General features: G+C 35.5%; 1 pseudogene; it reads right to left on the bottom strand.

Annotated features, from left to right (window-relative positions):
* Nucleotides 1–37,942: 37,942 nt before the first annotated feature.
* On the bottom strand, nt 37,943–38,042 carry LOC122115120 (annotated as a pseudogene).
* Between the last annotated feature and the right edge of the window lie 34,047 nt (nt 38,043–72,089).

Here is a 72,089-nt window from a genome sequence, read left to right as displayed (position 1 = left end):
TAAGTTCTTGTGACTTGCTAAATGACTCGTTTTATTCCAAGGCCTGAGTTGGAGCTGGCAGCTCCTCCGAGCTTTGTCAGTATCCAAGATGGAGATCACCGGTGTTGGGGGGGAGGGGTGGCCTTCCCTCCTCTGCTCTCCCTGAGAAGGAGTGAGGACGTCGGGCTTCTACTCACGCTGAGTCTTGGATCCTGGGTTGTCTCTGGTCTGCAAACTGCAGGATGAAGATGTCCGCTCCTTGTCGGTTCTTGCTGGTGTTGAATAGAATCCACTCACCCACTCCGTCTGGCTCCCTCGTCCCGGACTCTCTGTGTGAGCGCTCAGGTATGGCCCCAGCTGAGGTCTCTATTGCGACCCTGCTGCCGCCACCGCGGCGGCTTCTGGCAAGTGCTCTGATGTGTCTTCTTGCCTTGGCTTTCCCTCTCTTGTCTAACTCTCTGTCCTGTGATGGCACACTTGGTGTGATTCTCTGGCTTAGGACTGTTTACTGGAACTCTAAAACTGCTTTCTATGGGAGAGCTTGTTCAGATTACAGCTTCTCCTCTGCCATCTTCCCGGAACCCTGTATTTCAGTTTTTTGATAACTTATTTAGGAAGGTTAAAGTTTTTCATTGGCATTAATATATATAAGTTTTTGACAATTTCTAAAAACACCTGACCAGCACTCTTTGACTCATTGACAAAGGAATATAAACTGAAATATATATATATATATATATATATATGTCCAATATTAAAGCTTTTAGTGTAAAATTGGTATGTTTGTAAAGGAAAGATTACACAGCTCAATGGGTCTATAAGGCACCAGATTGGATCCACATAATTATTATCAAGGAATATTTAATAAGGAGTAAAACCAAATATTTGTGCAATGATATTCTCTTTAATAAGCGGTGATAGGTTAGACAGTATTGGGGAGAAATAAAAAATGAACATTGACTTAAACATAACAATTCAAATATTAACTTCCAGCAGGATTAAAACATGGCATATAAAACAAAAAGAGTGATGTAAATGTAAAGCAAAGAAAGATGTTTTGACAATTTTGGAGATGAAGTATTCTTAACTTAGGCATTAAACTTATAGGAAAGGAAACTGGATATAGTAGAACTCAATAAAAGTGTAAAATAAAATTTGGTCAGTGAAAGCTCATATACAAGTCTTGAATACAAATTGGGAGCAGAGGGCTCATGTATCTCATCCTAGCTACTTGGGAAGCTGTGATTTGAGTATTGCTGTTTGAAGACATCTCATAAAATAAAGTCCCTGAGAATCTTATCTCTGATTAATTTACAAAAATCAGTAGTGAGGCATGACTCAAAGGGTAAATTGTTAACAAAATGCAACAATTCTCAGGGACCCTGAGTTCAAACCCCAGGACCATACACACATATACAAAAGTAATAGTAGTAATACTAATAGTGATGATGATGACAATGATGATGATGATGATGATGATAATGATGATGATGATTAAGGGTACCCAGAGTCAAGGATAAAATATTTGCAAATCCTATACCTGAAGAATACTTCAAATTGAGACTCTACATAGAACTCTTAAAACCTAATGTTAAAAAATATTTGAAACCAGCAAAATACATCTTGTGAAAAATAAGCACTAGAAAATCATCATTAGTCATCAAATAAATGCACATTAAAACCAAAATGGCATCATAAAATATGGATGAGAATTACTTCATGTAATACAATAATGACTATACTAAATGTTATCAAGAAACAGAGAAACTGTGGGCCATGGCAGGAATGTCAAATGGGAAAGCCACTTCTGAAAACATTGTGACAGTTTCCTAGAATATGAAATATGTGACCCATAGCATAGCACAGGAATTGAGCTCTTCAGGCTTTGTCTCACAGAAATAAAATGTACCATTCACCTCAAAGCCAAAACACAGAGGTTTATACCAGCATTATTTCCTCTAAAAACATGGAAATAAATTCATGCTTTCTTCAGGTGAATGGGAAAAGAATTGTGCTACATTCTCTAATAACAGAACCAAAAGGCAACTCGCATAAATGCAATACAATATTAAGGCATACAATAATTGGGAATAATCTATTATATATTTGAAGGCAATCTTAAAAACTTATTTATTGCATGATCTAGAAGTCACAGAAAAAAAAATGTGTTACCAGGATGAAACAGGTTTGTGATGGGACAAAGAGAAGTAGTGGGTTTAATTATAAAAGAATGGCATGAGACAGATTCATTTTTGGTAAAGAAACGTATCTGTAAATATAGTATATTCATATAGAGTTGATAACATTATATTGGACTTAATATGTGAACAAAATAACTAAAATAACTGAATGCTGCTTAAGGTACTTGTGAAATATTAATGTCTACTTGTGATGTCTTGCAATAATTATTTAAAGAAACTGGGAAAAGTACTCAAGGGATATCTCTGTGTTCTTATAACATCATAAAGATCCAATATAACCTCAATAGAATTTAATGGTATCAAGAAAACAGAAGTCAATATTGAATGTTTACATTGGGAACTAATCTGGGTCCAAGCTTGAGATGAAATATACCTTGCTAATTAGAAAGCAGAGACTTAGAAGATTGATATCAGGGCCAATTTTTATAAAAAAGGGAGAAATTACCAAAACATAGTAAGCTAGATATAGTGTAATATCCCTGTTACTCACATTTGTGAAAGCCATAGGTAAGAGATCATTGCATAAGGGTGGCTTGGCCTGAAAAATAATATAAAGTGGTTAGAGCCTTAGCAACTTCAAGCACCAGTATTATCAAAGGAAAAAAAGAAGAAAACAGAAAAAGGAAAGGAAAGGACAAAAAAGGAAACTATTTGCTCTTCATTCTTGTAGTTTCATGTCATTGGGTACAAGAATTGAGAATATTTTGTTTACTGTTTGAGGATTCAGGCCTCTCTAATATGAAAGCATTTATTTTAAGTAATTATTGTATTACTATTATTTATTAACTTATAGGCCTTCTTGGAGATTCAACCTATGGCTTTGTATATATTAGTCTAGTTCTACAACTGAGCTGTACCCCAGCTCTCTTGTATAGTTTTGGAAATTGTTTATGAATTCTTCAGTAGTTAACTATTCTACTTTCCGTCTTATCTTTTCTCTCCCTTTTCCTTTATGCATATTAGTTTATGTGTTGAAAACTTTCCTCAATTTTATCTTCTAAACTTAGAATATTGCTGTTGAGTTTACAGGGAAGTCGGTTGTTATATGACATCTTTTAAAATTATATGTATATATATATATGTATATATACATATATATATATACATATATATATGTACTTCACATGTATAATTGATTCTTAGAGTTCATTGCAATAAGCATCACTTTATCTGGTCATATGCACATAGCTATTGAGGCATTGTGATCCTCTCCTAAGAATAACTTCCATTGTCCTTGCCACGTGAATGTTTAGAGTGCTGTTAATCATATCCAAGTGCAATTATATGTCATTTATTATCTGTTGCATTACCTTGTAGATTTATGGATATATCTAGTTATTAGAAATGAGGAAAGCCATGCAACATATACTTAATTGGATGTGGCTTATTTCACTTAATATGATTGTTTCCCAGTCTTTCCATTTCTTCAGGAATGGGGTAATACCATTTTTTCCAATGGAAGTTCAGAATTACATCAATACAACAGAATTGAAGATCCAGAAATTAATCCACACCTATAGGTACATAATCATTGGTAAGGAAGCCAGAAACATAGGATGGAAATAAAACAGCCTCTTCAAAAAGATGTGCTGGTAGAATTGGCTGTACACAGGCAACTTAAATTTTATCCTTATATATCCCCTTATACCAGAATCGATTCCAAATGGATCAAAGACCTCAATGTAAGTCCAGATACCTTGAAAATGTTACAGGAAGAGTTAGGGGGAAACATGGGGTCTCCTTGGCACAGGTCAAAACTTCCAAAAAAGTCTGGATAAATGGGATTACATCAAACCATATCAATCATTTGTCAGACTTAAAAGCCATAAAAAAAGATAGTGTAGGACAGATTTATTAGGGAGCAAACCTACAGATGAGTGTCTCAGCCAATGCCTTTCTCCCTTTTCTAACTAGGTTATTTATGGTGGGTTTACATAAATATAAGAGTTTTCTGGTGGGGATTAATAAGAAATTAACTAATGCTAAAAGAGAGATAGCATGTGAACTGAGTTGTAGCTGGAGAAAGGGAGGGACTAAGGTGGGGGGGGGTCTAATTCAAAGCCTTGGCTTGATGCCAGTTTAGTAATTTATAGCTGCACCAGAGAAGAGGGGGTAAAACAGGAGTGGTTATTAAAAAAGCACTGGTCTGAAACCTCAAAATAAGCACCCCTGTCTGTGTGGACCAAACAGTCTCTAACATGAGGTTCTTTTTAAATTAACAAGCACGATTTTAGATTTTTGCAGAGTGGGATGATGCATAGTTACAGACGAAGTCTGATATGTCAGGTAATCCAGTCTGCTCTTTTACATGTTACCCAATAGCCAGGTTTCAACACAAATGACTACAATGAGATTGTCCAAACTTTTTATACTGTCAGTTTTACCTCTCATGAATCAAAATTCTGTATAATAATTTCTGTATTCCAGATGTTTTCACAACATTTCTCATGATCTTTCCTACTATTTTGTCTTCATTATTGATGCTCATACTACATTTTGTTGTTGTCTTGTGTGTATATGCCATTTTTAGAGCTTGAACTCAATGTTTAATGGTCTCCCTTGTGTTTTTTGGTCATAGCTGATGACACGTTATTCCTTGAGCCACATCCACACCTTCTGCCTCCTGCTGGATAATTGGAGATAAGTTTTCACATTTTTGTCTGTTTGGACTGATATTGAGCTAAAATTTTCAGGTGTTAGCTTCCTGAGTTTCTACGATTCTACACATGAACAACTAACATCAAGCTTTGCTATACCATTATTTTAATTATGTCTTAGAAGAAATTGGAAGTATATTTGTGTTAAGTGTGCAATTTTCAAATACAAGTTTGAATCTACTTGATATAATGTAACTGTTATCAATTTTAACAGTTAAATCAATGAATACTACACATTCCCAAAGAAATATAGTTGAAAAAAATGCATAATTATTTTCTTTAAACAAGTAATGGAACTCTGAACTTCTTTCACTTTACAATTCATGTTTTATATAACTTTAATTAGCAGACTTCCATGACTAAAAGAAAATATATTAATTTTATACTATAAGAAGCAAAGTGATTATAGTTAAGACTAGATATTTCATCACAGCCAGAAGATAAGTTTTTGAGCATTCTCCCTATAAAGAAATGTTACATGTAGAAATTAATGGATATGGTGTGGCTTGATCATTAAACAATATATAAATGAATGGGATTATCACTCCATTCATAAATGTGTAAAAATTAATTATGTTGCTAGGCGCCGATGGTTCATGCTTGTAAACCTAGCTACTAAGGAGGCTGAGAGGTGAGAATCATTGTTCAAAGCCAGCCTAGGAAGGAAAGACCGTGAGACTCTTACCTCCAAAGACCCACCTTTGGAGGGTGTGGTCTCAAGTGGTAGAGCACTAGTCTTGAGCTGAAGACCTGACGGACATCGTCCAGATCAAGATTGCAAGCTCCATGTCCGACAAAAATTAAAAACAATTACAATGAACAAATTTTGGCATAAATGTTAAAATATGAATTATAAAACTTTTAAATCCTCACTAGATATACTAGTTGTCATTGAATCAATTGTGTAAATCACACATTTCTCACTCAATTCATATTTGTATGTTTATATACTTATGTGCCATAAGTATGATTAACTGATACGTGATAGGCAGTGTTGTTTTAGGAATCTCCCTTGGCTTTCTAACATTAACCCTTCTACCCTAAAATAAATATGCCCTCCAATCTTGTAAGAGGTTTCATCTCATTGAAGCATAAAAATATAAACCATAATCATTTTTTGGAACAACTTTAACATTTTACATGCATTTCACTTAGTTTAAGAAACAAAACATTCAAGTCATCTTAACCGTACAAGTAATAACAAAATGTCTTCTGATCTTTTCAGTCTTTTAAGAGATGAAAATCTTTAATTATATATCTACTTTTTCTGCCTAACATCCTATTCCTGAGGAAGATCTTTTGTGTAACCTTGTGTTCCTGATTAGAAGACAGGAACAAAGGCAATAATGAAAATAGCCAAGAAAAATATTTGAAAACAATTATATAACAATCGCAGACACTTCTGTTTTCACTGGTTTCAATGAGAATATACGTTAAAGTATCACGTTTTTGTTATCATTTAAAGAGCAATAATTAAACTTCAATTAGCAGTGAAGAAGATAACAGAAAACTGAAGGCAGCTTGACTTTGAACAATCCAAAATAAGCAAAATGTATTTATCTTGTTGTTCTATGTAGTTGCCAAAATAATAGAGCGCAACACCCAAAGGCAAGAAAACACCTAAGCCAAGGCAGTAAACGTTTGTCTATAAAATAATGGTGAAGGTCTGACTCTTTCAAAGTCAGGTTTGCAAAAATGAAAAGTGTATTTGCTTTAGTGTGAACTTTAAAAAATATAAAAATTCTTCATTAATGTTTTACATATCTAGACTAGGACTTCTAATGTTGGAGAAGAGGAAAGGTATGAAAAAGTTCAAGATTGACTATTCCCCAAGATCATTCTTCTTTATCAGCTATAGCAATGCCTTTGTTACTCTTAGTATCATGCTTGCTTACATTTAGAAACATTATTTGTTGCTCTGTTATACGCTGCAAACCCTTGAGTGTTAATAAAGTAATTTCCTAAGAGATGAAAGTAGCTGTGTAAACAAACCTAAAATGTCAAAGACTTAGCATAGTGGAAACTATTTTCTAGCTATATCACAATCTGTAAGTGTAGATTGTTTCCCATTGTTCCATGGGACCCATTTTTGTTAACTTCTTTTTCACCATCTGGTGATCCTATAAAATCCTATACCATCCTGGGATTGCTTATCTTTACTGTATTCTCTAATTTCTGTTGGAAAGTTAGGAAGGAGAGAAGATTGATTTACTGTTTCGGTTTAACCTTAACTTTTATTACCTTAGAAACTGTAAATCAAAATGACATAGATTATCTTTATCATAATAGGAGACAGATATCATTTCTTTATTCTTACCCTAGCCTTCTACATAACTTTGCTACTTAGTGATCCCCAAATGTGAAAATGAAGATAGGGAGCTTCTTGTTTAAATATTATTTAGGAATTCAAGACTTCATTAATGCAAAGGCCTTAGTAGTATGCACATCATACACGTGTACAAAGCTGGCGGCAACTTTTTCTTATTCTCAGAAACTAGGACATGTGGTATCCTTGTAGTTGCATCAGGAAAAGGCTGTAGTTGAGTTAGCCTACCACACCAAATCTGCTGTAAAATATTTCTACAAGATAATTAGCTTGAATAATCCATATTTATCATTTACATTTCTAAAGGACAGAAATCTAAAATAAGTCTCACTAGATTAAAATTGAGCCCCCTACAGAGCTAAAATATTTTCCAGGTGATTCTAGTGGAAAAAGCATTTACACCCTGGTCCGCTTTTCAGAAACTTCAGAATCTGTGTTCTTGTCTTTTCCTTTATCTTCTAATGTAGCATCTTTACATCTTTCTGATGATTCTTACCTAATGATGTCCCTTTCGAACTATAGCTGGGTCTTTTGAGTATACGTTTTCCATCTGATAATTATTGAAATTTGTGTTCCGTGGGTAATGAAAGGTGATTATTTTACAACCTTATATATAAAATGTAAATCAACATTTGATGGATTAGATATTTCGGGACTATAGATATTTTGGGAAGGTATTTTACTGCCTACCACAATGAGTGTGTAAGCATTCTTTCTACAGGTTATAACAAGTTATCCTTTCATTAATTTTGAACAACATATTTCTTTAATAAAATATAACTAGAAAAAACTGGGTTCCTGAAAGCATTTAATCCTGATTAAAAATTGTCATGTACTAGAAATCTTAAATGTCAGACAGCAGCTTCTGAAGCAGTTCTGGCACTATCACTTTTTGTATATTCTGCTTACAATCTTCTCTTTTCAAGAGCATTTGATTGTTATTTTTTTGGAATTATGGTTAATAGTTATGTGAATGCTATTTTTAAAGAATGCACCACCAATACTGGTTCTTGTCTTTCAACTTGTTTATGTGTAATCTATTTATGAAAGAAACACAGCTATTTGAATTACATGAACTGCTTATTGAAATGTGGAGAGGAAAAAGGAAAAAAAGATGTCCCTGTGTGTATGTCATGTTGAAAATGTACCTAAAAGCTATTTATTTTAACATCATATATTTTTTATTTTGTTTGGATTGTGATAAAATTTAGCCTCTCAACTCACACAATGTTAAGGCAGTCTTATTTTATGCCTACCAAAAGCAAACAACAAATTACTATATATTTAAATTTTTTATTGTTAAAATTATTATTTATTAAAAAACAATATTTTTAAAAAATAGCCAAGGTAAATTGTTTAGTAGATGTTTAGAGTCGTGTTCAGACTCTATTGTTGAAGACAGAAAGGGAAAAATCATGCTTTTCTTCTTCCTTGAGCCACTCTGATTTATTTCATCTATTTCTGAAAGAATAAAATTCTGGCTTTGAAGCCTTTTGCTTGATATCCACATGTGTCATTCTTCTTTATTAATAGGAGAATTTGGAGAAAGGATGAAATTTCTCACTAGAAAAAGGAATAGAGGAAAAGAGAAGCGAGAAATGTAGATATTTTGTTCTTCCTCATCTCAATCACAAGTTCTTGATAATGATTGTGGATGTTAGATACAGTACCCTAGAGTGATTAAACACATTTGTAGAAAAAGTTAACCCCTCAAGTGATCACTTAGAGAATGCTTATTTATTATAAAAATGTAATAGCATCAAACAGGAAGTGTTATCTGTTTAGTACTTGTTTAGTATTTCTTAAATTCTGATGTGCTGTAGTCATACAAGAACGGTAAGAAACTAACATTAATATCACGTTCTAATATTCTCTTAATTCTTGTTGTGTTTGAGTTTTGCCTCATTTTACATGCTATATTCTTCCAGTATAAAAGTTGAAAAAAGATTCCCTCTGGAAATAATGCTATTTTTATACCTAAGGGAAAAGACACAAACAATGGGATAGAAATCTTCCCCTAGAAATAACCTTTGACCACTTCTTGTTCATTTTTGTAAGCCGAAGTAAGTCTCTTGACCCATCTTGACATTGCAGAGTAGAGGTAAATCTCACCTACAGGAAGCTGATGCAGGGCAGACTAATATGCCAAGATATGCAACACTTGAGACAAAGAGGAAAAAGAAGAGAACTATAATACAATCAGTCATACTTGCCATCACACGTCTCTGCAGGAAGGAAAGTATTATGTACCTTTGTTTCTAAAACTACTGAGATCTTCAAATCATGTCTTTTATGCTTCCATGTTACTGGAATTAGAGAACATCTTAATACTGAGAAAGCATAAAATCTCAAAGAAAGCTAGAATAATCATTTCAATACTACATTTTGTTCTGCTAGGACATGAAACCATTTTATAGACAATACTTTATACTGGTAACTTTTTTCCAGAACTGGATTTTAATATAGGTGACTATCCACCAGAATAAATGTCTTCATTTATCTGCATCTTGTGCAGACAGCATATTCAAGTAGATTTGGGAGTTCATCAGTAGCACTTTTTAAAAATGCAAAAAAATGTGGACTGGGAGCCAATATACATATTTTTCCAACATCACCTTCCACATCCTCCTTCTTCCTTCCTAGGAAATATACCCAATCAATTAAAAAGGCTTCGATTTTTGGCTCTTGAACTTGAAAGTGGAAGCAGAATGTTATGGATGTCGGGGATGACTTTTTTTTATATATAATAATATAACATGCAACATGCCTATGAGTCCTGCAGGTCCTAACACTGTACTTCTGTAGGGAAGTGATAGGAATGTCAGCCTTACTGGGCTTAGTATTGTTTTCCACTTCCTTTTCTACCACCTAGCCTAAATTATAATACATAGTAATGGAATGAAAAAGTAATGCCATTTTTAGAAAGTCATTTAAGGCTCTGGGAATGTGGCTTCATGGTACAGTGATTGCTTAGAATGCATAAAACCATAGGTTCAATTCATCAGTCCCACATAAACAGAAAAGGAAATGGTGCTGTGCCTCAAGTGGTAGAGTGCAAGCGTTAAGCAAAATAAAAAGAGAAAAATCTCAGGAAGAGTTCCCTGGCCCTGAGTTCAAGCCCCAGGACTGGAAAAAATGCATTTACCTAGTAAATGCCAAATAAAGAACCTATATTTGAATATATAATTGCTCCTTCCAATTTTGACTTAACAATCGTTCTTAATTCATGTACTTTACCTATATTAGAAGGCTGTGTTGAGAAAATAAAAGGTTTTGTTAGTAAGTCACGGCAATTAATGTCAGGAATGTGCTTAGATATCAGGTGAATATTAATCCTGGAAATTCAAAGATTGCAGGCTTTTGAGTGGTCACTGCTAATCACAATGCGTAGGGTAGTCTAAGGGAGAGTTATAAATCTTTTTGGTTAGTTATGGCACCAGAAAGGCACCAGCTAATTAATAGTTGTAATAGATGTGAAGGAATAAATCCAGATGGCAGAAATAAATGATAATTGTTACGTTTTTTTTAAAAAGAGGTAGCTGAGTAAGAACAGCACCATGCACGTGTTATTCAGGTAAGGAATAAGTTTATTCCTCGTTCCGGCTGGCACCAGGCCATTTTGGTCCTCCACGTGGTGGGGAAAGGCCTGGGAAAGAGAGCTGGGAGATCTGGGAAAGAGAAAGAGCTAAGAAAGAGAGAGAGCTGGGAAAGAGAAAAGAGTTAGAAAAGAGAGCATCTGGGAAAGAGGTGGGAAAGAGAGAGCTAGGAAAGAGAAGAGAAGGAAAGAGCTGAGAAAGAGCTAGAAAAGAGTAGAGAGAGGGCGTCTGGGCCTGGGCTAGGCCTTATCTAGGGTATGGGTGTAGAAAGGTGTGGCCACATCAAATTCAGATGTGACCTCGGCGGATGCAGATGTGACCCCTTCCAGGTGTTCCAGTTGCCTAGGTAACACAGGTACTGGGTGGAGACTTTGCTGCGAGGAGAGTGGAGTCTGTTAGCCATCCAGGATCGGACCTTACAATAATAATAACTAAATTATACCAGAAACACTTCTAGGGAACCATATTTGGTTATTGAAGAACTAGTTATCAACCAAGCTTATTCTTCATTACCTTTAGCATTCTATATCACATAGGCTAATTCTTAATCTCTGTGTGATAAATTGTATGTCATTGTGTGTTGTTCTTTCCTATATGATCTCCATTGCTTTCTAAAAACATCAGGCTTTTTATATTTCTATACTAACAATTATTTATACTAAGTCCACCATCGCAGAAATCAGAGGATGCTAAAGTAAGAGTCCAATAGCTCATGAGACATTAATGTAATAGCATGGAAAATGAAGACATATTAATTGCTACCTCAAATTTTCTGAAAAGCGGAAATGTCATCATTTGATTCAAATTTTCATTATTTGTCTACAATGTCATTAAGTGCACATAAATGGAAATACGAGCCAGGTGATGGTGGCTCACGCCTGTCATCCTAGCTACTCGAGAGGTTGAGACCAGAGGATTGTGGTTCAAAGCTAGCCTGGTCAGGAAAGTACATGAGACACTTATCTTCAATTAGCCACCAGAAACCAGGAAGTGGTGCTGTATCTAATGTGGTAGAGCACTCAATTTGAGCTAAAAAGCTGAGGAACAGTGCCCAGGATCAGAGTTCAAGCCCCACGACCAAAAAAAAAAGTCAAATAAATTTTAGTTTCCCAAAAAGGAACTACAAAGTCAATAGTAATCTTCCCAAACAGAAAAATTTTTCCAATATGATTCAGTGCACCTACTTTTGCTGAATTATTTAAGTTATGGCTTCTTTGCTGGATGCATTCTCTTCTTTTAAAAATTGTCAAATATTAGCTTTATTATAAACTTCATCTAATATTTCTTTGTTCAAAAGAGAAGTCCATACAGTTGATGTCACTTAGCTTTCTTACTATCTCAGTTCAAAGCCAACCCAGGCAGGAGAATCTGTCAAATTTTTATCTCTAATTAAACACCAAAAAATCCGGAAGTGGACTTTTGGCTCAAGCAGTACTGGACCAGCTTTGGGGGCAGGTAAACAGGAAAGACAAATGTTCAGGGACAGTGTCCAGCCTCTGAGTTCAAGCCCCAGAAGCAGCACAAACTAAACAAACAAACATGAAACAAAAAAACCCACATATTTCTTTGGACCATCCTTAAAGCACTGGTTTGAAAAGAGGCTCCTTTTGCTGATCATACTCACTGGATCCTGCTTTTTGGAATCCTTATTGATATGGCGAAATCAGGACCAGAACAAAGGAATGGATATCTGACTTTTACAACAAGAGAATCAGCTCAGGAGTTAAATATCTTGCATAAGACATTTTAAAACCTCCGTGTCTTTGTTTCTTTGCAGTAGAACATTGTACAACAATGTTATTTCCATTTTTTTCTATGTTGGCCTTCAAATGGCATATTGTTTCCTTTTGTAATACTCTCAACTAGAAGTTTACAGAAAGTTTTATAAGTAAAGAGAACATTCGAAAAAGTCAGGGACAGGGTTTCCTTCAATCCTTGGATTATTTTCTTGTACAGTAAAAGGACCACACAAACTAACTTGAACTTTGTAATTTCTCTATGTTCAATTTCTCTCCTTGATTCAGTTTCTACTTCCTGTAAAAGTTCCTTTCAATTACTTACAGTAACAATCTATGGTGCTGCTCCAGGCAAAATGAATGTTTTCTGGCTTCATTGAAGTAGCACAAAACATCTTTGGGCATGAGGTAACACGTGTTTCAGAGACAAATTATTAAAGAGAAAATATGGAATTCACATGGCTTATCAAACATTATCCATGTACATATGGCCATATAAGACTATGTTAAGTGAAATGAGCCCCAAAAGAGGGACACAACTTTTTTTTCTTTTTTACTATTTTTTTAATGTATCTGACATGTATTATGTGATTTTTTTATTTCTCTTCTATTTTCTTCCTCCATGGTATAATCCGTTTCCACTGTTTGATATCGGTGAACTGCATCATGCATATACATTTTTCTAATGTGGGGAGGGGAAGGGAAATAAAATGGTGAAACAAGGATACAGTATGACCTGTTGTAACAATGAGATGAACAAGACACTATGCTGAAAACGAACTTTACAACTTGGGGATAGGAGAGGAGATTCAGGGTGGTGGGGAGAAAAGGGATGGCAGGGGAAAGACAAAAGAGGATGTAACAATGCTCCTTAGATAATGTAGTCATTAACTTACTTATGTAACTCTAACCCCTCTGTCCATCATTTTCAAAATAAAAAAATTGAAAAAAAAAACCATTATCCTGGAGTACATTTAGTTCAAATTTCCTAAGTGCTCTGTAAATTAAGACCGATTTTAAGTGGGAAGAAGGTTCTCAGAAACTTTTTTTGGTCAGTGTTTGTGTTGTGCATTATTACCCAAGTGTACATAAGTTAACAGAAGGAGAAACAATAGGTATAGGAGAAAGAGAAGTTCTGTATTTAAGTATAATGGTTCAATACTCTATAGAAGACTCTGCAAATAAGACAACGTTGAAATAGTAAAGCCAAGGCCAGTATGTAGATCTATGGGAGTGACATAGAGAAAACATTACTACTAAGTGGAACATGAAGGATGAGACCACTCTCTTTCTTCTACTAGCTCTAAATCATGATAGCTAATCATGCAAATTTGTAAAAAGTAGAATGAAAAAATAATCCTGGTTCCAAGCAAGTTAGATATAAGTCCATGGACTTAACTGGAAAAAAGTCCATATCGAGAGAGCAGGAATTATACTAACAATAAACTGGTGGCTAAGATCACATTTCTTTTTTTCTTTTCTTTCTTTCTTTCTTTCTTTTTCTTTTTTGATGGTAGTGGGGCCTGAACTCCGGTCTTGGGCACTGTCCCTCTATTCTTCAGCTCAAAATTTTTCTCTACCTTTGAACCCCATACCACTTCCAGTTTTCTTGTGGTTAATTAGAGATAAATGCCTCAGAAACTTTCCTACTCATGCTGGATTTGAACCGCAATCCTCAACTCTCAGCCTCCTAATTAGCTAGGATTACAGGTGTGAGCCACTTGAACCCTGCTTAGGATCACATTTCTAACAGTGTACACTCAGCATATGTAATGTGTATGTTCATTTATCTTTGTATGAACTCGAGTTAAAAATCTGGGCTACAGCTTAGATTTTACACTCACAAAAATGTTTGTAGTTCAAAAGTTGATACTCCTGGAGAAATAAAACTTAAGAATGCAAAGGAGTCTGGGAAGTTCAGTTTGCATCCAGCTTGGGCAAAACAGTCTTTGAGACACTGTAATTAGCCAGCCAAAAGATGCATTAGAAGAATGGCTCAAGTGATGGAATATTAGTTATGAGCAAGATTGCTGAAGAAGAGCTTGAGGTTTTTGCATACATATATACATACAAATACTCACATACACACAGAGGCACTTATATGATCAAACACACATATGGAACAACTCTCAGATTCTGTAGAAAAGTTAGAAAATATGTCCTGAGTAAGACTAAAATCAACTGATAATTTTTAATATTAGAAAGTTTTCAAGTGAAATTTCCCCAAAAACCTTGAGAATATTACGTAGATGGGAACAAAAATAGTAAGAAAGTCAAGTCATCATTAATAAAGGTATCAGATCCAGGAAAGAATGAATCAGAGACCCCTTCAGGTGCATCTGAAAATGTTCATATCCTGTGTCAAATGTTAGAACATCTTTGAAAATAGTACATGAACAGTCTGAGCCATCAGTCTAGTGGAAAATATTATTGGAGAAGTTCAGAATTGCTAGTCTGTATCTAGATTAAATAAACCAACAAACTATGGTAGGACAATGTGATACAAGCCAGGAATTTTATCACTCAGACTTAAACAGGTAATTAGAGAGTGGAATGACATAGTGATACTTTCACTGGACTAGGTAGTATAATTTTGTCTCAATAAAACAAACCAAGAAAGGAATAAAAAATAAGTCAGAAAGGAACACACAGTTGGAAGTTTGGGCTAATTTTGTCCTTATGTTTTGAGAAGTCAAGTTTCTTATTGAACTGCAACTCATATATAATCCTCAGTTGTGTTTAAATATCGTCTGCATTACAGAACATTACTAGATGCAAAAGAGCTCATGATTACCAACCAAGAATTTGAAAAAGCAATAATCATTCTGTTAGATTTCAAAGAAATGATGAAGGATTACAAAAGCATAAGCCTAGAGAAATAGGAAAGTTCATTTAATGTAGGATTTGTAGACCTGGCTAAATAAGAATTTAGATTTAAAATAAATATTTTTCTTTGTAATTTAATATTCTATAGGATACTATAAAATTGTTTTTAAGTAGAAGATTTAATTTAAAAATTCACAAATGATTCTAGCATTCTATTTGCCTAAAATATTCTTTCAAGTGAGGTATAATAGTTAAATTCAACAGTTCATAAGTAACATGATAATATGAATAATCTAGATAAAGTTGCCAAGAAATTGATGCTATTAATTTATGACTTTAGCAAAAGAGCAATTTTTTGAGACTTTGGTGCAACATGGTATGAAGAGAGTAATTGTGTGACATCTTTTTTTTCTACCAATACATAACACAGGAAGAAATTTCCTTAAGTATGTACCTCTGTATACAATCAGAAAAATGCTAGGGTTAGGGTTTGTTTTCATTTTGTTTTTGTTGTTTGGTTTGTCCTAGGGCTTAACTTCTTGGCCTGGGCACTGTCCCTGAGCCTGTTTTTGCTCAAGGCTACTGCTCTACCACTTGAACCTCAGTGCCACTTGTGTCAGGCTTTTCGTGAGCAGTTTATTGGAGATAAGAATCTAAGGAACCTTCCTTCCTGAGTGGGATTTGAACCACAGTCTTCAGATCTTAATATTCAGACATTCAGATCTCCTGAATATCTATGATAGATAAAATATATAACTATAAATAATATTTGCAAGGGTTCTGATCTCAAGAATAACACTGGGTGGAAAATGATGTAGCAAAGTTTAGTGTAGTGTTCTTTCCACAATATGAAGGGCATCACATTAACAGAATGTAGTATTTTTTCACAATAGTTATATGCTTGTCATGTTGTGAATTTAAGGAATTTTAAGGTGCACATTACAAGTTGGAAATTGTTGAGCTAGGATGACTTTATGGCATAAAAACTTGGGATTGATGGTCATAGAAATAATGGCTTACTTTGATGAACAAATGTTTACTCTAGAGGAATTAATATAGATATTTCATAGTTTTACCTTCTGCCAGACTGTGGCTATTTTTTCTGTTGAATTTAAATATGTAATGCCACATTGAAAACTGTACCTATTGCAGAATTAAATAAAATGCAAACAGGTACTGTTTTGAATGTCTCTAGTATGGCATGTATAGAATTTGAAAATGAGTAGTTAGTAACAATAGGAATGTTGAAGAACACATATACTCTGCCCTCTTAACAATTACTCAGTTTGAAAAGTTAGGAGTTTCCATAGAATTGAAGTATTTCTGTTTTAGTATGAGACACTACTAAAATAATGTTTTTTTTCAAAATAATGGCAAGTATATTCTGAAAATATTGTATAGTTTCATAATATTCAAGATGATGCCCCTCTAATAAAGGGGTAATTAGTTCAAATTAGTAGCCAAAATGTTCATTTCTTAAAAAGGTAATACACATAGAATAATATTTACTATATCAATACAGTGAAATTATATTTTATGCAGCTCATTTTTAATTTAATTTTATTATCAAGGTGATATATAGAAGGGGTTGCAGTAATTGTAAGGTAGTGAATACATAACATGTTGAACTTTTTACCTGATCCCTCATTTTTCTCACAGTTTTCCTTCACCCCTATACCGCTCATAAGTTGTAATGTAAATTTCCAACATGTTGTTTTTGAGTATTGCTATTGCACTGGTTTGCGCTTTGTTCTTTATATCACCATTTCGTTGTGCCTCTTCCCTTGCCAAATTAAGATAAATGTATATACAATACACAGGATACTGAAATCAAATATAACAGGGGATAAACCAAAGAGAAAACCCAAAAGAAAAAAGAAATTAAAAACAGCAACCACAAACAGAAAACTGTGTTCCCATATCCAGGAGGTCATTTTGCTCATCATCATCTTATATGGTCATACAAACATAGTTATTGAGCAATTCTGCTCAACTGCTAGGACTATCCTAGACATTCCCAACTTACTACAAATGAGGAAACCACGGAATCTGTTTCTCTGTGTCTTGTTTATTTTACTTCGTAGGATTTTCCAAGTCTTTCCAGTTCCGTATGAATTTGAAGTATAAAATTCCACCGTGCATACATAAACCACATTTTGTCAATTCGTTAATCTACTGAGTGGCATATTGGTTTAAAACATGACTGCATATAAGTATCACTTAGTGTCATTCAAAAATGAGAGATGGGCCGGGCCCTGGTGGCTCACGCCTGTAATCCTAGCTACTCAGGAGGCTGAGATCTGAGGATCGCGGTTCAAAGCCAGCCCGGGCAGGAGAGACCATGAGACTCCTATCTCCAATAAACCACCAGAAAACCGGAAGTGGCGCTGTAGCTCAACTGGTAGTGTGCTTGCCTTGAGCTGAAGAGCTGAGGGACAGCGCCCAGGCCCAGAGTTCAAGCCCCACAACCGACAAAAAAAAAAAAAAAACCAAAAGCAAAAAATCAAAAATGAGAGATGCCATTTCCCCAGACATTCTAAAAGCATGATTTCTAAGTAAGATAGGATTTTATGATGGTACGAGTTTTGAAATATCTGGATGAGTCTCATGTATATCTTGCACTGAATTAGGCAGGAAGATATCCAATATCATAGAGGACAAAACTGGTAGTGTCAAAAATATTTCCCTTGTGAAAGATAAAGGAGGCTGCCAGAAGTATAAAGTAGTTCAGATAATTTTGAAGAATTTAGAAATGCAAGCTTAAGTATGTCTCTTTAAATAACAATTATATAAGTGGAAGGGCAAAAGAAGGGGAAGAGAAGAAAATGACTGACAGCAGATCATTGTTCCAAGATAGAGTATTAAAAGACATAATCTATAACTTTCAAGTTAAAATGAGACCAATAGAATACATCCCACTTAATTTAGGTACATGCAAAATAATTACTTGGCTTTTTCCTATTTTAATTCTCCAAAACAATTGAAGAATTATAGAAAAGTTATGTGATTGCCATTGCTTCAACCTGAACACTAACTGTGATGAGCCCTTTTTTTCTCACTTTGCAGTTGGAAAATAGACCCTAGTTGATGATGTTGTGGCTGATTAGAATCAGAGTTAGGGGCTTGTACTTGTACAATTATCCCAAAATAGGTTAAAGCAGTTTTCCCCCAAGATATTCAAGTACATTGTCTGAATCTGTACTTTGAACACACCCTCACACCTGGGCACATTATTTGAAATTATAATTCATCATTTCTTGTCACATTCTACTTTGTGTCCTTGTCTTCTTTGGACATTCCTTTTGAGCTCATAGTTGCTCTATTTCCATTTCATCTGTAAAAACTGCTAAGAAAATTGTTCAAATACCACTTCTTCTTTGCACATGCCCAGTCTATGTATGAAGGTACATTGTCCATGTTAAGCAATAGGGTAGTACTCACTCTCTGAGGAGAAAAGTTCCACAACATGACCCTATGTCCACTTTAGAGTGTGTAGAATTTAAAGCATTATAAGACAAACTGTGATATTGGAATTGAAAGGCTCCTTATGGATATTTTGTTGGAGCTCATTAGTTTTCCCAAGAGAAATATAAATACCCACAAAATCTGGATTAATATTTTTAATGTTACCACTGTGCGTGCATCCATATTAAAAATTTACACAAATAAAGAAACAAAAAAAAAAACTAAACCATAACAGGTAGATTGACTACGTGCTTATATCAAATTATGGAATAGATTTTGGAAGTATTGCAAATTCCTAACCAGTATGAATTAACTTCCTCTCTCCCCATCACTACACACAAATATTTAAGTGTGAACAGAATTATTTCAAGTAATACACTGTAAATGTTACTGCAATATCATGTGTATATCTAAAATTCCCTTGAAAGTAATAGTTTCTACATTCTATTGAAATATTAGTTATTGTATTCTAGGAAACTTTTGGAACAATAGACTGTATATCTTTGAAATGAAAAAGGTCAAAAAATAGCATAAAAGTTTTAGAGTAAGTCTGTCTTCAGCAATGTATATATATAGAGAGAGATATAGATATAGATATTTTATGTAGAAAGACATACATTTTTAGAGATTATTTGTCATCAGAAATATATACATATATCTGAATTTATGTGTAGAATGATGTATATTATAGTGAAACAAAAATCTTAAAACATAATTAAAATTTAAAAAATATATCCAACCAAGCGCCAGTGACTCACGCCTATAATTTAAGCTGTTCTGGGTAATGAGATCTTAGAATTGTGTTCGAAACTAGCCCAGACAGGAAAGTACTAGTTAGGGGGTTGGAAGGTGGCTTAGTGGTAGAGCGCTTGCCTTGCATGCATGAGGCCCTGGATTCGCTTCCTCAGCACCACATAAGCAAAAAGAAAAAAGCTGGAAGTGGCTCAGAGGCTCAAGTGGTCGAGCACTATCCTTGAGCTGAAGAGCTGAGGGACAGCACCCAGGCCCAACGACTGGACTCCCCCCTAAAAAAAAGTACTTGTTAGATTCTTATCTCCAATTAACCACTAAAAACAGGAATTACCTCTGTGCCTCAAGTTGTAGAATGCTGGCTTTGAGCATAAAAAGGCTTAGGGGTAATGCCCAGGCCTTGTAAACAACAACAAAATATATCACATTAATTTCACAAAAGCACCTTTTAACTGCTGTGAACATTTCTTAGAAACATGAATACATGCCCCTGGAAAATGTTAAGTAAAAAGTATAGAATATTTACGTTTATGTTAAAGACATGACTATTTAGTTTGTTTAAGATATTTAGGTAATAATTAGGAATTAAGAATAATGATAATATATTGGGACTGGTCTTTTATTCTATTTTACTATAGTAATAAAATGGTATTTGTAATGATTGTATAAAAATACTCTTGTTTGTTATTTGAGTTATAATAAGTAATAAACATTTGTAATTGATTTCCAAAAAAAATCATTTTCTTAATGGCATCAATTCTTTGTAATTTCAAAACAATTAAAAAAATTAGTCCAAGGCTGGTTTGCTCCAAGGCTATAGTAGAACTATTTTGTCTTCACTACTAAACATGGTAATAAGATTCAAAGCTACTATGAAGGCTGAAGCTACTCCATTTTACAAGATTGTTCTCACTGACCTGTATTCCTTGAATTTACATACGAGTTAATTGAGCAGGTGGACCAATATTCTACAGAGATATCTAGATGTTTGATAGTCACTCATATTTTGTACCTTGTAAAAACACATGACCCCAGATATTGTATAGAGAGAAATGTCTTTAGAGAATACTTGAAACAACTAAAATTAATTTAGGAATAAGTTAAGATTTAGATAATGCTGAAACATAATAAATCTGAATGATAACAACTTGAGCTGTACAACAGAGGAGAGTGAGAGTGGAAAGAATGATGGACCATGTAGGAGCTATATGTCATTGCTATTGTGTTTCAAAAAACAGAAATGAAATTCACATGCAATATATAATCTCCTTTTATTGTATGCATTTTAGTACTTTGGAAGTAAATTGTACAATAATAGGTTTTCCAAGCCTAATTTTCACAAACTTGCATTTCTTCAAATAGAAATGCTGTAAATTTTAGAACAGACATTAAAATAGATATAAAATTCACTTACAGGAATTTGTCCAGCATACATCCTCTATAGTGTGTCTTTTCAAATTTGTTTTTGGGGATTATTTCCAGAGTCTCACACATACTACTCAAGTGCACTGTCAATGAACTACATTCCCCGTCCAAACAAATTTTTTACTTCTCTTTAATACATACATAGAAGTGTAATGGCTGGATCATATACAATTCTCTTTGACCTTTTGAAGACTTGAAATCTTACTTGCTAAAATGATCGCAGTATTATACAAATCATTCTCTTATGTAGAGCTTATCATCCATCGATATTTTTGTACACACAAAACAAGAACTACTGATGCTTTTGCTGTTGCTACTGATCAATGGGTACTTTTGCTTTCTTTGTTCATGCATTTTTATTATAAAATTGATATACAGAGGGTTTACACTTAATTAAGTCAACTAAAGAGTACACTTCATTTTATTTTCTAAAGTTCAAATTTTGGGCTTAAATGATTTCATTTGTTTCTTTAGGATAATTCATTTTTTTCAGAGTTGTAGAATTAGTTTATTTTTGCATTATTTTTACACATGTAAATTATTCAGACACATATATTTTGCTTTTATAATATTTAATATGTGACTATTTTAAAATTGTTTTCTTAAATTTTATATGGTTAATGATGTTAAATAAATTTATTTTCTTATACTTATAAACATATTTGTCCAGGTAAAAAATACTTACTGTATTTTCAAGAAGCACATACTTTATTAAGAAAGGCTTCATTACTTGGTCACTTTTTGGAAATATTTTTACTTGAATTAAAAAATAAAGTTTGAGCTCGGCATGGTGATTTGTGGCATCCATTTTCTAGCTATGGTGGGAAGTGTAAGTAGAGTTTGTAATTTGGGAAATACTGAGAAACTCTGTGACCTTATTATAAAACTATTCAGAGTGAAATGATTAGAGATATAGTCATCGCTAGTGTTATATACAGTACCTCGCTATCATATTCTAAATCTTGAGTTAAAACACCAGTAACAATCTTTTTTCAAAATAAAAGGACACATATTTCAAAATGTTTATTATTTAAACTTATTTGCAAAGGTTCTCATTTCTTCTATTAATTTTCAATTTACTTAAGCTATTAAAATACAAGTATATTTTGATTATTTTATTTGTACTAAACTTTTAAATAGTATGAGCAATATTATGATTTCATATAACATACTTTTACTATTTGTGATAATTTCCTCCGTTTAATATGATAACATCTATATTCCAAATATGTGTATGTGGTGTGTATGTGTGTGTTTATGTGGTTATTGTGTGTGTGTACTTTGTGTGTACTTTGTAATTTTTGGGAGGTCACACCATTGCTTCACACATGCTAGGCCAATGTTTTACCACTGAGCTATACTGCCTAGTTGTAATCCAAATAGTGTTTTAAATCATGACTTTGAAACTTTCATTCCTAGTAAGTTTTATCAAAATTATATATGATAAAATGTGATCCATAGTCTATCCACGCTAGCATTTTTTATTGTTACTTAGAATATTCCCACTACCTTTCCAGTTCCAAACTCTTGTGTTTGTTATTGATAAAAGTTTTACTTTGCTTCTTTTCTCTCTTCATTTTTTCCCTTTAGAGTTTAGCTATTCTTTCTCTTATTTCTTTGGGAACTAATTATCATATTACTATTAAAATACCCTTACATTGTAACAGGTATGTACAATGCTCTATTTTCTATTTTATTTTTTTCCCATTTTCACCGACTTTTGGTCCAAACTATTAGATGGATTAAAAAGAAACTTGACTTAGGACACTTTACTTTTCTCCTTCTCTTGTCTGTATTTAATTCACTTGTTATAATTTAGGAGATAGATGAAGTAATCAAATAAAGATTAAAATAATAGTAAGTGAGGCTATGAATAGAGCTGAAAAAGATTTTAAATATGATAATAGCTAATTAAAATGCATATTTCTTACTTTTACTCTGTTTTTATGTCTCTCATTCCCACATTAAGAAAGTACATAGAAGGTTATCACTAAATTTATGTAATTATTAAAAATGTATTGAAAGAATATGGGCACAGTGTGGTTTTAGCTTATTGAGTCTTGTATGGGGTAGTTTGTTTTTGAGGACTTGCAATACGTTGTGATGGAGATGAAGGGAAGGATGTGCTTATTCTGGAAAACTGGCTAGAGGATTGCTCCCAGAAAGATAGTGATGAATTCTTCCAAAAGGTTACAGTAAAATCACTTTCACAACCATCTTCAATAGTGCACTATTCACCATAGCCAAGTTATGGAAACAGCCATGATGCCCTTTGGCGGAAGGATGATTGGAGAAATTGTGTCATATATACACAATTTTATTGGACCTATCCATTATTTGCAAAGAAATGGATAGATCTAAAAATATCTTAAGTAAACGAAGTCAGAGCCAGACACACAAAGGACCCATGTTCTATTGCGTATTTGGAAGCCAGAATTTTATGCAAGTTAAACAACGTATTAACCAAAGCTTTCATTTTTCAGAGCAATATTTAAAAGGTGTAATTTCTTTAAAAATTGAATTTTAATCCAAAAAAATGAATACCAGAAAACTATCACTTGGAAGATGTGAGGGGAAGTCAAATGGAAGGAATAAAGAGAGTTATGGAGTAACAGTGTAGACATTATATTCAATGGAAATAATATGAAACTAGAAAAAATTAAAGTGGGGTGAGGTTTGGAAGGGTAGGAAAAGTTATATAAATATCCATTATACTTAAAAAATTCATTTATTGAATGGAAATTCCGGTGTACAACTAGTTAAGATAATAAACACATGATTAAAAACAAGGGAGACATTTGATCTTAAACTGCGTTCTCTTAAACCATGAGTCAATATAATAGTTTCCACCTCAGAAATTTTCTTTGCAGCTATTTTCCTCATAGTGACAGAAAAGTGACCAATGCAATGAATATCAATACATAACATTGCACTTATAATATCACAGTAAAAATGCTAGATTTCATCACATGATAACATAACAGGTAGAATGTGCCAAACGTTAATTGATTGTTTTTCCAAGTACTTTACCTATGGCTTATAATTTAATCCTCACAATAATTCCATAAAATGGAGCTCCTTACATTTTTAATTCTCAGTTGATGATATTGTAGTCTTCAAAGTTGGAATTACTAGTACAACATTGCACACATGGTAAGTGTTATCCTGAGGTTCATCTCCCACTGTATCAATTAACCTCATTCTATTTTATGACTAAAATACCAGCACTTAGTCTACAAATTCTAGGTAATTTTCCCAGAATTATTGTGTACACTCATAATATTTCACTTTATCTTTGTTAGAAAATAGGGAACTGTAATATGAATACTCAAAGTTCATAATCAATGCATACCTCCCTGGTGAAAAGAACTGCTAAAGTATAACATTCTTGATTTCTAGCTCAAAATAGTAGAAATCATATTTTAACCCTTCACTAAACACTGAACTGCATGGGGACCCTATCTCTGTTTAACACTGTCTTACTGAAAATGACCTCCATAATTCCTGATGGAAACAGACAGCAGGTCTTATGGACCAATCATTTCCACATTGTAGCTCAACTAAGTTGTTTACCATAACAAGTAGTTTGATTGCTTTTTATACCCAACATTTTGAGAGAAAGGTACTACTTTAAAATGCTATTAAAGCAAGACAGATATAAAAATCACCTTTGACCCTAGATAAATATTTTATCTTTGCTATAACCAAAAATGCACTCTAACCTATCATTAATGTTAGGAATGAGAGTTTAAAAATAATAGACATCAAGGCCTAAGTATGAATTAAAGACTCTCCATTTTGTGAATACTATTGGTTTAAAAAGACATGAAGGGCTGGGAAGGTGGCTTAGTGGTAGAGCGCTTGCCTTTCATGCATGAGGCCCTGTGTTCGATTCCTCAAAACCACATAAGGAAAAAGAAAAAAGCTGGAAGTGACGCTGTGTCTCAAGTGGTAGAGCGGTAGAATTGAGCTGAAGAGCTGAGGGACAGTGCCCAGAGTTCAGGCCCCACTACCGGATTCCCCCGAAAAAAAGACATCAACACTACCAAATTTTTTCAAAATTTCTTATGATACTGAAGATTCAATTATAAACTATTAACACTTGATAATAACTCATTTTCATGGGAGTAGAATACAAAACACAAGATTAATCCTAATCATTTTAAAACACCTTTATTTAAACTACAAATTCATTCTTATAACTGCAAATAATCTAAAAATAACTGAAGCACAGTGAGACAAAAAACAATTTAACTGCATCATCTACATTCAAAGGACTGTGCTAATTGAAAACAAAATTATACTAATAATTAGGTTACCCAATTCACTTACATTCTTTTATTCTGTTTCTTTTAGTTTCATAAAAACTGTCTTTTCCTAAAATGATGCATAAAAAGCCTATATACCCACTTACATTTTCAGATCTTAACAATATTTATTTCAGAAATGTCTTTAGCTGTACGGTCAATGAACTAAAATAATAGTAAAATATTTAAATGGTTTTCAGAAATTGCAAGACTCGATCTTGTATGTTATTTATATTGGAAAAGATATTCTAAAAGCCTTATTTGTTAAAGTTGTGATAGTTACTCCCACAAAAGAACTATTAATGAAGAAACCTTTGTATGTACAAACTTCAAATGCATCCACAATCTGGAGGTGACACATGTTTTTGTTTGTTTTTTTGAAATATATATCTAACAAGAATAGCCACAATACTGATTTTCAGTCAATATGATGGGATATACAAATCTTAAAAATACAGGGTTTATTATCTTAGTGTGAATAGATACGATATTACAAAGAAAGTTATTATCAACAGAAATCCAGAAAGAGTTTATCCACCTTGCGTTTCACAGAAATAACCAGAGAGTAATACCTATTTGTTCAAGTTGGTCAAAATCACTCCATGAGTATTTCTTAAAAATATAAGCAATTTAAGAGGTCAAATACATATTTTGAACTGACAGTCTTCTTACAGTAATAACTTACTACCCAATTATATGTGTATCTTTTTAACTAATATATACTAAGCGCTGAAAATTATCTCTTTTATCTAACTTAATGTTGTAAATGCTTTGATTATGATGATGTTATTAACAAATAAAATGTACAGAAGGGTGGTTCCACTGAAATGACAGGACAGAACACTGATAAATAAAAAAAAGAGCTGCAACACAGCTCTTTTCAGCCTCATCCTGTTCAAATTGGCAAGCAACATTGCAACAGCGCACACACACACACACACACACACACACTTAAACACACATGTGTGCACATGTACACATATATACACATGCCAAATTCAGGGGTTTTTGTACAAAAATTTTCAAATAAAATATTAGTGATTAGGACAAATGATAATTTGCCTTATTACAAAATAATACATATTCCAGTCACCAGGGTTGTTACATTTTACCTGCCCCTCCACATGTGACCACTTATTTTATTTTAGGTAATTAACTAATTCATTCCTTCATTAGTTAAATACTAATACTAGAGCTTGAACTCAGGGCCTAGCTCTGTCCCAGAATTTGTGATTTTTTGTTTTAGTTTTCTTAAGGCTAGCATTTTATTGCTTATAACACAGCTCCATTTCTAGCTTTTGCTGGTTACTTTCAAACCAGAATCTAATGGACTATTTTCCTTGGTCTGGTTTCAAACCACAAACATCAGATTTCGTCTATCTGATTAGCTAGGAATAAAGACATGAGACACTAGTGTGGCTCCTACTTTTTCTTATACTTATCTATTGCACATACTTAGGTAGCAATTTAATACTGAGAGTATAGAAGCAAGATTTACAGTGATTATATTGTTCTGTCAGAAATTTAAGTTAGTAATGTAAATTTCTTCTTAAGACCATACACAAAAAATACTTAAGAAGAAATCTGATGATGTGTGTGTGTGTGTGTGTGTGTGTGTGTGTGTGTGAGCTGCAATATGTTTCCCATATAAGCACTGTGCAGGGGTGTCCAGCCATTCAGATTTATTGCATGAATATCTGCCTTGAGCTACTAACTCATGGACAATGTCTAAGTGTCCACTCTAGGCTTCCCGATGAAGAGGGCTATACTCATCCTCATCCCTAGTATTCATATGAGTGGCCTTTTTGGAAAGTAGTTCCACAGTGTAGTAAGCTACAAGAAAATCACTCTACCACTTAGCCACTTTCCCAGCCCAAGGATTAAGATTCTTGTCTGTAATTTGGTCAAAGCTATGTCTCTTTATGTAGGAGACTAAAAATGTATGTACTAATTTCAAGTAAATACATAAATTCTATTTCCATCTCTTTTAACAAATAAAAAATAAATTTGTTTGCTCTGTATATAGATCAGAAACATTGATTTTGTGGCTAGCTAGGTCACTGCACATCTGTATCTCTCTTCCTCTCTCTCTTTCATGATTTTCATAGACAATATGGTTGCTCCATAATTGTCCTAATTTATTTTGCTTTTATATATTTGGTTGCATCATTTCACTTTCTGCTCTACCATTTCCCAAATCAGCACCACATAAACAGAACCACAGAAGTGATTCTGTGGCTCAAGTGGTAGAGCGCTTGAACCACAGATGTGATTCTGTGGCTCAAGTGGTAGAGCGCTTGCCTTGATTTGAAGAACTCAAGGACGGTGCCGAAGCCCAGAGTTCAGGCTCCACAACTAATTTAAAAAAAAAGAATCTAAATCCTTGATAATTCTAGGAACAAATATGACTGAAATCAGTTGAATCACACTTTTCCTGCACAATGAAAGAAAAGGTCCAGGCTAGGAAAGCAGCTAGAGAAGGCAGACAGATTGTATCTATGAAAAAACTTTGTGGAAAATGGTATCGAGGATCATTTACTGGTGATCCACTTGCACTGGAAGCATGATGCTGAACTCTTGCTTGCTGATTCTGAAATATTGCTTTGATCATTATATTCTCCAAGAAGAAAAATGAAATTTAATTGATATCAAAGGAATACTAATACATTGTGACTTCTCATTAAGCATCTTCAATCATCAAAATTACTTGAAGACAATAGATAGGATTACTTTTTTAGATGAAAACAAGTGTCTTTAAAAAAACAAGGAATTTAAATAGTCATGCAAAGGACTTCTATTTTACTACTGTATTATACATTTTTTTCTAATGTTGGGTACCAATAAATAATGCATCTATTAGAATGCTCTTAAAGTTCATATATTGTATAGTAAGTTCTCTTAAACTATATCAAGGTATTTCCCAAATATTTTACGTAGAAGGCATTGTTTCCTATTTTCTCCTTCCTAGAATAAGCTGCACATGAAGACACCACTGGTCCTCATTTCCAGTCTATGCATTTGAATACAGAGGAAAATCTTTCCTCTGCTCTCTATCAATTCACTACTCTCCAGTTAGAATAATTTAGTATAGTAAAAATGGACAAATAGAAAATAAATCATGGTGAAAAAACATATGCAGAAAATTAACTGGATTTTTCTGACCATTTCAACAAACGTGAACTATTGGGGAAATACATGGGCATCTCATTCCCACTGGTACTCAAAGTCTCTGGTTAGGCAATTCTGATGAAGACAAGGAATGAGGTGAAAACGTGAGGAATGGTATCAATTGCAAGAAAATAACGGAGAAGAATCCATGCAAATTTCTTCTTTGGTATGCCGAAATTAATCGCCTTACTACAGTGCCGAGACTACTTTCCAAAAAGTGCACTCATATGTATACTAGGGATGAGGTAAGTATACCCCTCTTCATCGGGAAGCCAAGAGTGGACATTTAGACATTGTCCATGAGTTGGTAGCTCAAGGCAGATATTCATGCAATAACTCTGAATGGCTTGGCACCCTGCACAGTGCTTATATGTGGAATAACACCAGAATGGATTCGTTCTTACTTCATCATGATGCAGATACTAATCCCCAAACTAAAGGCCTCTTGACACCCTTGCATATTGCTGCTGGGAATAGAAATAGCGAAGATATGCTGTATCTCCTTCTGTTGAACCATTATATCAAACCAGGTCTGAAGAACAACTTGGAATAAACTGCATTTGATATTGCCAAAAGGATAAGTATGTATCACTACCTCTTTGAAGTTGTGGATGGCTGTACATATTGTTCTTCTATGTAGAAATGGTTTGGTTAAGTTTCTTAAATTTCAAAAGTGCCAGTCCATACTTTGTGTTCCTATAAAATATTTTCATATACAAAGCAACAGCAATATCTTAATTTAAAAATTCATGGATTCCATAGTATTCTTCCACGTGAATTGCCTGACTTTGATGTCAAAATGTATTCAAGAGTTGTTTGTATGCATCTATAATGATTTCTGCAGAGCTTGTGATTTTTTTAATTTTAACTTATCGGTTGAAATGAATAGTATAGAAACTAAAGATATTCCTGGTGCTTGTCTACAAAAAGTATCTATGTTTGTATAAACTCCATAATCTATTTCATTGTCTTCTAAATATAATACTTTGAAGTCTACATTGTTATATAATATATACCTTCATTAATAAATGTGTCCTTTCAGATTACATTCCATATAGAAAAAGTTTAAGATTCCTTTTTCCTAGGTCCTTATATTATTTTATTTCTTTTTTATTTATTTTATTTTATTTTATTTTTATTTTTTTAACAATTACAATTTTTTTAATTGTGAAAATACCATACAAAAGAGTTACAATTACATGGGCAATATAATGAGTACATTTCTTATCAAGAATTGTTGCCTCCTCCTTTGTTTCCCCTTTCCATCCCTTCCCATCTTGCACCCCCAACCCCTCACCTCCGCCTATTCTCCCCCTACCCACTACCCCCGCCTCCCCTCCACCAGGCCAAAATTGTAAAGTTTATTTTTCAACAAAATAACTTGTACATATCCCACCTGTATCCCTATTTAAATGATTTGTTTTTTCCCTTCCCCTCCACAAATTATCCCAACATCTAATACACTGAAAGCAGGGGTTAGACCGTGGGGTAGGGACATACAAAGCAACAAACAAATAATTTTATGAATGTGATAGAAACAACCACATGAAAGAATAAACATTTTTATATACCTTCCCATCCCTTCCCATCCTTCCTCCTCTGCCCCACCCAATCTTCGCCGTCCCCCCACCCCCCTGCACCAAAGTTGTAAAGTTCATTTTCGACATAACAACTAGTACTTCTCATTGTTGAAACGGGTCCATCTCTATCCTTATTTAAACGACTTTTTTCCCCCTTCCCCTCCACAAATTATAACGACATCAAATACAGTGAAAGCAGGGGTTATACTGTGGGGGAGGGACATATAAAGCAACAAACAAATAATCTCATAAATGCGTTAGAAACAATCGCAAGAAAGAAAAAAAAACATTTGAATACATATATTAGGGTTCATTTCCCTAACATCACCTTATCTGACCTTTTCTGCTTGACTCAGACATATACTAGATATTGCAAATAAGCGAAACCATGGGACCTATGTTTCTTTGGGCTTGGCTTACTTCATTTAATATAATTTTTTCCAAGTGTTTCCATTTCCTAACAAATGGGGCAATGTCATTCTTTCTGATGGAGGCATAGAATTCCATTGTATATATATACCACATTTTCTTAATCCATTCATCTACTGAGGAGCATCTGGGTTGGTTCCATAAGTTAGTTATAATAAATAATGCTGCAATAAACATAGTTGGGCTGGTAGATTTAGTGTGGTCTTGTTTGTAAACATTTGGGTAAATGCCCAAAAGTGGGATTGCTGGGTCATAGGGGAGCTCTATGTGGAGTCTTTTGAGGAACCTCCATACTGCTTTCTAACGGGTTTGAACAAGTTTACACTCCCACCAACATCCCCTCCAGCATCTGTTGTTTTTAGAGTTCTTGATTTTTGCCATTCTAATTGGAGTGAGGTGGTATCTGAATGTTGTTTTGATTTTCATTTCTTTTATTGCTAGGGAGGTTGAGCATTTCTTCATGTGTCTGTTGGCCATCCTTCTTTCTTCTTCAGAGAATTTTCTGTTTAAGTCTTTAGCCCACTTATTTATTGGGCAGTTGTTTCTTTGAGGATTTGTTGTTGGGGGGTTGATTTTTTGAGTTCCAAGTATATTTTAGATATGAGACCCTTGTCCCTTGTATGGCTACTGAAGATCTTCTCCCAATCTGTGGGCTTTCTATTGATCTTGCTAGCTATGTCCTTTGCCATGCAGAAGCTCTGTAACTTCATGCAATCCCATTTGTCCAAACTTTCTTTGATTGTTGTGTTTCTGGGTCTTTATTAAGAAAATTTCGGACTGCACCAAGGAGACCTAGGTTTTCTCCTATTCCATCCTGTAATGTTTTCAGAGTGTCTGCTTTGACTCTGAGGTCTTTGATCCATTTGGAGTTGCTTCTGGTGCAGAGTGACATATAAGGATCTAGCTTTAGTTTCCTAAAATTAGTTAACCAATTTTGCTAGCACCATTTACTGAAAAGGCTGTCTTTCTTCCATACTATTGTTTTAGCTCCATTATCGAAGATTAGATGGCTATAGGTCTGTAGGTTCATTTCTGGGTTTTCAATTCTATTCCATTGTTCCAGAGATCTGTTCTTGTGTCAGTACCATGCTGTTTTGATTACTATGGCTTTATAGTAGAGTTTGAAATTTGTTATTTGTATTCCTCCAGCAGTTTTCTTTCAATTGAGGAGCGTTTGTGCTATTCGGGATCTTTTATTATTCCATATGAATTTTTGAATTGCCTCTTCTATTTTCTTGAAGACTGAGTTTGGAATTTTGATAGGTATTGCATTGAATTTATAGATAGCCTTGGGAAGTATTGCCATTTTCACGATGCTGATTTTTCCAATCCAGGAGCATGGGAGTTTTTGTCATTTTCTATGTTCTGTTTTGATATCCTTTGTCAAGTTTTTACAGTTTTGATCATAAAGGTCCTTCACTTTTTGGTTAAGTTAATTCCAAGGTATTTTATTTTTTGTGGGGCTATTACAAATGGAGTTGCTTTCCTAATTTCACCAACACTTTTACAGAAAAACCATTGATTTTTGGGAGTTAATTTTATACCCCGCTACTTTGCCAAAGTTTTGAATCAACTTGAGTAATTTGGGAGTGGAGTCTATGGGATTCATTAAATACAAGATCATGTCATCTGCAAAGAGGGAGAGTTTTATTTCTTTTTTCCCTATTTGGATCACCTTTATGTTTGCATCCTGTCTTATTGCTGTAGATAGGGATTCTAATACAAGATTGAAGAGAATTGGCGATAGTCGACATCCTTGTCTTGTTCCTGAGTTAAGAGGAAATGACTTTAGTTTTTCACCATTAAGTATAATGCTGGCTGTAGGGTTGTCATATATAGCCTTTATTCTATTGAGGAATGTTCCATGGATTCCTAATTTTTCCAGAACCTTCATCATAAAGGGGTGATGGATCTTGTCGAATGCTTTTTCTGCATATATTGAGATAACCATGTGGTTCTTATCCTTGCTTCTGTTGATGTGAGGAATTATATTAATTGATTTGCATCCCTGAAATGAATCCTGTTTGATCATGTTGAATGATTTTCTGGATGCATTGTTGAAGACGATTGGCCATAATTTTGTTGAGAAGTTTTGCATCAATGTTCATCAAAGAAATGGGTCTATAGTTCTCTTTCTTTGATGAGTCCCTGCCTGGTTTTGGGATGAGGGTGATGATGGCTTCATAGAATGTGTTCGGTAGTGAACTTTCTCTTTCAATTTCATTGAAAAGTTGGAGTAGTATTGGTGTGAGCTCTGCGTTTAAATGCCTTGTAGAATTCTGCTGTAAACCATCTGGACCTGGACTTTTCTTAGGTGAGAGGTCTCTTATTGCTGTTTCTATTTCAATGCTTGATAATAAGTTCCACTTAAGATGGTTTAACTCATCTTGGTTTAGTATTGGCATGTCAGTATTTGCTAGGAAAAAGTCCATTTCTGCCAAGTTCTCAAACTTTTTAGCATAAAGTTTTGCGAATTATTCCCTTATAATATTCTGAATCTTGGTTGTTTCTGTGGTGATATTTCCATTCTCATCTCTGAGTTTATTGATTTGGGTGGGTTCTCTTCTTTTTGTGATAAGATTTGCTAAGGGTCTGTCAATTTTGTTAAGTTTTTCGAAGAACCAACTCTTTGTTTTGTTGATTCTTTCTATAGTTTTATTGGATTCTAATTCATTTAATTCTGATTTAATTTTAATTAAAATGAATTAATTAAAATAATTATTTCTTTCCATCTATTATATTGGGGTATATCTTGCTGCTCTTTTTCAAGGAGGTTCAAATGACTCATTAAATTGTTGGTTTCAGATCTCTCCAATTTGTTGATATAGAATCTCAGAGCTATAAACTTGCCTCTGAGTACTGACTTTGCTTGTCCCAGAGGAGCTAGTATTTTGTGTGCTCATTTTTGTGGAATTGCATGAACATTTGAATTTCCTTTCTAATCTCTTCCATGACCCACTCATGATTCAGCAGTGTGTTGTTCAGGCTCCATGTGTTACAGGAGATTCTTTGGTGGCTTTTGGTGTTGAGTTCTAATTTTATTCCCTTGTGGTCAGAGAGAATGCAAGGTATAACTTCCATGTTTCTCAATTTTGACAAGTTTGCATTGTGGCATAAATGTGGTCTATTTTAGAAAATGTTCCATGTGCTTCTGAGAAAAACTTGTATTGTGATGCTGCTGAGTGAAATATTCCGTAGATGTCTGTTAAATCTACTTGATCTATGCAGTTGTTTACATCTGCGTTTCTCTATTGGGTTTTTTCCGAGTTGATCTATTTAGAGGGGAGAGTGGTGTATTAAAATCCCCAAGAATTAATGTCTTTGGATCTCTGTGGGATTTGAGGGAAAGGAATGTTTCTTGGATAAATTTTGGTGCTCCGTTGTTTGGTGAATAGATATTTAAAATTGTAATATCCTCCTGAAGGAGAAATCCCTTAATTATTATGTAGCGACCTTCTTTATCTGTTCTCACGAATTTTAATTTGAAGACTATTTTATCTGATATTAGGATTGCAACTCCCGACTGTTTATGGGGGCCATTTGCTTGGTAGATTTTGTTCCAGCTTTTAACACTTAAAATGTGTTTGTGTTTACTGGCAAGATGTGACTCCTGAAGACATCAGATAGAAGGATCTTGCTTTTTAATCCTACTGTACAGTCCATGTCGCTTAATTGGATAATTATGTATGTTAATGTTGAGAGATAGGACTGAGAGGAATTTGGGAGCTCCTGTCATGTTATCTACCTTCTTGGAGGCTACAAAAACTGGGTTCTTCCTATGTTCTTGGATTCTCAGTTTGGGTGCATTTTATTGGCCTTTATTGTGGTCTTGTTGGTTTTCTATGTGTAGGACGTCTTTAAGAATCTTTTGTAGGGCTGGTTTGGTGGAGATGTATTGTTTCAATTTTTCTTTGCTATGGAAGGTTTTTATTTGGCCTTCAGTTATGAAGGAGAGTTTAGCTGGGTACAGTATTCTTGGTTGATTGCTGTTTGTTTTTAAGGCATTGCATACATCATTCCAGGCTCTTCTTGCTTTGATTGTCTCTGCTGAGAAACCTGAGGTGATTTTAATTGGTTTGCTTTTATAGGTGATTAATCTTTTCTCCTTCAAATGTTTAAGGATCTTTTCCTTGGTCTGAATTCATCCTGTGTGGATTATAATGTGACGGTGGGATGTCCTGTTCCTGTCTGGTCTATTTGGAGTTCTAAAAGCTTCTTGTATCTGAATAGGCCTATCTTTTTCCATGTTTGGGAAGTTCTCTGCTAGGATTCTGTTAAACCAATTTCCTAGACGATTTACTTCTTCTGTTTCTAGGTGCTCCTCTACACCCATTATCCTTAGATTAGGCCTTCTGATGCTGTCTTCCAACTGTTGGATAGATCTGTCATATTTCTTGGACTTGACTTGGATGGTTGTATGTTCTTTCTCTATAATATTTAGGCTGTCTTCAATCCCCGAGTTTCGATCTTCTGCATGGTCTAACCTGCTGTCAAGAGTTTCCACTTATTTAAAATTTCTTTTCCTTCTAATTGGACAGCTTTGATGGCTTCAAATGCTTTATTGAAGCTTTGTTTTAGATCTTGTATAAACTTCTTTACTTCCTTAATTTGGTGTTCAGTTTTTATTCTCAAGTCAATTAGTTGTTTGTTTATGGTTTGCGTAGATTCCCATTTCTTCTGTTGGGTTCCATTCAGCATTCCCTTTGTGGTCTCCCTTAATTACTTCAGCTATTTGTTACTGGATTCCATGAATACCTTTAGTGATCATTGTGTATCCTCATCCTGCTCTCTCAATTCCTGTATTACTCTTCGCTTAGCTTCCTCACGTTCGCGCCATTCCTGTAGTTCTCTTTGAGTGTTCTCAACCTGCTCATGCCATTCCTGCCTTTCTCTTTGAGTATTCTCAAGCTGTTCACGCAAATCCTATATCAGTTTTTGAGTAGCTTCCTCACGCTCAGGATATTCCTTTATAAACCTTTGGTTTGCCTCCTCTCTCTCCCTATCATGCTCATACACAGTCCTTTGTAGGTTTTCAATCTTTTCCTGTACTGACCTTTTGTTTGCCTCCATTGATCTTTTGTTTGCTTCCTTCTCTCCCTATCATGCTCATACAGATTCCTTTGTATGTTTTCAATCTTTTCATTTATCATGTTTGCCAGCAGTGTTTGTAGAGCTATTTGGGAACTCTCCTCTGGATTATTCATTATCTGTTCTGTCCCCTGATTATCATCAGTGGGAGTTGAGATACCCGGACTTGACATTTTTCTTTTGTTTTTCCAGCTTACTCTGCCTATTTGGGATGAAAATAACATCAGTTTTTGCTTGAACACTATCTTAAGGCAAGCATCAACCAAAGTCTATATTTGCCCAGTCAATAGTCTGCAGATTCAATATAGTTCAATAGAACATCTATTCAACGTCAAACAACTATATATTAATGGGCTACAAACTGCAAATCCGAATTTGGCAAACCAGAAATTATTAGGTTGAGGGAGAGATGTGGGTAAAAAATAGGAATAGAGAGATGTGGGAAGGCACAGGGAGATTTAACTTAACTAAGTCTTAATCTCAAAGCAGGAAATAGGTTGGATAGGATGAAAGTAGAGAGAGAAAAAAGAAAAGAGAAAGGGGGAAAAAGAGACCAGAAAAAATAGAAAAGTAAAAATTAAAAATATTATGCAGAATCGAAAACGAAATATTCAGAGAAGAACGTGCATATAATGCAGAAGGGGAGGGATATAAAGGAGATGTGAAAAACTTAAAAATAAAAATACTTAAAATATTACATAGGTATAAATAGGTAGTAATGCTATTAAGGAATTTAAGTCTAAGAGGTTTTGAACTGAGTAACAAATTTGTGGATTAAGTGTGTACACATGGAAGATAAGGTCTAATAATCGACTATGTGTATATCTGAGAATGTGCAGAAAAACAATTAAGTCACATAAAAAAGAACAAAAGAGAAGTAAAGGTGAAAAGAATAAGAAAGAAAGAATAAAGATCAGAAGTTCAATAGAGCAAAATAAAAAACCAAAAAAAATTTAAGAAAAAAAGAAGAATAACGCACACACACATATACCACTGAAATAAAAATTATAAGAGGGGAAAATAGTTACTAGGAAACTTTTTTTTCAAAAAAGGTAAAAATTAAAAAAAAACGTTTTAGAAAAAAAAATGTTTAATAAAATGTACAAAAAAAATAGTTCTTTAATTTTTTGGGGAGTGGTGGGAAAAATCCTGTATCTCCCTTGTGTCTGTAACCAGTCTCTTGTTGGAGTCTCTGGTCTGCTTGTGGTGTTTGATTTTCCTATGGCTTGTTTGGTTTCTTAAGTCAGTTTGTTTGAACAGGCAGAAAAATGCTCTACTTTACCCAGGATTTTGTGATCCTCCTCTCAGGTTAGTTCAATGGGAGGGAGATCTGCTTTGATTAACACAAAAGAGGGAGATGGCTTTTTCCTCAAGTTTGGAGATGCTGTGATGAGGCTAGGTTCTGGGTAGAGTTGAGGCCTTTCAGCAAACAGTAGCTTTTCCCAGGAGGTAGCTTGTGAGAAACTCAGAGAGCCCAGCCTGGAGCCACTCTCCAGGTTTATGTTTACTGAATTTCAATTCATTTTCAAGGCTGCTAAAGGGAGGGGCAGACTCTGGCTCTGATTACCCAGTGAAGAAAGCCACTCTTGGGGCTTGCACCTGAGCTGGGTGATTTTTCCCTGGGTGGAGCTCTCTGGCAGGTCAGTTTAGGTTCTTGTGACCTGCTAAATGACTCTAGTTTTCTTCCAAGGCCTTAGTTGGAGCTAGCAGCTCCACCGAGCTTTGTCAGTACCCAAGATGGAGATGTCCGGTAGTTGGGGGGGAGGGGTGGCCTTCTCTCCTCTGCTCTCTGAGAAGGAGTGAGGACGTTTGGCTTCTACTCCCGCCGAGTCTTGGTTCCTTGGTGGTCTCTGGTCTGCGAACTGCAAGATGAAGATGTCTGCTCCTTGTCAGTTCTTGCTGGTGTTGAGTAGAATCTGCTTGTCCACCGTGTCTGGCTCCTTTGTCCTGCATTCTCTGTGTTACAGGATGGCGGCTATGGCCAACGCTGCTACCGAGGCTGCTGGCAAGTGCTCAGATCTGTCTCCTTGCCTGGATTTTGCCTCTCTGTCCTAACTCTGTGTATATTGATGGCACACTTGGTGTGATTCTCTGGCTTAGGACTGTTCACTGGAACTCTAAAACTGCTTTTTATGCGAGAGCTTGTTTAGCCTACAGCTTCTCCTCCACCATCTTCCGGGAACCCCCTATGACCATGGTTTAAATTTTATTTCTTTGGGACAAAATGACAATGTTATCTAATTTCAAGTTTTATAAAGTTTATGCTATGTAAGGGCCTTTCTAAGGTGAAGATTTAATATACTGATGTCAAACTAACCTTTAATTCTATGAATTACATGTATTGTTACACTTGTATTTTTGTAATCAACTTTTTAATAACTGTTTTTCATTTCTTGCATTTGAAGAATGAAAAATATGGAATACTTCACAAATTTTCATACCATCCTTGTGCAAGTACCATTTTAATCTCTGTATTGTTGTAATTTGGATAGACCTGCTGCTGAAGTATGTAGTATCCTCTAAATTTAAGTACGTAATGATACAATATTTATATAGGCATATATGGTTGCCTATTTGTAACAAGGAACCCTTATTGTTCCTAAAAATGTTATTGATCTTATTTCTCTAAAATTCTGTGCATAGTGGAAAAAACTTATATTGTATGGTCGATTGTTCACATTTGCAATTTTTTGTCAATAACTATTTTGTCGTTTTCATTTTAAATTTGATCATACTTTGAAACCTTTACAGCTAAGTCCAAAGGTGATGGCTTTTCAAGTCCTTATTTATCAACTGAGTTAGCTTTGTGGAGCTAATGGATTCAAAGTAAGCCTTTCTTAAGAGCTATTTCTAAACTTCTGCAGCTTAAAATCTCCTAAATGAGGTCTCAGTGGCACAAATGTCTTCCTGACCCTTTACCCTTCTTCCATGTAGGAACAGACCAACCAGAATATCTTACACTGACAGCATAGATTCTTACTGGAACAAAACTAATCTTAGTTACAAGGGTTCATAGAGAGATGAACACTTCAGACCGAATTGTTCAGAATAGAAGGTATTTTATCAAAATGTAATTGTTTGGGCTGGGACGTTGGCTCAGTGGTAGAGCGCATGCCTTGCATGACTGAAGCCCTGGGTTTGATTCCTCAGCACCACATAAGCAAAAAGAAAAAAGCCGGAAGTGTTGCTGTGACTCAAGTGGTAGAGCGCTAGCCTTGAGCTGAAGAGATGAGGGACAGGGCCCACGCCCAGAGTTCAGACCCCACGACTGGACCCAAAAACAACAACAACAAATATATATATATATTTATATAATTGTTTATTATACCTATTATTTCAAAAGTAGCTAAAGCCAAAAAGGTGAAAAAGTTGTTTATATGCATGTTTACTTAATATCCTGGCCTGTCTACCATACAACCAGGCAGGAACTTACACTACTGACTTTCTATCACCAAATATGTCCATAGCTCCTGAAGAAGTCTATATATTTTTCATCGATATTAGGCCTTAAATTGGTAATGTTTTAATCAAAGTGTATCCTCTTGCTTCCAGGCTTTAAATTTACAAATGGTAAAGCTTTAGGTCTAACTCTACCAAAAACTGAGGTAGAGATAATGGAATAATACTTTAAAACAGAGTTGCCTTTGATACCCTAACCAAAACAGAACAATGCATAACAATTTCTTGTATTATATATACTTATATATTTTATATTTATATGTGCTGATCTTAAATTTCACACAGTGAATCTTACTAGAATTAATTCATAATTTGACAAATAAATTGAAATTTATTCCCATAAATAGATTGGAACATAAATAATTAGGTTTAGAATATATATTTGAATATAAAAAGTATCAATGCAATGTCTTTGCTATAAACTTGTGATACCATCTAAGTGTTCTTGGTCTTCTGAATTCACATAGTAAAAAAAAAAAAAAAAGTATTGTTTTCCTCTAATCTAGAAGAGATTTTACACTGCTGCTGTGTTTATTGTACTAACTCGCTGGTCCCAAAGTGATTTTCTTCATATGATGCCTAAAAGCTATTATTCTTCTGCAGTACCCACGGGTCAGAGGATACCAGGTCCCAGTTATCTGCATCATCAGATAACAATGGCAAGTCTTCTCACCTTGGCCCATGCAACATGCTAACAGAAAGTAATTGAAGACCCATCTCAATTTCTTATTTCCTATAGTATTTCAGGGTCCCAATTCCTTTACTAATTAGCAGTAAGCAATTGTGAAATGTAAGGCAACTTAAAATGAAAGAGGAAACCACAATATATGAGAGAATGTACTGTAGTTCAAACTTTCAATTTACCGATGACAAGCCCATATGAGTAAACATAATCACAAATGTCAAAAGATTAATTTTAATACCCCTCTCCTAATGATTAATGAAAGATTTCAGTGCAGCCAAAAAAATAATTTCTGGAATCATAGATCCATAATTGGCCTACCAAGACTAGGAAAACTTGATTTAGAGGTGAAATGTAATTTAGAAAAACATTAATTGAGAAGACCCTTAGTGCTTCAAAACACTAGTACTTCAGTAAAACTTGGTTCTGTAGTATAAAAATGTCATTTTCAAACCAATGATAACCTACATTTAATCTCCTGAAAGTATATTCCTTTTCAAATAAACTTTTTAGAATCATATTCAACAAAATAACACTTGACAAGTAGATGATAGTGACATTAAAAGTTTCTCAAGTGCAGGAATCAAGCTACAATAGAGTTGATTTATTTACCCAACACTAATGCCAAATAAGTTCAACCATTCAATAAAGTGTAGAAATAGTATCTCCTACCATTTGCGTTGTTCAGTAGGTGCCTTCCAGAAATGTGTTAAATATATCAACCTCCCATAATTCTAACCCAAATATTAGCTAATAAAGTAAATTTCATCACATAAGAAGGTACATTTTAAAAAGTCACTAATAGTTGCCTTATCATGTGTTGCTTATCATATATTTTCCCTATATGTCTAACATAGTAAGAAATATGACTTTAAATCATGAATATGGGTACTGATCAGAGATGTGACAAACATAAAGTCTATCTTCTATTTCTATCATATTCCTCTAAGTAGTAAATTTTAGTTTTCTTCTTTTTCCAAAACTTATAGGTAGTAGAAAATATCATCCCATGTAAAATAAAATAATCACACACCATTGCACAAAGCCATTTATAAAAACTGGTAGTTAGCTATAAATTCTAAGTGATTTTTAAACTTTCTTGTTGACTAAAGATTAATCTTCCAAAAAGATGAGAATAAAATGATGTTTAGGTGCTTCACGTCCCCAGTCTTTCAAATTGTTATTACAGATGCATGAATTATGGAAGTATATGCTGACATCAAGCATGAATTATGGAAGTATATGCTGACATCAGTTCAAGTTTATGCAGGATTGAAACTCTATGGAATGTATATAAACCTTTCAAAGTATTAACAGACAGTTTAACAGAATGACTATCACGAAGTTGAAACCAGAAAAGAATAATAGTAAAGACATAGAATGAATGAAAAATGGAACAAGGGGCAAGTACAGCTAGAATACTCAATGTACACATGTAATAAGTAAGTGGTAAATCTGAAATAAATCTTGGAAAAAAGGTTGGTTGAGAATGATAGAATGAGTGACTCTGATCTAGGAGCATTGGACAATTAGATGGACATATTTAATTGTAACACACTTGCACAACCTTTTGAAATTCAGTTAAAAACACAACTACAAACAAAAACACACAAAAATCACAACCAAACAGCAATCTCTAGAAAGTATGTATATGACCTCACAAAATTTTAAGCAGTTAATGAAGGGCAGTCTTGGGAAAAGCAAACAAAGCTGTTCAAAGAGGGCAGGTTTGGGTAGGGGAGAATTTTGAACAGATTTAAATAGATTGTCTAAGGTTATAAATCACCTACATCTACTGCAAACATTTTATTCCGTTTTTTGTTTTTTTTTGGTCTGGTCGTGGGGCCTGAACTTTGGGCCTGGGCGTTGTCCCTTAGCTCTTCAGGTTAAGGCTAGTGCTCTACCACTTGATCCATAGCTCCACTTCTGGCTTTTTTCTTTTTTTCTTATGTGGTGGAATCAAACCCAGGGTCTCAGGCATGTAAGGCAAGCGCTCTACCACTGAGCCACTTTCCCAGCCCCCATTCTGTGAGTATTCTTTGTCTGAACTGGTTACTCCAGTCCTGAGTTGTGGCTTTATAGCTTATGAAGATCGAATGGAAGAATCAAGATCAAGGACCCATTACACCACTGGAGAGAAAACAGTCCTCTATGGTTTCTCTCATCTCTCTTCACTACTCTTTTCTCATACTTTTAATAAAGTCAAGTGATTTTGAATTATATTTCCTTCTTTTTCAGAGAATTACTGTTTGGTAATTAAATGTCAATTCGCAAATTTTGATTTCTTTTTTTTTTTTTAAAGAACTTTGAATTTAAATTCCACTACAACATTGTTTCACACAGTCAGAGTTTATTTCTTGGGTAAGGACAATTCTCAAGGGAACCTACAGGATTTACAGCAAGGTTTGTGAGGTTTGTTTGTTTAGTGTGAAAATGAGCCATATTCACCCACATTGCTCCCTCTCAGCTAAGTCTCCATGGATTTCTTTGCATGAAAGCCTATTTTCCCAGACAATTTTAAATTTTCTTAATAGGCTAAGTTGTTAAAATTTTGAACAATTAAAATTTACCTGTCATAAATTTTTAACTCTTTTGAAATTCCTTTATCAGAATCGTGAATTCACCAATCTTAATCCCACCTTCACCATCAAAAACAGTTAACATGTTGCTTTCATTATATAGTGTCCATGAAAATACTATTTTCCAGTGGCTTTGTTATGCATATATTTGACCATATAAGCTGATGCTGAGCAAAATGAACTCCAAGATATGGAAACATATTTATTTGTGGTTGTTTTTTTTTTTTTTTTGATGTACTATGTGATTTCTATTTTCTTTGAGATTTTCCCCTATGTTTTATCCCCTCCTCTGTTTGATTTTGGTACTCTGTGTATTGTGTATACATTTACCTTAATTAGGGAAGGGAACAGGAACAAAAAAATGGCGAGACAAAGGATGAACAGCAAACCAATGCAATAGCAATTCTCACAAGACAATAAGTTGGAAATGTACATTACAACTTGGGAGGGGTAATAAGGTGAAGGAAAAACTGAGAAAAATGAGAGAGGGGATAACAAGTTTGAAAACTTATGTATTCACTAACTTACAATGGCTGTAACCACAGTGCACATCACTTTCACATTAAAATTAAATTAAAAAAATAAGCTGATGAAATAAAATTTCACTGTTTTGGTATAGTAAATATTGTTCTTTATGTAGTAACTTTTAAAATATCGGTATTATTTGGCATCTAATTTGAATTAATTATCTCTTCTTTATCAGAGGGTCATCAACTGTAATGATATCCAACTACACAATTTTTTCACAATATACTTGCCAATATTTTGAAAATAGAATAAATTTAGTACTTTGTTATACTAAAACAGTAAACAGTTTAATTCTATGGAAACCCATAACTTTTAAAAGTAAATAAGTTGTTAAGAGGACAGAATGCATGTATTCTTCAAAATTCCTATGACTAATAACTACTCATTTTCAAATTCTGAACATTCCATACCTGAGAAATTCAAAATATACCTGTTTGCATGTTATGTAATTCTGCAGTAGATGCATTTTCCAATGGAGTGTTACAGACTGAGAAGTGAACAGAAAAAGAGCCACATTCTGATATGGGATATGAAGCATGTGATAATTAATTCTTCAAGAGTAAGCAGTTGTTTATCAGATTAAGCTATTATTTCTATGACCACCAATCACAAGATTTATGCCATAAAGTCATCCTAGCCCACCAATTTCCAACTGGTAGGGTGCACCTCAAAATTCCCTTAATTCACATCAAGAATAGCTTATGTCCATTGTGAAAATACACTGCACTTCTGCTAATGTGATGCCCTCCATATTCTGGAAAGAACACCACTATATACAGAGTTGTATCATTTTTCCTCTACTGGTATTCTTGCAAATATTATTTATATTTATACAATCTTAACTACCATAGATAATCACGATGCGAAGATTGGAAGATTATAGTTCAAAGACTGTGAAGACTCAGGGTCTATGTTGAAGGGGAAGAATGATGGAGGCTCTGGCCTCAGGATTATCTGTGGACTGTGTTTGAGTATTAGAAAAGCTCTTGGCATGCCGGGCTAGAGAGGGAAAATGTTCTCTCTCCCTATCTCAAAACACATGTCACAGACTCCTGAGAGTTGAGTAAGTAGCTCTTCTGCTTGCTTAAGCATAGTTAAACAGCTGGTCAAGCATTTCCCTGAGATTGGAGAAGTGGTTTGAGCTTGCTCTAAAATAGTTTAGATACTAATATACCAAGACAGGGCTGGGAAGGTGGCTCAGTGGTAGACGATTGCCTTGCATGTATGAGGCCCTAAGTTCGATTCCTCAGCACCACATAAGCAAAAAGAAAAAAGCCGGAAGTGGTGTTGTGGCTCAAGTGATAGAGTGCTAGCCTTGAGCCCAAGAGCTGAGGGACAGCGCCCAGAGTTAAGGCCCCACGACCGGACCCCCCCAAAAAATAATATACCAAGACATTATCTCATAGGTCAAGTAAAAATGTATCTGTTGAAATTTTTGTGTGAATGTCTTCTGACCAAATCTTGGCAAAGATCATGCTTGCTTGTCTTTAAATACCACTAACAGTAAAGCACAGCATGCAGTGGCAATTGCTGTTTGCACTCTGCATCCCCTGTGTCCTGGTGATTTTGTTACCCTTACCCAGGGACCCAAATGCACTAGATGTTACAATTGGCGCCCAAACCGGGACCATGCATTGTTGAATTCAGGAAGGGATATTCAGGTAAGTAATTTTAATTACAGGGTGATAGGACAAGTTAAATCTACTCCGTACTTACTTATGCTTAAACATTTACTTGCTGCTTATGGTGTAAATATTTCTTCTTCTGACATAGAAATGTGTATTAATGTAGTTAGAAAATGGAATCCTTGGTTCCCTGATGAAGGAAAATTCGATGTTGATAATTGGAAATGAGTAAAGAATATTGTAGAAAAAGCTGTTCGAGAAAGGGAAAAGATTCCTATTAGATTTTGGTCCATTTGGGCTATTTTACAAACCCTTTTTAAAGCTTCGAATGAGGAAAGATTAATAGCAGACTTAAAGAAATAGGTCACCCCTTCTATTGTAGATTTACAGTTGGACTCTGAGGTTAAGGACACAATAGATAAGGATGCATTGCAATTAACAGAGAAAAAACAAGAGGTAAAAAGGCTCAAAAGGAATAAAGTGTAAATAAAATGTCTGAGCAAATGCAATTGATTTTCTCAAAATTACAACATATGGAGTTGGAAATTAGCAGAGTGAAAGGAGAACCTGAGAAAGTGAAAGTAAAGCAGCCTTTGGCTCCTCGACTGGCTGATGCAATTTTTACAGCATCACTCCCTCACAAACAGAGGGCTCAGACAGTGAGTTTGATGATGAAATGCCTATTTTTTCTTATCCTGTAATTCGACCACCCCCTAAGAATAGTATAGCTCAACCAGCCAGATATGAAGGTGTTGCTGTTGATGATATTGGTAAACTTAAGAAGGCAGTTGTATGGTCCTCAGTCTCATTATGTTAAGGAATTGCTTAATGGGCTTGCCCGACATTACAATAATTTTGCTCCAGTGGATTGGAAGATGCTTTGTAGAGCCTTGCTTAAGAAACCTAAATACCTACAATGGAAAATGTGGTTTACTGAGTTATGTACAAAAAGGGCTAGACAAAATGCACAGAGCAGTAATCCACACCTTCAGAACAATATGCGAATGCTCATATAAATGTAAACTCTCCTGAAGAGCTCCATGAGCAGTTAAGAGACATAGGTATTGAGGCATGAGAAAAGGATTCCACCGGTAGGAGAGCATTATGGCTCTTGGACTAAAGTAATTCAAAAACCTAATAAACCCTGTATTGAATTTTTATCACGATTGAAATTGACCGTGGAACGTACTGTTGTGGGAGAGGCTGCATGGCAACAACTGCTGAGCATGTTGGCTTATGAGAATGCTAATGAGGACTGTAGACGAGCTCTATTGCCTATTAAAGAATCTGGGGATGTGAATACATATTTAAGGGCCTGCAAAGACTTTATATCTGAATCCAGGAATATTCAGGTGTTTGGTGAAATTATGACCACTACCTGGCATGCTTTGCAAACAAAACCCTATAATCTAAAGTGTTTTGGATGTGGTCAAATGGGACATATAAAGAAAAATTTTAAAAAGGCTACTGACGTTAACAAGAGAGGACCAGGAATTTGCCCTAAACGTGAAAAAGGGAAGCACTGGACAAGGGAGTGTAGAGCAAAAATAGACAATAAAGGAATTCCTATAAAATATGCTTAACTTATGCAGGGAAACTCTCCATCGGGCTAGCCCCAGGGACCAGGATTAATAAACTAGGGCAGCCAACCATCTTTTCCCTCGTCCCTGCCACAGCCCACAGCGCCGCAGTGGACATACCAGCCTTAAAAGATTTTATTTTGAAAGGTGGTGATAAGACACAAAAAATTCTTACCGGAATTTATGGGCCTTTACCTGAAGGAACATTTGACCTATTGACCGGTAGATACAGTCTTAATACAAAAGGAGTTTTAGTACATTTAGGAATTATTGATGCTGTCTATATTGGGGAAATAAAAATTTTAATGTCAGCTTCTGCAGATATTTCCTTTAAAAAGGGAGAACGAATTGCTCAAATTTTGTTATTACCATATATATATCTATTGCAAAGTCATTTGGGGGATTTGGAAATACTAACCAACAAAAATGTGTTTTGGACTACTCATATTACTAAAATACAGCCTAAGATTAAAATTAATATTCAGGAAAAGATATTGACAGGACCAATAGATACTGGCTCAGATATTACATTTATTAAAACTCATGAATAGTCTAATCATTTATTATATAAAATAATCCCCTGTAATATTAAAGGAGTTAACAAAACTCCTGTAAATTTTATATGACAAGCAGTGTTGTATGTTACTATAACGTCAGAAGATGGACAGACAGCTGTCCTTAAACCTTATATTATGGAGGTTCCAGTTAACATAATTGGTAGAGATGTACTGGAACAATGGGGAGCTCATATTCAATTTTAACATTTTTATATGGAGCCCATCATGATATTATGGAAATCTGAGGAACCTCTTTGGATTGAGTAATGACCTTTATCTAAAGAAAAATTATAAGCAGCTCATCAATTAGTTGAAGAACAGTTAACCAAAGGACATATTGGGCCGTCTATGTCACCATGGAATTCTCCAATATTTGTTATTAAAAAGAAGTCAGGGAAATGGAGATTGCAGACTGATTTACGAGGAGTTAAGGCATCCATGTACCCTATGGGGGTTTTACAACCTGTTATACAGTAGCCTGCAATGCTTCCTAAAAATTGGCCAATAATAGTAATAGATTTACAAGATTGCTTTTTTACCATTCCTGTACATGTAAAAGATTGTAAAAGACTTGCCTTTTCTTTACCACAAATAAATCATCAAGCCCCTCATCAGTGCTTCCAATGGAAGGTGTTGCCCCAAGGAATGATGAATTCTCCAACTATGTGTCAGATATATGTTGATAAGGCCTTAAAACCTGTTAGACAAAATGGCCTCACATTTATATTTTTCATTATATGGATGATATTTTATTTGCAGGACCAAATATGACAGAATTAGAAAAGGTGTTATAGTGCTTACCCTCTATAAAGATTTTGGATTAATAATAGCACCTGAAAAAATACAAAAAAATACAGTGGTAAAATATTTAGGATACGTTGTTTTTAGACAAACAGTCGCACCTCAAAAAATATCTTTATGACGTGATCAATTACATACGTTAAATGATTATCAAAAGTTACTAGGAGATATTAATTGGATGCAACCGGCCTTAGAAATTCCTACTTATCAATTACATAATTTGTTTTCATTGTTGCAAGGGGAATCTGATTTACATAGCAAAAGAACTTTAACTAAGGAAGCTGAAAGAGAAGTACAATTTGTACAATAGAGAATAAAAAATGGTTTTACATCGAGTAACGCTAAATCAACTCATAAATTTATATATTTTAGATAGATGGAAATAAGCAACAGGAATTATAGGAGAAAATGAGATACCATTAGAATGGATTTATACACGGCATAGATTTACAAAAAATATGCCATATGAACAATCGTTGGCAATTATTAAACAGGCCAGGCAATGGGTATTTACCCTATCAGGGTATGATTTATTTGAAATTATCTTTCCTTTGCCAAAAGACTAAGTAAAATATTTTTTAAACATGTCTGAAATTCTACAAATAGCATTAGTAAATTTTACTGGGCAATTTTCCTATCATTTCCCCAAATGTAGATTGTGGGATTGCTTACATTCACAACAATTTGTAATTAATAATATAATTACCACGGCCCCTATTTCCACTGCTCTTACTGTTTTTATACATGGCTCCAAAACAAAAAGTGCTTATTGGACAACAAATAAATATTGGGTACAAACAACTACTTTAGCATCAGTTCAACAAAATGAACTTTTTGCTATTATTAAGGTGTTACAAGATTTTGTGGGAGATATTAATATTGTTACTGATTCTGCCTATGCTGTAGGGGTTGTGACTAATATAGTCACTGCTGTTACATATTCATCTAAACTCCAGCTAAACCAAGTATTTAAACAATTACAAGCATTACTGCAACAATGTAATGCCAAAGTGTTTGTAACTCACATTAGGGCTCACTCTTCGTTACCTGGGTACCTTGTATATGGCAATAATCATGTTGATAGTTTTGCTTCTGCTAAACAGGATCATGCTCATTTACATACAAATGCTGGCCATTTACATATGCATTATAAAATACCTTATTCTCAAGGTAAACAAATTATTAAAACGTCTCCTATCTGCAGACTAATGCATTTGACAGTTGTACCTGCTGGAGTAAATCCTCGAGGATTACAACCTAATGAGCAATGGCAAATGGATATAATCCATGTACAAGCCTTTGCCCATTTTTCCTTTGTACATGTTACAATAGATACTTATTCCAAATTTGGGCTTTTGCCCTTACGGGAGAAACTGTTAACAATGTAATAGAACACTTTTTGGAAGCTTTTGCCATTATGGGAGTGCCTGCCAAATAAAGACTGATAATGGACCAGCCTAAAAAATTATCAAATTTAAAAGATTTTGTGAACTTTATGATGTGGTACATATTACAGGAATAGAATATAACCCCCAAGGACAATCCATTATTGAACGAGTTCATTGCACACTAAAACAACAAATCAAAAAATTTAAAAGGAGGAAAAGTTGGATGAAAGTATGGATATTTTGTGGTTTTCCATGCAAAATCCTAAAATAATTTTACATCAAGTTCTTTTTGTTCTTAATATTTTAAACTTACCACAAGTAGATACTTTAACTAGAGCTGAGTGCCATTTTGAACAAATATCAGAAAAACCTTATTTAAATGCTCCCGTATGGATTAAGATTGCATTAGATGCAGAATAGCAACTAGGAACGTTATTACATAAGGGGCGAGGATAGGGTTTTGTGTCTACACAGGATGGCAAACAATACTAGCTTCCTGCCTGATGCATACAGACGCAGCCCATTGAGGACAGCCCCATATCCTGCGAGGAATAGTCCACCAGTTGAGGAAAAAGAAATACCCACTGCCCACCTGGGGGCAGGTTAAAAAGTTGACTGCAGAAGGACAAAAGATGTAACAATGCAATGGTAAACCTGTCATGGATGAGAACTTATTCTTGGCCATGTGTGCCCTGCTTACTATAAACTCTGTCCATGCTAATGCTAATTTATTGGGCCTTTGTTCCTAATCCTCCTTTATTGGAACCTGTTGTTTGGGGAGACATGGATATAACCATCTATCATGTTCCTGCTGTTTTATCTCCTCCTTGGAATAATTTGACATTTTGCAATAAGGATGATGTAGCTTTTTAAATTTTACTTACTATACTCATTCCTTGCCTGTTTGTCTGGGGCCTCCTCCATGTTTAGTTATGAATGGGCAACATTGGGTTTTACCTGGGAAATGCACTTCCAATTCTAGGACACAGCTGCAGCGATTAACTACTTGGTCCATTAATAGTAACTGCGAAAGTGTGACCTTTGATGGCAAGTTATCCTTACCTATGTGTCCCGATTTTACTTATATTGATTTAAAATATCAGCCTTTTGTGTGGCAAGAGTGTTGGAAAAGTGTTCAATAATTTTATTAATTGGGGACCTTTTGGAAAGTTTATTAACACATGTTCAGAATAGAATATTACCAGATGTGATTCATCAAATGTTACTAGGATGCTGGAAGCCATTAATGGATCATTTACTGGAGATCGACTAATGGCCTGGGGAGATGGAGGCATTGCAGATGCTCGATGGGCTTTCATGGCTGCACCCACTGCTGTTCACACTCATCTTTGGAAGGTCAGAGTGGTGCTGAAACCCGTGATGCTATCAAATGGATCATTTTTTAGGGACGTGGAACTCTGCATCCACTTATAATTTTACTTTGTACAAATCTTATGATGTGACTGTTTGTGTACCTCTGCCTTATGTATTTTAGTGGGAAATTTTACATTTTCTCCTACTATTTCTTGTTTTAATTGTCGCCTGTATTCTTGTGTTAATTCTTCTCTTAATTTTAATGACAGTGATAGTAGTATGATATTACAACAAAGAACTCATATTTGGCTACCTGTTAAATTCAGAAGAGAATGGTCCCAAAATCCTTTGGATAGTGTTGATATTGAAGTTTTTTACCAAACTACTAAAACGTACAAAGCCATTGTATCAGTGATCTTAAACTTAATTGCTATTACCACTGTTGCTGCAGTGTCTGGAATTGCCCTACACACTTCCTTACAAACTAAGCACTTTGTGGAAGAATGGCACCGGGATTCACATGAATTGTGGGTCTCACAGGTAGAAATTGATGCTCTATTATAAACACAGATTAATATTCTTAAACAGACAGTGGGATGGTTAGGAAAAAAGTTATTGGTTGTGGAAAAACAGTTATTGTTAAAATGTGATTGGAATTTCACTACCTTTTGCATTACTAATGTAAAATATAAAAAATCTATACATGATTAGAATGTAATACAGCACTATTTTTCTGGAAATTCTACAGCTGCTCAATTGATTGCTCAGTTACAATTTAATGTACATGATATTTTTGGTAAACAATTTACAAATGATGATGCTTCTAATATTGCTGATGCATTTATTAAACAATTGGAAGGGTTGGATCCGAAATACTACAAAGCATTTCACATACTGCTAGTGGTATAGGAATTATGATTGTTATTATTTTGTTTGCACTTGTACTGTTATATTTGATTTTTATGAAACCAATGCAAGCGTCTATGATAACCCTCTGGAAAGCTTTACTTTTAAAACAAAAGAAAAAAGAAGGAAATTGTGAAGACTCAGGGTCTATGTTAAAGGGGCAGAATGATGCAGGCTCTGGCCTCAGGATTATCTGTGGACTGTGTTTGAGTATTAGGAAAGCTCTTGGCATGCCGGGCTGGAGAGGGAAAATGTTCTCTTTACCTGTCTCAAAACACATGTCACAGACTCCTGGGAGCTGAGGAAGTAGCTCTTCTGCTTGCTTAAGCATAGATGAGCAGCTGGTCAAGCATTTTCCTGATATTGGAGAAGTGGTTTGAGTTTGCTCTAAAATAGTTTAGATAATAATATACCAAGACATTGTCTCATAGGTCAAGTAAAAATGTATCTGTTGAAATTTTTGTGTGAATGTCTTCTGACCAAATCTTGGAAAAGATCATGCTTGCTTGTTTTTAAATACCACTAACAATAAAGCACAGCATTCAGTGGCAATTGCTGTTTGCATTCTGCATCCCCTATGTCCTTGTGATTTCGTTACCCTTACCCAGGGACCCTAACGCAGTAGATGTTGACAAAAGCCCACCCAGGCAGGAAGGTTCCCTAGATTCTTATCTCCAATAAACTTCTCAGCAAAAGACAGACACAAGTGAGCTGAGGTTGAAGTGGTAGGGCACAAGCCTTGAGCATAAACAGGCACAGAGACAGTGTCCAGTCCCAGAGTACAAGCCCTAGGACAAACCAATAAAACAAAAATAAAAAACAAATCCCAAACCTAACATTTTTCTCACTGTATACAGAGGCACGTAATAAAGGAAATTGCTTCCTGTGTTACAAAGAAATAGAAGAAAGAAGATGTCCCACAATTATTCTCTTCATACCATGTTATAGCAAAGCCTCAAAAAATTGCCCTTTTTCTAAATTTATAAATTAATATCATCCATTTGTTGGCAACTCTGTGTACATTATTCACATTAACATTTTATACATGAAGTGTTGGAGTTATCTATTACCTGAGTTCTAATTATAACTCTCATGAAAAAATATTCTAGGCAAATAGAATGCAAGAAACATTTGTAAATTTGTCTACTTAAAAAAATTTTGTAAGTATCCTATAGAATATGAAATTACAAGCAAAACCAAAATATTTATTTTAAATCTAAACTCTAATTTAGCAAGTTCTACATAGTCTTTCATTAGATTAACTTTGCTCTTTCTCCAGGCTTAAGTTTTTGTAATCCTTCATCCTTTCCTTGGAATCTAACACAGTGGTGATTACTTACTTTTTCAAATTTTGGATGGGAATCATGAGCTATTTTGCATCTAAGAATGTTCTGTAATGAAGAGAGCATTTAAAACACAACTGAGGATTATATATGAGTTGCATTTCAATAGGAAACTTGAATTCTCAAAACATAATGACATAATTAGCCCAAACGTCCAACTTTGTATTCCTTTCTTGTTTGGTTTGTTTTATTAAGACAAAATTATACTACCTGGTCCAGGGAAGGTATCACTGTGTAATTCCACTATCTAATCTCCTATCTTAGTCTGAGTGCTAGAATTCTAGCCTTGTATCACATTGCCCTTCCATAGTTTCTTGGTTTATTTAATCTAGATACAGACTATCAATTCTGAACTAATCCAGTAATATTATCCACTGCACTGCTCAGAGTGTTCATGTACTCTTTTCAAAGATGTTATAACATTTGACACAGGATATGAACATTTTCAGATGCACCTGCAGGAGTCTCTGATTCATTCCTCCATGGATCCGATCTCTTTAATAATGATTACTTGACTCTATATCTCTGGTCCCTATCTATGTAATATTCTTAAACTTTTTTGAAGAAAGTTCACTTGAGAACTTTCTAACATTAAAAATTATCACTTGATTCTAGTCTTACTCAGGACATATTTTCTATTGTTTTCTAACTTTTCCACATATTCTGAGAGTTGCTTAATATGTGTACTTGTGCATATATAAGTGCCTCTGTATATATGTGTATGATTGCATGTATGTATGCAAAAGTCTCAACATCTTATTCAGCAATCTTGCTCATGTCTGGTATTCCAATACTTGAGCCATTCTTTCAATCCAGATTTTGGCTGGTTAATTATATATAGTTTCTCAAAACTGTTCTTCCCAGGCTGGATGCAAAATGAACTTCCCAGACACCTTTACATTCTTAAGTTTTATTTCTCCAGTAGTATCAATTTTAAATTACAAACATTTTGTGAGTGTAAAGGCTAAGCTGTAGCCTAGATTTTTAACTCAAAATTCATATATAGATGAACATGCACATTACATATGCTGAATGTACACTGTTAGAAATGTGATCCTAAGCTGGGTGGTGGTGAGATCTTCGGATAGGGTTCAAAGCCAGACCGGGCAGGAAAGTCCTGGAGACTCTTTTTCCAATTAACTACAAGAAAACTGAAAGTGGCACTGTGGCTCAAGTATAGAGCATTAGCCTTGAGCTGAATAACAGAGGGACAGCTCCCAGGCCCAGTGTTCAAATGCCAAGACCACCACCACCAAAAAATATATAAGTAAAGGAAAGAAAATGTGATCTTATCGACCACTTCATGGCTAGTATAATCCCTGCTCTCTCAGGATGGACTTTTTTCCAATTAAGTTCATGCTCTTATATCTGATTTGCATTGGAAACAGAATTGTGCTTCCATTCTACTGTCTACAAAGTTGCGTGATTAGCAAGCATGGTTTAGAAAGGGAGTGGCCTCATACTTCGTGTTCCACGTAGGAGTAATACTAAGTGACATCAACTTTATAGACATCTCTTTTCAAAGAAGAAATATTAGATGTTTATTGTAAAGCTAATATTTGACATTTTTTTCTTTTTTTTTATTTTGAGAATACCGTACAGAGGAGTTACAATTACATGGGCAAGATAACAAGCACATTACTTATCAAGCATTGTTGCCTCTTCTTTGTTTCCCCTTCCCATCCCTTCCCATACTCCCCCCTCCCCCACACCAAAGTTGTAAAGTTCGTTTTTCAACATAACGACTTGTACATCTCATTTTTGCAATGGGTCCAGCTGTATCCCTAAACGATTTGTTTTTAGAGAATATGTCCAGCAAAGAATCCACAACATAACTCAGCAAAAGTAGGTGCACTGAATCATTTGGAATTAATTTTTTGCTTGGGAAGATTATTGATCTTGTTGTTCCTTTTGGGGAAACTTAAAGTCATATTTCACTTTTTTGTTGGTTGTGCAGCTTGAATTCTGATCCTGGGCACTGTCCCTCAGCTCTGCAGTTCAAGTTGAGCGCACTACCACTTTAGCTACAGCACCACTTCCGGGATTCTGGTGGTTAATTGAAGATTATGGTCTCATGGACTTTCCTGACAAGACTGGCTTTGAACCACAATCCTCTGGTCTCAACCAGAGGATTACAGGTGTAAACCATCAACCCCCATCTCATATTTGCAAATATGTCACTGAATGACACTGTGTAGACAAAGAATGGAATTTTTAACCAAAGGATAACATAGCAGCTTTTCAGAAAAATTGAGGTAGCAGTATATATGTCCTCCTTTTCCATTTTGTTACATTAATGACTCATGAGCTATGGGACCCTTACATTAGCATCCTGTGACATCTGTATAGGTATATTTAGTATCAGGAAATGTTCATAGAGAAATCTAGAAAGAATGAGATTTTTAGAAAACAAAGGAGATAAGGTATGAAAGAACAGCATAGAAGGAGATACATTTATCATGCAGCGATTAAGAACTAGCCTAAGAGATTTAGAATGCTAAAGGCAATGAGGAAAAGCCTACTTGACAACTAGTTCTTCAATAACCAAAAATGGTTCTCTAGACCAGTTTCTGGTAAACTTAGTTACTATCATTTTTTTTCCATCTGGAGTTATTCCTTATTTTCTGTCACAACTATTAATTAGCTTCTGCCTTTTTGGTGCCAAAACTGACCAAAAAGGTTTCAAAATCACACTTAGACTATTTTCACTTTGTGATTAGCAGTGATGACACAAAATCCTGGAATCATTGAATTTCCAGAATTAATCTTCACCTAACATCTAAGCCCATTCCTGGCAATAATTGCTGTGACTTAATGAACAGAACTTTTTTCAACACAGTATCCTAACATAAGTAAAGTACATGAATTAGGGACTATTGTCAGGTGTCGGTATGGAAGGAGCAATTATATATTTCAAGTATGGGTTATTTATTTTCCATTTACTATTTTTTTTGCCAGTCCAGGGGCTTAAACTCAGGGGTAGGGAATTATTTCTGAGCTTTTTTTTTTTTTCTCAAGGCTAGCACTCTACCACTTGAGGCACAGCATTCCTTCCAGTGTTTTTCTTTTTTATGTGTTACTGATGAATTGAACCCAGGGTTTCATGCATGCTAGGCAATTACCATACCATGAAGCCACATTTTCAGAGCCCTAAATGACTTTCATAAGAAGGCATTACATTTTCATTCTGTAACTATGCATCAGAAGTTTGTCCAGGTGCTAGAAAATGATGTAGAAAGTAAAACAATACAATAAGTCCATTAAGACTGGATGGACAACGAATTTCACAGTCTAGCCAGGGCACAGTGGGTCTTACCTCAGGGAGCTGTTTCAACAGGCTAAGCGAGATAGCTCCTGACCCACAGCCCACCTCCAGAATGAGAGGATCACCTTAGATTCCAGCCACATGGGGATGCTGGACCCCCTCCTCCAGCACCCATTCAACCAGTTTTTGTGAAAGAGAGAAGAGAAAAGTCAGAATTACAATTAAGTCGGGTGCTGATGGCTCAGAAATCTAATCCTAACTACATAGGAGGCTGAGATATGAGGATCATGGTTCTTAGCCAGCCCCAGCAGGAACGTCTCTGAGACTCTTATTTCCAAAGAAACACCAGAAAACCAGAAGTGGTGCTGTGGGCTCAAGTGGTAGAGCACTAGCCTTTTGCTGAAGAGCTCAGGAACAGCGCCCATGTCTAGGGTTCAAGCCCCACAACTGACAAGAAGTGGACTTCCTACCACAAGAAGTGGATTGAATAGCACCCATTGTCCTTGAGAGCATGGTAGTGAAGTGAGGCCGAGCTTCCTGTGAAGCTGAAGTCATAAGGAGATCACCTGACTTCTCTGTGCCTCGGTTTCCCCAGATGCAAAACTCAACACAGTGAAGGATCCCCTTCCTCATGGGGATAGGGTAATGATGAAAGAGAGCCATGTTTTGTTTCAAAATCCCCACCTGTTGCATGATTAATAACTGACCCCACCTGAGCCCTTTGCTGGTATCTTCCTGTCATTTGCTCACAGAATTGCCGAGAACCTTCTCTAAAGGCCACTCCCTCCATGCCAAGCCATGCTCAAGAGATTCCCTCTGTATAAATCCCTTGTTTCCTCAAAACTGTCCTGTGAGGAGAATGAGGTCTGATGGTTGTAGCCCTACCCAGAGCTTCACCTGTGGTCAAGAATCGGCTGCTGTGGACTAAAAGTTTGGGATAATCCATCTAAATCAATGACTGAGCATGGTGCTACAGGTCTACCATCCCAACTACAGAGGACCAAGCCTGGTGGAGCATACCTGTCCCAGATAGGAGGACCTCAATCCAGACCAACCAGAGCATATATTGAGTCTCTGTTTCAGAAATGCCCAAGACAGAAAGGTGGCTCTTCAGAGCCAGGGTGAGGAAATAAGCAGGGGGTCATGGTGCCCCCAGAGGAGTGTCTGACCCCGGAAACAGATGGGCCAAGAGCAGAGAACCAGGGCCAGAGACCAGGTCAGGGCTTTAGGTGGGCTGGCAGTGCACCATTACCTGAGGTTTGAAATCCTGCACCTTGGGAAGGGGGGAGGGAGCCGGGGTGTGGGCTGGCATCTCCATTTCTTACTATACTCCAAAGTCGCTTGAGTCTCTTCCTCACCACTCAGCCACCTCTACCTTCCTCAATTGCTGGTAGTATTGGAAACTAACAGAGGGAATCCAGGTGCTACTGGGCAGCATGGAATGTGGGCGTGGCCACCATTCTTGTATCCCATTGGTTAGAAAGAACCATGAAATAATGGGGGTGTGTCTAGAATTCTGTGATGCAAGCAGCATGGGTGGAGTCAAGAAGACAGCAGCTCCCCCAGCCCTTTTCCCAGGGACCAATTTAGTTGGAGAAAAGAGGATGACCTTCTTTAGCTGGATGGCTGCACAGATTATTGTGTATGTCTGTTTGTTACCAGACCTGGACCTTGAACTCAGGATCTGGGAACAGTCTGTGAGCTGCTTTTGCTCAAGGCTCGCCTTCCACACTGGAGCCCTGGGCTTCTGGCTTTGTTGGAACTGAAGTTGGAGAGAGGTCTCAAGGACTTTCCTGCCTAGGATGACTTTGACCATGATCCTCCCATCACAGCCTTGTAAGTATCAAGGAGGACTGCTGAGAGCCACTGGTGCCTGCCTAATCATTGGTCTTGCTGATATTCTTGGACAGAACGGTGAGTACCCTGTCCCCAAGTTGAAGTGGTGGGAGTTGGAGCCCACAGTTGGAATCCTGGTCCTGCCACCTCCAAATGGCAGGAGATCCTAAGGAACTCATCCTATCCATATGAATACCAATGGAATGTGATGTATGTCATGATTGAAAGGGCAGTTCTTGAATGATTCTAGGATAAAATTATACACAATTATATTATAGGATACTGACCGATTTTAGTTAATTCTTTATTAAACATTTAAACAATCACATTCATAAAATTTAGGCATAATAAAATACATAAGAATTGGGCCTCACATACTGCATAGGTGCCATTTTTCTGCCAGGACTGGGATTGAAACTCATGGTCTTGGTAACTCTGTTGCACTGTGTGGGAATGGGAAGCTGGCCTCCTTGAAGTCAAGAAATTCAGGTCTGTTCCTCATGCCTAAATCAGATCCCCACCACTAGAAAACATCCTGTTCATGTACAATTTACATATACGATTTATATTTATATACATAAGTTGACTCCATATTGCATTCAGTAGTTATTTTTTTTGTTTTATTCACGTATTGACCATTTATTTTATTTACTATTATGGAACATAAAACATTGATTACATTGATTATACAGGATATAGGTCTTCATCCCTGACACCCAGGACTTTCACAGAAAAGGAAAACATGTGTCACCATTATCTTCTTACTCCACGATTCATTTTTGGTAATGCTGGCATCTGAATTCAAGGCCTACAAGGCTACAAGGCCCAATTCATGAATGGGTGAGTGTTAGCATGCCATCCTGTGGCAAATTGAGCTGACCCAGGACCTCAGGTCAAGCCCCAGGGGTTACCAAAATAAGAAAAGATTGACATGCAGATGGCAGTACGCTAATAAATATATATCTTTATAGAGTGTCAAAGATGTCTATACATTATTCACTTATATAGACTACATTCTTACCAATTCCTGGGTATTAATTCTGCCTCAATGTAATTAATAAATTGTTTTCATCCGTAAACTATTAATGAAATCAGTGTCCTGAAATTATTGCGTTCCTTTAAGTAATTATATTCTTTCAATGCTTCATAAATATTAAATCAAATCAATCAGCCTCCTGAAATTTTAATTTAATTTTATAGAGCATCTTCCATGATCAATTCATTCAACCATGACATTGACAACATTCCATTGTTAATCCTGATAGTCTGGCAGCCTTCAGCAATGCAAGTTGAAGTACCCTTTGCAACAGTGTCACTCAGACCAATGAGGGTCACCATACAAAGGAAGAAAATATAAAATGGCCATATTTTTTCTGTGCATTGCTTTCCCTGCAAGGCCTGGGGGTCTAGGGTCCCAGGAGGAGCTGCAGATCTAGTGGCTGTACCCCAGCCTAGGGTGATCAAAGCTGAGGCAGAGTTGCCACGACCTGAGTTCAAGCACCGTATTGAGAAAAGTAAAATTAAAAAAAATTAGCTCCCTGGCTTGCAATTCACGCTGTTTATTCTTCCAGGCTTTGGATTTGAACTCAGGATCTGGGTAAACCTACAGCAATGGGGATGAAGATAAGAAAGTCAGGCCTGTTCACTAGTCCTGAATTCAAGCAACAGCCCCGGAAACATACTATTTATACACATTGTAAAGATAGGATTGATACTTACCTATAGATGTTCAGTCCATACATGTTTGGTGTGGTTGTTCTTGTATTTTTTGTTTATTAATTTCTTTACCATTGATTGTACTATGATGAAACCCCTTCCATGTATTACATTGATGACATCCTTTCACAGAGCATCTAGATTTATAGAAATGTTCTCCATCATGCCAGGATTCTCAGGATCACCAAGGATATTCAGAGAAAAGGAAACCAAGTTTCACACTTGGCTTCTTACTCCACGATTCACTTGTTGGTAGTGCTGGGATCTTAACTCAGGGCCTAGTAGGGCCAACTGGCCAATAAGTCAAGGTGAACACACTAACCTGTGAGCAACTAATGAGCTAGGCCATTCCCAGGATCTGACATTGATCACCAGGGTGGTCCACTATAGTCATAAATTCATACTTTAAACATACGATCTATATTGACAAACATGTGTGTACAGCATCTTGTAGAAGTTCGGTGAACTTCTCCTTATTTTGTCTCTACTTCATGGAGGTATTTTGTATTTGACTAAGTAAGGTGACAGGTTTAACTGTGCTGACATGGATGACAACCTGTTCCTATGGTTATAGGGCTGCCTAGGAATTCCCCTTCCTAGTTGAGACTCAGGACTTACACAGGAGAGGAAAACGTTTACAACAACTGGCTTCTGACAACAGGATGAATCTTTTGTGAATGCTGGGATTTAAGCTCAGGTTTGGATAGCACTGTTGCACTGAGGAGGAAGGGGAAGCCCACCATCCTTGAAGACTAGAATGTCAGGCCTGGTCCAGGACCTGATTTGAAGCCCCAGCACTGAACAAAATAGCAAGCCCACCTTTTTTAAACATAGGATCTCTCTTTACCTACAGGTGTGTTATGCATCTTGCATTCAGTGTATTTATACTTTTTATTAATTTTTTATTTATCTTATTCATGGATGTATTGTGCATTTTATTGAATATGTTGACAGATATAACTGTGCTTACATGGATGACAACCTATTCCCATGGCTATTGAGTTGCTTATATAGCATTTTCCATCCTCAATGAGACCCAGGACATTCACAGAACAGGAAAACGTGTGGAACCCTAGGCTTTTCACATCAGAATGAATCTTTGGCAGTGCTGGAATTTGAACTCAAGGCCTAGCAGGCCCAATTGGTGAATGGATCATGGTGAGCACACCAGCCTATGAGCCACTAAGGAGTTAAGCCATTTCTGGGACCTGAGATGGAGTCCTGGTGGGGGCCAGTATAGTCATAAATTCATAATTAAACAAAGGATATATATTTCCAAATATGGGTGGGCGACATCTTGCATTTGGTGTAGTCATTCTCTTTATATTGTGTCTTATTCATTGATGTATTGTGTATTTTCTTTTTTTTTAATTTTTATTTTTTATTGTGAACATACTGTACAGAGGGGTTACAATTAAATGGACAAGATAATGAGTACATTTCTTATCAAGCATTGCAGCCTCCTCCTTTGTCTACCCTTCACATGTCTTCCCAGCCTCCCCCCTCCCCGACCCTATCCTCCCCACCCACACACCAAAGTTGTAAAGTTCGTTTTCTACATGAAAACTTGTACTTCTCATTATTGTAACGGGTCCACAGTTATCCTTAAACGACTTGTTTTTCCCCTTCTCCTCCAAAAATTGTACTGACAGCAAATACAGTGAAAGCAGGGTTTATACTGTAGGGGAAGGACATACAAAGCAACAAAGAAATAATATTATAAATGAATTAGAAACAATTGCATGAAAGAAAAAAACATTTGAATACATATCTTAGGGTTCATTTCTCTAACATCACCTTATCTGACATTTTCTGCTTGACTCAGACATATACTACATATTGCAAATAAGCGAAACTATGGGATCTATGTTTCTTTGGACTTGGCTTACTTCACTTAAAATAATTTTTTCCAAGTCTTTCCATTTCCTAACAAATTGGGCAATGTCATTCTTTCTGATGGAGGCATAGAATTCCATTGTGTATATATACCACATTTTCTTGATCCATTCATCTACTGAGGGGCATCTGGGTTGGTTCCATATCTTAGCTATGGTAAATAATGCTGCAATAAACATAGTTGTGCTGGAAGCTTTAGTGTGGTCTTGTTTGTAAACATTTGGGTAAATGCCCAAAAGTGGGATTGCTGGGTCATATGGGAGCTCTATGTGGAGTCTTTTGAGAAACCTCCATACTGCTTTCTAACGGGTTTGAACAAGTTTACACTCCCACCAACAATGAAGTAAGATTCCCTTCTGTCCACATCCCCTCCAGAATCTGTTGTTATTAGAGTTCTTGATTTTTGCCATTCTAACTGGGGTGAGCTGGTATCTCAATGTTGTTTTGATTTGCATTTATTTTATGGCTAGGGAGGTTGAGCATTTCTTCATGTGTCTATTGGCCATCCTTCTTTCTTCTTCAGAGAAGTTTCTCTTTAAGTCTTTAGCCCACTTATTTATTGGGCAGTTCTTTCTTTGAGGATTTCTTGTTGGAGGATTTAATTTTTTGAATTAGAAGTATATTTCAGATATGAGACCCTTGTCCGTTGTATGGCTAGTGAAGATCTTCTCTCAATCTGTGGGCTTTCTATTGATCTTGCTAGCTATGTCCTTTGCCATGCAGAAGCTCTGCAACTTCATGCAATCCCATTTGTTCAACTTTTCTTTGATTTGTTGTGTTTCTGGGTCTCTATTAAGAAATTTTCGGCCTGCACCAAGGAGACCTAGGGTTTCTCCTGTAATGTTTCCAGAGTATCTGCTTTGACTCTGAGGTCTTTGATCCATTTGGAGTTGATTCTAGTGCAAGGTGATATTTAACGATCTAGTTTTAGTTTTCTACAAGTAGTTAACCAATTTGACAGCACCATTTACTGAATAGGCTGTCTTCCTTCCATTCTATTTTTTTAGCTCCCTTATCATTAGATGGCTATAGGTCTGTAGGTTCATTTCTGGGTTTTCAATTCTATTCCATTGGTCCTGAGGTCTGTTCTTGTGCCAGTACCAAGCTGTTTTGATTACTATGGCTTTATAGTAGAGTTTGAAATTTGGTATTGATATTCCTCCAGCAGTGTTCTTTGCGTTGAGGATTGTTTGTGCTATTCGGGGTCTTTTATTGTTCCATATGAATTTTTGGATTGCCTCTTCTATTTCCTTGAAGAATGAGGTTGGAATTTTGAGAGGTATTGCATGAAATTTGTAGATAGCTTTGGGAAGTATTGCCATTTTCGCGATGTTAATCTTTCCAATCCAGGAGCATGGAAGGTTTTGCCATTTTCTAAGTTCTGTTTTGATATCCTTTTTCAAGTTTTTAAAGCTTTCACTTCTCTTCAATCTAGTATTAGAATGCTTAGCTACAGCAATAAGACAAGATGCATACATAAAGGGGATCCAAATAGGGAAAAAGAAATAAAACTCTCCCGCTTTGCAGATGACATGATCTTGTATTTAAATAATCCCATAGACTCCACTCCCAAATTACTCAAGCTGTTTCAAAACTTTGACAAAGTAGCAGGGTAAAAAATTAACCCCACAAAATCAATGACTTTTCTGTATGCCAACAATGAGAAAAGTGTGGATGAAATTAGGAAAGCAACTCCATTTGTAATAACCCCACAAAAAATAAAATACCTAGGAATTAACTTAATCAAAGTAGTGAAGGACCTCTATGATGAAAAGTATTGTGTATTTTCTTGAGTATAGGTTGACAGATATCACTGTGGTGATCTGGAAGACAACCTATTCCCATGAGTATAGAGTTGCTTATACCTTCTCTATCCTAGCTGAGAACCATAATTTGCACAGCACATGAAAACAGGTGCAACGACTGGCTTCTCACATCTAGGTGAATTTTTGGCAGTGCTGGGATTCGAACTCAAGGCCTAGGAGGCCCAAATTCCCAATGGGTCCACGAGAACACACCTGACTGTGAGCCAAGAAGGAGCTGGGCTGTTACCAGTAACTGAGATTGAGTCCCAGAGAGGCCAAAATAGTCCTCAATGCATCATTGAAACATGGGATGTATATTCACATCCGTGTGTATACTGCATCGTATATTAAGTGTAGTTCTTGTCTTTGTTTTGTATGGTATTCATGGATGTATTGTGTATTTTTTGAGTATATGATGACAGGTATAACGCAGCTGACATGTATAACAACTTATTCCCATGACCACAGGGTGGCCCATGCATTCTCCATCCTAGCTGAGACCCAGGAGTTGCACAGGAAAGGAAAACAGGGGCAACAATTTGCTTCTGACATCAAGATGAATCTTTTGGCAGGGCTGGGATCTGAACTCGGGGCCTAGAAGGCCTAATTGGTGAATAGTTCCACATGAGCACACCATGAAGAGTGAGCCATGAAGAAACTAGGTGTTCCCAGTACAAAGAAATAATCTGATAAATATGTTAGAAACAATTGCAAGAAAGAAAAAAATACATTTCAATTCTTAACTTGGGGTTCATTTCACCTATTATATTGATCTGGTTTAATCAATTCTCTGCCTTCACTACCAGATTATTTGAAGAATACATACAATAATTGCACTGAGAAGTGATTTAGAGAAATAATTCATATTGTTTACTTTTAATTTTTTGAGGTAAATACTTGGATTCAAATTCAGAGCCTTGCATTTGCCAGGCAGGCCTCTGACCACTTGAACCATGTCACATCCAGTAATTTTTCTTTGATTATTTTTGAGATAGAATCTTGTATTTGTTTATTCCTAAGCTACCTGGATAGTGAATTTCCTAGTTTATGTTCAACATAGGTAGCATGACAGCCACTCATTGGCACACCTAGCTTTTATTGATTGAGCTGGAGGTCTCTTTTATGTTTTCCAACTTGACCTTGAAATGCAACTATCGACATTTCTATTTTCAGAGTAGCTAGGATTATAGGTATAAACCACCTCATTTGACTTCTATTGTATATGTTTACGAAAATTTTGAAAGCATGAGAAAATCCTCTAGAGTTACTAACCATATCTAGATTCTAGGCGAGACACTAATGATTATTCTGTCAAAAATTTTTGACATTATTCTGACAAACTTAAAATTTTTTTTTCAAAATACCGTACAGAGGGGTTTCAATTATATGGGTAAGGTAATGAGTACATTTCTTACCAAGCATTGTTGCCTCCTCCTGTTTCCACTTCTCATCCCTTCCCATCTCCCCTCTCCACCCCCCCAACAGAAAAAGTTGTAAAGTTCCTTATTGGACATAATGACTTGTATAGCTCATTGTTGCAATGGGTCCGACGTATCCGTATTTAAAGGTTGGGTTTTGCCCATTCCCTCCACAAATTATAACAATATCAAATAAAATGGAAGTAGGGGTTTATACCATGGGGTAGGGACATACAAAGCAACAAAGAAATAATCTTACAAATATGTTAGAAACAATTGCAAGAAAGAAAAAACAAAACATTTCAATAATTATCTTGGGGTTCATTTCACCTAACATGAACTTATCTTACCTTTTCTGCTTGTCTCAAAAATATACTAGTTTTTGCAAATAAGGGAAACCATGGGACCTATATTTTTGGGCCTGGCTTACTTCACTTAATTTTTTCCAAGTCTTTCCATTTCCTAACAAATGGGGCAATGTTGTTCTTTCTGATACAGGCATAGAATTTCATTGTGTATATCTACCACATTTTCTAGATCCATTCATCTAATGAGAGGCATCTGGGTTGGTTCCATATCTTACCTATTATAAATAATGTTTCCATAAACATAGTTGTGCTGGAAACTTTAGTATGGTCTTGTTTGTGATAATTTGGGTAAATGACCAAAAGTGGGATTGCTGGGAAATAGGGGAGCTCTATGTGGAGTCTTTTGAGGAACCTCCATACTACTTTCCAAAGTGGTTGAACAAGTTTACACTCCCACTAACAATGCACTGAGATTTCCTTCTGTCCCCATGTCCTCCAGTATCTGTTGTTATTAGAATTCTTGATTATAGCCATTCTAACTGGGCTGAGGTGGTATCTCAATGTTGGGTTGACTTGCATTTCTTTTATAGCTAGAGAGGTTGAGCATTTCTTCATATGTCTATCACCCATCCTTCTTTCCTCTTCAGAGTTTCCCTTTAAGTCTTTAGCCCACTTATTTATTGGGCAGTTGTTTCTCTGAGGATTTGTTGTTGGGGGATTTAATTTTTTGAGTTCCAGGTATATTTTAGATGAGACCCTTGTCCAATATATGGCTAATGAAGATCATCTCCCAATCCGTGGGCTTTCTATCGATCTTGCTAGCTATGTCCTTTGCCTTGAAGAAGCTCTGCAACACATGCACATGTGCGTGTGTGTACTCGCACATGCATGCACACATACAAAAACACAAATGAGTATTTCAGTGTGAAGTTTATATTTTTTTATCTTGCTGTACTTTATTTCCCTGTATTAGTTCACAAATTAACAAAATCAGCTAAGGACATATTTACATAAAATTCATCATGTTTCTCTAAAATCCACTCTCTTTTTGGAAGCCTGCTTCTATTTGACACAAAAGTAAATTATTCAGGAAGTCAATTCATCACTTTCAAGTCTATAGTATTAGATGATTTTTTAGGTTCCTCCTAGCAATATGATTTTGTGAAATCCTGCATCAAGCAATATATTTCTTTCACTAGAAGAGAAACCTCTGTCAAACAATTAATAATAGCTTATTCTCCTCTTGGCATTCATCTGTAGTTTTATTTTCTTCATATATTTCATGATCTGTCTATGTATGCCAAAGACTGCCATGAAAATAAAAACACCCTTCTCAGCGGTTAGCATGTGTATACCATTCATAGATACTGAAATTGCTTTGGAATAAATAATGTTCACCCTGACTATCTTGAGAAAGAAGAACTGGTTTCTCAGCACTTTAGGTAAGAACTTGAGGGAAAGACACAAAAGGAAAAGTGAGGAACAACTCAACACATAGATTCAAATGAAATAAACAACCCAAGAAAACACAAATTAATTCATTACTCAAGAACCTGCAGGAAATGAAAGATTTAGAAAAAAAATCAGGTATGACAAGCTTATGAAATTCGTGACTACATAGGAGTGCAATGTTGTGAGGATAGTGGCAAAAGCCCAGACGGAACAGAAAGTTCTGTACACAATGCCATGCACCTGTTATTCTAAATTCCAGGTAGAATAACATCAAGTGGACTGAGGCCAAGTTCATACACAAGTAGGAAGCCATTTTCTAGCTGAAAAATAATCAGGATTACTTAGGGCTGGGGGCATGACAAAGTGGTAAGAATACCTATTTAAGGGGAACAAAACACTCAATTCAAACTCTAATTTAGGGTTATTAAAGAAAAAAGCTATGATTTTAATAATTAGAACAATTGTAACACTTGAGTATTTGAGTGGGGAAAATCCATTAGAGAGATAGAATGAAACCACATTCCAATGGACCTTTAGTGATAATGTTTAGTGGTACTTTAGGTAAAACAGAGTTACCTTGCAAATGAGCATGGATGTGCATTTGGGTGATGGAAATACTCTACTTACACAGGTGTAAATTAAATAGATTTTTTGGGGGGTAGATTGTAGTTCTTGAACTAAGAGCCTGGGTGATGTCCATGAGCTTTTTCTCTCAAGGCTACCACTCTAATACTTTGATCCACAGTTCCAATTCTGAATTTCTGTTGGTTGTTTGGAGATAAGAGGCTCATGGACATTTCTGCCCAGAATGGCTTCAAACCATGATAGTCAGATCTCAGCCTCCTGAATCACCAGGATTCCAGGCATGAGCCGTCGATGTTTTTAATAATTTAGTAAATTGTATAGTTACAGAAGTTATAAATAATCATTGTAACCTGTGTATTATATGTGTATATGTATAGAACAATACATACAGCTAGAAATATATTAACATATTTTTGCATCTGCAGTAGATTTATGAAATAATATTTCATTATAAAATAAAATGGAAACAAAAGTTAATAAGGAGCAAAACAAACGGAATTGTTACACATTTCTTTTTGTTGAATGGAATGTGAATTGTGAGAATCAGTTTGGGAAAACCATCACATTGCACATCATAAAGAAACACAAAAAAAAATCACAGTAAAAGATGTTAGAATTAACCACATGATAAAATAACAGGTAGAATTTGCCAAATGCTAATTGATTGTTTTTCCAAGTACTTTACCTATGGTATCTAATTTAATCCTCACAATAATTCCATAAAGTGGAACTACTTACATTTTTAATTCTCAGACGATGATATTGAAGTCCTCAGAGTTGGAATTACTAGTACAACATTGCACACATGGTAAGTGTTAGCCTGAGGTTCATCTCCCACTGTATCAATTAACCTCATTCTATTTTATGACTAAAATACCAGCACTTAGTCTACTAATTCTAGGAAAATTTCCCAGAATTATTGTGTACACTCATAATATTTCACTTTATCTTTGTTAGAAAATAGGGAACTGTAATATGAATACTCAAAGTTCATAATCAATGAATACCTCCCTGGTGAGAAGAATTGCTAAAGTATAACATTCTTGGTTTCTAGGTAAAAATAGCAGAAATCATATTCTATCCCTTCACTCAACACTGACTGCCTGGGGACCCTATCTTTGTTTAACACTGTCTTACTGAAAGAATGACCTCCCCAATTCCTGATGGAAACAGACAGCAGGTCTTATGGACCAATCATTTCCACATTGTAGCTCAATTAAGTTGTTTACCATTAGAAGTATTTTAATTGCTTTTTATACCCAACATTTTGAGAGAAAGGTACTACTTTAAAATGCTATTAAAATAAGACATATAAAAATCACCTTTGACTCTAGATAAATATTTTACCTTTCATGTACCCAAAAATGCAGTCTGACCAATCATTAATGTTAGGAATGAGAGGATAAAAATCATAGACAACAAGACCTAAGTATGAATTAAAGCCTCTCCAACTTGTGAATACAATTGGTTTTAAAAGACATAAAGGGCTGGGAAGGTGCCTCAGTGGTAGAGCGCTTGCCTTGCATGCGTGAATCCCTGGGTTTGATTCCTCAGCACCACATAAGCAAAAAGAAAAAAGCCGCAAGTGGCGCTGTGGCTCAAGTCGAGAGCACTATCCTTAAGCTGAAGAGCTGAGGGACAGCGCCCAGGCCCAGAGTTCAGGCCCCACTACCAGACCCCCTCCTCCCCCAAAAAAGACATAAATACTACTATATTTGTTCAAAATTTCTCATGATGCTGAAGATTCAATTGTAAACTCTTAACAGTTGAAAATAACTCATTTTCTTGGGAGTAGGAAACAAAACACAAGATTAATCCTAATCATTTCCAAAGACATTTATTTACACTACAAATTCACTCTTATAACTACAAAGATTCTAAAAATAGCTTAATCATAGTGTCACAAAGGACATAATTTAAATTCATCATGTACATTCAAAGGACTACGCTAATAGAAAACAAAGTTATACTAATAATTAGCTCACCCAATTCACTTCCATTCTTTTATTCTATATCTTTTAGTTTCATAAGAACTGTCTTTTCATAAAATGATGCATAAAAAAACCTATATCCCCACTTACATTTTCAGATTTTAACAATGCTTATTTCAGAAATGTCTTTAGCTGTGTAGTCAATGAACTGAAATAACACTAAAATATTCAACGGGTTTTCAGAAATTGAAAGACTCGCTCTGGAATGTTATTTCTATTGGAAAAGATATTCAAAAAGCCTTAATTGTTAAAGTTGTGATAGTTACTCCCACAAAAGAACTATTAATGAAGAAACCTTTGTATGTAAAATACAACTTCAAATGCATCCACAATCTGGAGGTGACACATGCTTTTTTGTTTGCAATGTGTATCTAACAAACATATCCACAATACTGATTTTCAGTCAATATGATGGGATATTCAAACCTAAAAAATACGGGATTTATTATCTTAGTGTGAATAGATATGATCTTACAAAGAAAGTTATTTTCAACAGAAATCCGGAAAGAGTTTATCCACCTTGAGTTTCACAGGAATAACCAGAGAGTAATACCTGTTTGGTCAAGTCAGTCAAACTCACTCCATGAGTATATCTTAAAAGTATAACCAATTTAAGAGGTCAAATACATATTTTGTACTGACAGTCATCTTACAGCAATAACTTACTACCCAAATATATGTGTATCTTATTGCCTAACATATACAAAGAGCTGAAAGTGATCTCTTTTATCTAACTTAATGTTGTAAATACTTTGATTATGATGATATTATTATTTGACAAATAAAATGTAAAGAAGGGTGGTTCCACTGAAATGACAGGATGGAACACTGATAAATAACAACATTGCAACACAGCTCTTTTCAGCCTCACTCTGTCCTCATTGGCAAGCAACATTGCAAACGAACACACACACACACACACACATACATACACATGTGCGCACATGTACACACACATATACATGCATGTCAAATTCGGGGTTTATTGTACAAAAATGTTCAAGTAAAATATTAGTGATTAGGAAAAATAATAATTTGCCTTTTTACAAAATAATACATAATCCAGTCACCATGGTTGTTACATTTTACCTGTCTCTCCACATGTGACCATTTAATTTATTTTTAGTTCATTCACTCATTCATTAGTTTGGTGCTAATACTAGAGCTTGAACTCAGGGCCTGGCTCTGTCTCAGAATTTGTTATTTATTTTGTTTTAGTTTTCTCAAGGCTAGCATTTTACTGCTTATAATACAACTCCATTTCAAGCTTCTGTGGTTACTTTCAATTCATAATCTAATGGACTTTTTTTTCTTGGTCTGGTTTCAAAGCACAATCATCAGATTTCGTCTTTCTGATTAGGTAGGATTAAAGACCTGAGCCACCCCTGTGGCTCCTACTTTTTCCTATACTTATGTAATGCACATACTTATATAGTAATTTAAAACTGAAAACACAGAAGCAAGATGTACAGTGATGATATTGTCCTGTCAGAAATTCAAGTTAGTAATGTAAATTTCTTCTTAAGACCATACACAAAAAATATTTAAGAAGAAATCTGATGGGGTGTGTGTATGTGTGTGTGTGTGTGTGTGTGTGTGTGTGTGTGTGTGTGTGTGTGTGTGTGTTGCAATATGTTCCACATATAAGCACTGTTCAGGGGTGTCCAGCCATTCACAGTTATTGGATGAATATCTGCCTTGAGATACCAACTCATGGACAAGGTCTAGGTGTCCACTCTAGGCTTCCCGATGAAGAGGGGTATACTCATCCTCATCCCTAGTATTCATATGAGTGGCCTCTTTGGAAAGTAGTGTCTGCACTGTAGTAAGCTGCAAGGCAAGCACTCTACACTGAGCCACCTTCCCAGCCCAAGGATTAAGATTCTTGTCTGTAATTTGGTCAAAGCTATGTCTCTTTATGTGGGCGACTAAAAATGTATTTACTGATTTCAAGTAAATACATAAATTCTATTTCCATCTCTTTTAAAAAATAAAAAATTGTTTGCTCTGTAATTGATTAGAAGCATGGATTTTGTGGCTAGCTAGGTCATTGCACATCTGTGTCTCTTTTCCTCTCTCTCTTTCATGATTGCTCCATAATTATCCTAATTTATTTTGCTTTTATATTTTTGATTGCATCATTTCACTTTCTGCTCTGCCATTTCCCAAAACAGCACTACATAAACAGAAAAATCCAGAAGGGGTGCTGTGGTTCAAGTGGTACAGCGCTTGCCTTGATTTGAAGAGCTCAAGGACAGTGCCCAGGCCCAGAGGTCAGGCCCCACAAATAATTAAAAAAAAAAAGAATCTAAATACTTGATAATTCTACTAACAGATCTGACTGAAATCAGTTGAATCACACTTTTCCTGTACAATGACGGAACAGGTCCAGGCTAGGAAAGCAGCTAGAGAAGGCAGGCAGAATGTATCTGTGACAAAACTTTGTGGAAAATGGAATCGAGGATTACTTACTGGTGATTCACTTGCGCTTGAAGCATGATTCCGAACTATTGCTTGCTGATTCTGAACTATTGCTTTGATCATTATATTCTCCAAGAAGAAAAAGTGAAATTTAATTGGCAGCAAAGGACTACTAATACATTTTGACTTCTCATTAAGCATCTTCAATCATCAAAATCACCTGCAGACAATAGATAGGCCTATTTTTATATGAAAACAAGTGTCTTTAAAAAACAAGAATTTAGGTAGTCAAACAAAGGACTTCTATTTTACTACTGCATTATACATTTTTTATAATGTTGAATACCAACATTAGAAAGCTACTAGAAAGCTCTTAAAGACCATATGTTGAATAGTGAGTTCTCTTACACTATAACATGGTATTTCCCAAATCATTTACATAGAAGGCATTGTTTCCTATTTTCTCATTCCTAGAATAAGCTGCACATGAAGACACCACTGGTCCTCATTTTCACTCTGTGCCTTTGAATACTGAGGAAAATCTTTCCTCTGCTCTCTATCAATTCACTACTCTCCAGTTAGAATAATTTAGAATAGTAAAAATGGAAAAAGAGAAAATAAATCATGGTGAAAATACATATGCAAAAAATTCACCAGTTTTTTCTGACTAGTTCAACCAATGTGAACTATTGGGGAAATACATGGACATCGCATTCCCACTGGCACTCAAAGTGTCTGGTTAGGCAATTCTGATGAAGACAAGGAACAAGATGAAATAGTGAGGAATGGTATGAATTGCAAGAAAAAAATGGAGTAGGATCCAAGCAAATTTCTTCTTTGGGATGCCAAAATTTATCGGCTTACTATGGTGCGGAGACTACTTTCCAAAAAGGCCACCCAGATGAATACTAGGGATGAGGATGAGTATACCCCTCTTCATCGGTAAGCCTAGAGTGGACACTTAGACATTGTCCATGAGTTGGTAGCTCAAGGCAGATATTCATGCAATAACTCTGAATGGCTGGACACCCCTGCACAGTGCTTATATGTGGAATAATACCAGAGTGGCTTCTTTATTATTTCATCATGATGCAGATACCA

The sequence above is a fragment of the Dipodomys spectabilis genome, unplaced genomic scaffold (assembly GCF_019054845.1).
Source record: "Dipodomys spectabilis isolate Male_0828 unplaced genomic scaffold, ASM1905484v1 ptg000116l, whole genome shotgun sequence".
In the NCBI taxonomy this organism is placed as follows: Eukaryota; Metazoa; Chordata; class Mammalia; order Rodentia; family Heteromyidae; genus Dipodomys; species Dipodomys spectabilis.
The sequence above is the reverse complement of the archived record's forward strand: the minus strand, read 5'-3'. Positions and strand labels throughout refer to the sequence as shown.